Here is a 72,089-nt window from a genome sequence, read left to right as displayed (position 1 = left end):
AAAGTTACTTTCTTGGTCTAGATGGTGATCTATGGGATCTTCTGATGGATGGTTACAAACATCCAGTAAATGCCAGTGGCGTAAAGCTGACAAGGCAAGAAATGAATGATGATCAGAAAAAGCTTTTCAGGAATCATCATAAATGTAGAACTGTTTTGCTGAATGCTATCTCTCATGCTGAGTATGAGAAGATATCTAACAGGGAAACGGCCTATGACATATATGAGTCTTTGAAAATGACTCATGAAGGAAATACTCAAGTCAAGGAGACTAAAGCTCTAGCTTTAATCCAGAAGTATGAAGCCTTCAAGATGGAGGATGATGAAGACATTGAAAAGATGTTTTCAAGATTTCAAACTCTTACTGCTGGATTGAGAGTTCTTGACAAGGGATACACCAAGGCTGATCACGTAAAGAAAATCATCAGAAGCTTACCCAGAAGATGGGGTCCTATGGTGACTGCATTCAAGATTGCAAAGAATCTGAATGAAGTTTCTCTGGAAGAGCTTATCAGTGCCTTGAGAAGTCATGAAATAGAACTGGATGCAAACGAGCCTCAAAAGAAAGGTAAGTCTATTGCATTAAAATCCAATATCAAGAAATGCACTAACGCTTTTCAGGCTAGAGAAGAAGATCCTGAAGAATCAGAATCTGAAGAAGAAGATGAACTGTCCTTGATCTCCAGAAGGCTAAATCAACTCTGGAAGACCAAGCAAAGGAAGTTCAGAGGCTTCAGAAGTTCAAAGAAATTTGAACGTGGAGAATCTTCTGATGACAGAAGATTTGACAAGAAGAAGGTCATGTGCTATGAATGCAATGAGCCTGGACACTTCAAGAATGAATGTCCAAATCTTCAGAAGGAAAATCCCAAGAAGAAGTTTCATAAGAAGAAAGGTCTTATGGCAACCTGGGATGAGTCAGAAGATGATTCAGACTCTGAAGATGAGCAGGCTAACTGTGCGCTGATGGCGACAGAAGATGACGGATCAGAATCTACATCAGAATCAGATTCTGAAGAGGTATTTTCTGAACTTACTAGAGATGAGTTAGTTTCCGGTCTAACAGAACTTCTGGAATTCAAGTCTCAGATTAGTCTCAAATACAAAAAGCTGAAAAAGCTATTTGAATTTGAAACAAAGAAGCTTGAGTTGGAAAATTCTGAATTAAAAGAAAAAATTTTAAAATTATCCAATAATGTTGGATCTCCTTCTGATTCAGAAAAATCCACTCCTAGTCTAAACCATATTCTGAAAGAATATGATTTAAGTTTCAGGAAGTTCTTATCTAGAAGTATTGGCAGAAGTCAGCTAGCTTCTATGATATATGCTGTGTCTGGAAACAAAAGAGTTGGCATTGGTTTTGAGGGTGAAACCCCATACAAACTTGAACCTGTTGATGAAATGAAATTCACATACAAGCCATTGTATGATCAGTTCAAGTATGGCCACTCCCATGATATTAGGCACACTTCACATGCTCAAAGTTTTCACATAACACACACTAAGAAGCATGTGACACAACCTAGGAAATATCATGAAACTCACATTAAAAATTATCATGCTGTTCCTCCTATTGCTTACAATGTTAAACCCAAGTTCAATCAGAACTTGAGAAAATCTAACAAGAAAGGACCCAAAAAGATGTGGGTACCTAAGGATAAGATTATTCCTATTGCAGATATCCTTGACTGCAAAAAGGACAAAGCACAACATGTCATGGTACCTGGACTCTGGATGCTCACGGCACATGACAGGAAGAAGGTCTATGTTCCAAGACCTGGTGCTTAAGTCTGGAGGGGAAGTCAAGTTTGGAGGAGATCAGAAGGGCAAGATAATTGGCTCTGGAACTATAAAGTCTGGTAACTCTCCTTCCATTTCTAATGTACTTCTTGTAGAAGGATTAACACATAACCTCTTATCTATCAGTCAATTGAGTGACAATGGTTATGATATAATCTTTAATCAAAAGTCTTGCAAGGCTGTAAATCAGAAGGATGGCTCAATCCTATTTACAGGCAAGAGGAAGAACAACATTTATAAGACAGATCTGCAAGATCTTATGAGTCAGAAGGTGACTTGTCTTATGTCTGTTTCTGAAGAGCAGTGGGTCTGGCACAGAAGATTAGGTCATGCTAGTTTGAGAAAGATTTCTCAGATTATCAAACTAAATCTGGTCAGAGGACTCCCTAATCTGAAATTCAAATCAGATGCTCTTTGTGAAGCATGTCAGAAGGGCAAGTTCTCCAAACCTGCATTCAAGTCCAAGAATGTTGTTTCTACCTCAAGGCCATTAGAACTCTTGCACATTGATCTGTTTGGCCCAGTCAAAACAGCATCTGTCAAAGGGAAGAAATATGGATTAGTCATCGTAGATGATTATAGCCGCTGGACATGGGTAAAATTCTTGAAACACAAGGATGAGTCTCATTCAGTGTTCTTTGATTTCTGCATTCAGATTCAATCTGAAAAAGAGTGTAAAATCATAAAGGTCAGAAGTGATCATGGTGGTGAATTTGAGAACAGATCCTTTGAAGAATTCTTCAAAGAAAATGGTATTGCCCATGATTTCTCTTGTCCTAGAACTCCACAGCAAAATGGGGTTGTAGAACGAAAGAATAGGACTCTGCAAGAAATGGCCAGAACCATGATCAATGAAACCAATATGGCTAAGCATTTCTGGGCAGAAGAAATAAACACTGCATGCTATATTCAGAATAGAATCTCTATCAGACCTATTCTAAATAAGACTCCTTATGAATTGTGGAAGAATAGAAAGCCCAACATTTCATATTTCCATCCTTTTGGATGTGTATGCTTTATTCTGAACACTAAAGATCATCTTGGTAAGTTTGATTCCAAAGCACAAAAATGTTTCCTTCTTGGATATTCTGAACGCTCAAAAGGCTACAGAGTATACAATACTGAAACATTGATTGTAGAAGAATCAATCAATATCAGGTTTGATGATAAGCTTGGTTCTGAAAAACCAAAGCAGTTTGATAATTTTGCAGATTGGGATATTGATATATCAGAAGTTGTTGAGCCAAGAAGCAACGCATCAGAAGCAGAACTTCTCAGAAGCAAAGAATCTGAAGATCAAGTATCAGCTTCTCTGGAGAATCTAAGTATTTCTGAAGAACCATCTGTCAGAAGATCATCCAGACTCATCTCTGGTCATTCAGAAGATGTCATTCTTGGAAAGAAGGATGATCCAATCAGAACAAGAGCATTCCTTAAGAACAATGCAGACTGTCAATTAGGTCTTGTATCTTTGATCGAGCCAACTTCTGTTGATCATGCTCTAGAAGATCCAGACTGGATAATTGCTATGCAAGAAGAACTGAATCAGTTTACAAGGAATGATGTTTGGGATCTTGTTCCTAGACCAGATGGATTCAATATAATTGGTACAAAATGGGTCTTCAGAAACAAGCTCAGTGAGAAAGGTGAAGTGGTAAGGAACAAAGCCAGACTGGTGGCTCAGGGTTATAGTCAGCAAGAAGGGATTGACTATACAGAAACCTTTGCACCAGTGGCCAGGTTAGAATCTATTCGTCTATTAATTTCATTTGCCACTCAACATAATATCACTCTCTATCAGATGGATGTTAAGAGTGCCTTCTTAAATGGTTATATAGATGAAGAAGTTTATGTCCATCAACCTCCTGGTTTTGAAGACTCTATGTCTCCTAATCATGTTTTTAAACTAAAGAAATCGTTGTATGGATTGAAACAGGCTCCCAGAGCTTGGTATGAACGCTTAAGTTCTTTCCTTCTGGATAATGGTTTCACTAGAGGAAAAGTGGACACTACTCTCTTTTGTAAAACCTTTAAAAGGGATATTTTAATTTGTCAAATATATGTAGATGATATTATTTTTGGAACATCTAATGCTACACTTGGAAAGGAGTTTGCTGAGTCTATGCAGGCTGAGTTTGAAATGAGCATGATGGGAGAACTCAAGTATTTCCTTGGAATACAAATAAATCAAACATCAGAAGGAACGTATGTTCACCAAACCAAGTATGTGAAGGAACTTCTGAAGAAGTTTAATCTTCTAGACTGCAAAGAAGCCAAAACTCCTATGCATCCAACATGCATCCTAGGTAAGGATGAGGTAAGTAAGAAGGTAGATCAGAAGTTATACAGAGGTATGATTGGATCTCTTCTATATTTGACTGCTTCTAGACCTGACATTCTGTTTAGTGTTTGTTTGTGTGCTAGATTCCAATCAGATCCTAGAGAATCTCATTTAACTGCTGTTAAGAGAATTCTAAGGTATCTGAAAGGTACTACTAATGTTGGCTTAGTTTACAGAAAATCTAAAGAATACAACTTAGTAGGATTCTGCGATGCTAACTATGCTGGAGACAGAATTGAAAGAAAGAGTACTTCAGGAAGTTGTCAATTTCTTGGAAGTCATTTGATCTCCTGGTATAGCAAGAAGCAAGCAACTATTGCTCTATCAACAACAGAAGCAGAATATGTCGCTGCTGCTGGTTGCAGTACACAGATGCTCTGGATGAAGAGTCAGTTAGAAGATTATCAGATATATGAGAGTAACATTCCTATATTCTGTGATAATACTTCTGCTATATGTTTATCTAAGAATCCCATTCTTCATTCAAAAGCTAAACATATTGAGATCAAACATCATTTCATAAGGGACTATGTTCAAAAGGGTGTTATATCTTTAAGCTTTGTTGATACAGACCATCAATGGGCTGATATCTTTACAAAACCCCTGGCTGAAGATAGGTTTAAGTTCATTCTGAAGAACATCAGTATGGATTTATGCCCAGAATGAGAAGATGAGAAGTTCTCTTGTATGAGTATCTTCTGAAATGAAAATGGACTATTTGTTTTAATCAGAAGTTCTGATTGAAATCTTTTAGAAATTATGATTCGGTTATTACTAACGTTTCATTGTCTAAGTTGATTCAGAACCTCTTTTAAAGCAAAACAGCTGTAACGTTTTATCTCGGGATGGTAAACCTGTCGTTACTATTCATGGATAAGCGCGCGTGCAGTTGAAGGGACGCCGACCATAGGTAACTGTGCTAGTCACCTCATTTGTCTTTATTATCTCTCCTCATGTCACGTAACATTAAATGCTATCCATCATTTGTTTCATTTTCTTTTCTTTTAAATACTCTTCAAACGCTTCTCCTTCCCTCTCATATTTTCTCTATTCACTCTATCTTTTTGCATTCATATCAAACCCTAGCTGTTCATTATCTGCAAATCCATCATGAACTCTTCATCAAGCCCAGGAAACCATGGAAAAGATCAAAACAAAAAGAGAAAAGCTGTTGAAACATCTTCGTCCAAACCCAAAAAGATAAAGATCACCTATGACCCTCTCAAGGTGAATCCATTCGAAGCAAAAAGCTCCCACACATTTACTAACAAGAACTGCAAGTTCTATATGGTTTAAGTGTTTTGCAGGTATAAAGAAGTGAAGAGAATCTTCAAAGCAAACACAAGAAGCAAAACCATGGAAACTGAAGCAAGCTGAGTGCTGTCAAGCTTCAGAGATCAGAAGCAAGAAAGAAGAATGAATCAGAAGCACTGATAATAGAATTTGATCCATATTTCCATATTTGTCTATTTGTTCTGACAAAATTCTATTTGCTCTGATACATTATTTTAGCCTATATGGCTCTGATACATATAATGTGTTCGAATATACATTTTATGTTCTGACTCGTTCATGCTGACTTTTGTCGTTTAGTTTTTGTTCTGTAACATTTCAGGATGTAGAGATGCTCTGATGATGCTCTGGTACATTCAACAATGTTCTGATACAAATCTAGCATGAAGTGAGGTTGGTAGAAATTCAAGCTCTGAAGCTATCCGAGGGAAGCAGAAATCAGAAGCTGTGAATGTTCTAAAGATCCAGAAAACTCAAGTTCTGAAGCTGTCCTAAATGGAAGCAGAAATCAGAAGCTGTGAATGTTCAGAAGATCAAAGAAATTCAAGTTCTGAAGCTGTCCTAGATGGAAGCAGAAATCAGAAGCTGTGAATGTTCAGAAGATCAAAGAAATTCAAGTTCTGAAGCTGTCCTAGATGGAAGCAGGAATCAGAAGCTATGAGTGTTCTAGGGATCTAAGGAAATTCTAGTTCTGAAGCTGTCCAATGGAAGCAGAAGTCAGAAGCTATGAATTCTCTAAAGACAGAAGCTTATGTGATCGTCTCTACCAAAATAATCAGGGAAGTCTTTTATTAAAGTTCTTCGAGTATTTATTTCAGGGGGAGATTATTTATCTCAGGGGGAGATTGTTAATCTCAGGGGGAGACATATTCATATGCTTATGCTATAGCTGTGTAATTTGTCTTTTGCCGTCTGTTCTTTCTGATCGCAAATTCATATCATTTATATATGTTTTTGTCATCATCAAAAAGGGGGAGATTGTTAGAACAAGATTTGTTCTGATCAATTATCTTAGTTTTGATGATAACAATAATATGAATTTTGCTTAAGATAATATGGTACTCTAATCCAATGCAATTTCCTTTTCAGGAAATATATAAAGAGTACGCATAATTCAGCGCTCAGAAGCTTTGTCTCAAAGGGTTCAGCATGCAACATCAGAACATGGTCTGGCAAGACATCAGAAGATGGTCGAAGCAGAATCAGAACATGGGTCTATGGAAGCATCAGAAGAACAAGAGAACAGAAGCACTGAAGTTCTGATGGTATCACGCTCAGAAGCACTTCAAGGTCAGAAGATCAGAAGATGCTTTGCACCAAGCTGTTTGACTCTGATGATATTCAAACGTTGTATTCACAAACATCAGATCAGAAGGAAGTACAAGTGGCAAGCTACGCTGACTGACAAAAGGAACGTTAAAAGCTATTAAAGGCTACGTCAGTAGACACAGCGTGAACAAGGCTCGAGGTAGTTGACAAAAGCGTATAACATTAAATGCGATGCTGTACGGAACACGCAAAGCATTAAATGCACTCAACGGTCATCTTCTCCAACGCCTATAAATATGAAGTTCTGATGAGAAGCAAGGTTAACGATTCTGCACCAAAACAACTCATATTAACTTGCTGAAACGCTGTTCAAATTCAAAGCTCAGAATCTTCATCTTCATCAAAGCTCACTACATTGCTGTTGTAATATATTAGTGAGATTAAGCTTAAACGTTAAGAGAAATATCACAGTTTGTGATTATAGCTTTTAAGAAGCAATTGTAATACTCTTAGAATTGATTACATTAAGTTGTAAGGAACTAGAGTGATCGTGTGGATCAGAATACTCTAGGAAGTCTTAGAGGTTATCTAAGCAGGTTGTAACTAGAGTGATCGTGTGGATCAGTATACTCTAGAAAAGTCTTAGAGGGTATCTAAGCAGTTGTTCCTGGAGTGATCAGTGTGTGATCAGAAGACTCTGGAAGACTTAGTTGCTGACTAAGTGGAGAACCATTGTAATCCGTGCGATTAGTGGATTAAATCCTCAGTTGAGGTAAATCATCTCTGCGGGGGTGGACTGGAGTAGTTTAGTTAACAACGAACCAGGATAAAAATATCTGTGCAATTTATTTTTATCTGTCAAGTTTTTAAAGCTACACTTATTCAAACCCCCCCCCTTTCTAAGTGTTTTTCTATCCTTCAACATCAAGGTCGGAACCTGAATACAGCAAATTGTCTCAATGGAATTAGTTCTCCTTGAAATTCGTACAAGCTTGCCTCATAATTTCGTGAATAGTAAAAACGTGACAATCAACAGTAGCGGCCAGCCCTAGGTAAATGGGAGAAACAAGAAATCGGGTCATAACCCAACTGGGTCAAACAAACATAACCCAGGCCCAAAACTAAGGACCCAAAACTAACGACCCAAAACTAAATAAAACTTATGCTGCAGCTTCAAACGAAATTATGGAAAATATGCGCTCCGAATCTGACTTTGACTCCAACACGAAAGTTGTAGCTCTTTCTCTTAGCTTTCCGAAGATTATTAGAACGCCTCAATCGGATTCCCGGAGCTCCAATTATGATTATTTTAGTGCAGACTGCTAATGCTGAAAATAAAGTGCGAAAATCAAATTAAACCAAAAATAAACTAAATTAGAAAAACATTATAAAACATAAGAGTAAACAAAGAAAATCAAAGAAATGCTTAAGAACAAACATAGGAGAATGTGCATTAAAATGCACTGATCAAATTCCCCCACACTTGAACTTTTGCACTCCGAGCAAAATAAAATTAAAACTCAAAAGAAACACACAGCAACATTTACTCATTCTGGGCTACAAACTCTTCTACGGTTAAGGTTGCTTCAATAGGTACTAATCTTGCATACTAAGGATATCGTAGGAACACAAATTCGCAATTATGCGGTCATAAGCCTCCTGAACACACAAACCACTTCGAATCATGTTATTATGTCAAAGCCTAACTTAATCATCCTCCTTTTTACTCTTTTTCATTCTGGCGCAATCACATTAAGCCCGTTATCTCCACACACACTCATATTAAGGCTATCGGTTAGTGACTCTGATCCTTTTTTGCATGGGGTTATGGTACCTAAGTGGTATTACCCCTTTTATCCCCCAATTGTAGTTGCGGGGGATTGGACCGTAATCCTCCCTACCAAGTTCAGCACCAGAAACCTCGGAACCAACTAAAAACGGGTCTTGAAATCATATTTTTTTTTAGCTTCTACAACCGTTGGGTTAAATGACCGGGTGAGGGTCACCAAACTTAGAAGGTGCATTACTTTTTCTTTTTTTTCAAATAAAACTTGGATCACTCACTTATTTTCATCGGCTTCCTTACGTAGAGCATGTGTGAGATGGTGCCGACTGTAAAGATAAACTACTCAGAGCTATTAGAGAATGAGAATTCAAGGCTATGTCATACTAAGTATTCAAATTAATTTCTATATGCAGGAGACTTACGGTGTTAAGACGATACCGATCTTGTGAACTTTTCCCAAGTCTCCACAACTAACCACAAATTAATCTATAGCCCAAAACTTTTACAAAAATGTTTTTTTAAGAATCGAAAAAAAAATTTTTGAAAGAAAACAAAACAAATAATTGATTCCCTCCCCCGCACTTAAGACATACATTGTCCTCAATGAAAGAACATAAATATAAAATAAGAGTGAGAGAAAGGAAAGAACACACCCGAATAGTCAAGGAGGATATGTGATAACATAAGCAGCCTTTCCCAAAGAGATATATTCTACACTTTCTTCTTCCAAAGTGGGGATCTCATGGAGTAGCTTTGGGTAATGCCCATTGAACTTGAAATTTTTATTAGTGCCTTCGCCTTTTATTCCAGGATCAAAGAAGAATCTTCGATAAGTAAAAGTGTCGAATGGGCACGTGATCTTCTTTTCCACAACATCAAAGCTCAATATATTGAGGGGCTGCCCCGCTACTTTTGTTTCATCTTCCCCTTCAATTGAGACCCTATGCAAATTCATGGACGAGCTAATATTAGAAATATCAGCCAATGTCCACCCAATCGCCTTCTTATGCTTCTTCAAAACCTGCAAAAGCTTATTTTCTTGATCAAATTCAAGGTTAGAAGAAATTATAACCGAGAGTTTTTCATTACTCTCCAAATAAGCATATTTCGGGTTTTCATGGAGTTGTCTCAACTCTAAGGACGGGGGCTGCTCGATGGATGGAATGTTTGGGGAAGCCGGGATGTCAAGAGTATCAGCTGCATGAATAGCTTCATTGATAAGAACTTCACCTGTAGTAAATATGTTACACTGCAAGGCAGCATCAATCTCAGCACATACAACACATATGTTAGTGTCGATACAATCAGAACATGAGTAAACATCATCAAAATTAGACAGTGATTGAAAATCACATGCAAGCAAATCATTACAAGTATCATCAACATTTTCAGAAAGCAACTTTGTTTGAAGAACATAATGCTCTCCTAAGGGTTGTTGGTTTGATCCTTGAGCTTGCTGCATGACATTCATCAAAATGGCAAGTTGTCCAATCTGTGTTTGCAAAGTCTGAAGAGTAGAATCTATTTGTTGTTGATACTGAAGATAATTTGCAACCATTTGTTTGACAATATCCTCTAGTGAAGGTTCGGAAGGTGCAGAGCACATAACTTGAAATTCATTCACATGCTTATGCGGATCCTCACCTGCAAAACCATTAAACCTAGGCAACAAATGTGTTAAACCATATTCCAATTCAAAAGGTGCATCAGCCGCAAGATAGTCAATACATAAACCAATATAGTTCACATTAGGGACAGCCAACTGCGTCAAAGTTCTTTGTTCAGCCATGGTTTCAACAAACACAAAAATACCAATTATGTCCCAAATAGGCAGAAACAAATAGAAAGAAGGAAAATGATTAAACTAAATTTAGAAAAATATAAAAACACGAAATTTAATCTAATTAAGGCAAATAAGAATTTTGGGATTTTTTTCGGAATTTTCTGAAACTATGAAAACAATAAACAATTCATAAAAAATAGAAAAACAATGAATTTGCGATTTTGAGGGTCAAATTTCTTTAGAACACTATTCTAAAGGAGTATTGTTCGTCGATTTTTTTCTGACTTTGTGGAAAAAATTCGGAACGATTTGAAACAGTAGCTTTCAAACTTACCTGATAGGCTGGAAAACTTATCATTGTATTGCAACCGGAATTGCAACCCTGAAAATCAACAAACACAACAAAAAAAAAAGAAAAGAAAAATCCTAGCAACAACATTATGCCTAATATTAGCTAATAACGACAAGAATCCCCGGCAACGGTGCCAATTTGATCCGCTGTTGCGCACAGATAATAAATGAGTAACTTTTGAAAATATAGTGTAACGGTAACGACAACTCAGATATCGTTCTAACAAGGATTCTTGTAATATTATCAACCAATTGAAGTTTCGATTGGGGGTTTTAAGATTCGATTTAGGAATTTTAGACAAAATAAGCGATTAAATTAAGTGATTATAAAATAAGCTGAAACGAAAATTTGCTGATTCGGTTCCTATCTATCATTGGTTATTGTAATTCCAACCTCCTAAGCGGATTATCTATTCCTATTCGATTATAATATCCATTGACAAGCGCAATTGATAGTATAAGTTATATGTTCCTATTATCCGAATTAAGCAAACGGGATTAAGTTTCATGAATTAAGCAAACATGAATTAAACGAACACGATAACAAATTAAGCAAACGATAACGTAACTATAGTTAGGATCATACAACCAATCGAATTAAATCAACATAGTATATGCAAATCGACTTAAGCAAACAAGAGACATAGATTAATATTGAAAGGAATAGAACTGAATTATAATTATAATAACCTCAAGGTTGGAACCTGAATACAGCAAATTATCTCAACGGAATTAGTTCTCCATGAAATTCGTACAAGCTTGCCTCATAATTTCGTGAATAGTAAAAACGTGACAATCAATAGTAGTGGCCAACCCTAGGTAAATGGGAGAAACAAGAATTCGGGTCATAACCCAACTGGGTCAAACAAACATAACCCAGGCCCAAAACTAACGACCCAAAACTAAATAAAACTAATAATGCAGCTTGAAACGAAATTATGGAACATATGCGCTCCGAATCTGACTTTGACTCCAACACAAAAATTGTAGCTCTTTCTCTTAGCTTTCCGGCGATTATTAGAACGCCTCGGTCATATTTCCGGAGCTCCAGTTATGATTATTTTAGTGCAGACTGCTAATGCTGAAAATAAAGTGCGAAAATCAAATTAAACCAAAAATAAACTAAATTAGAAAAACATTATAAAACATAAAAGTAAACAAAGAAAAGAAAATAAATGCTTTAGAACAAACATAGGAGAATGTGCGTTAAAATGTACTGATCACTAATTTAATGGAATTAACCAACCAATTATATTATCCCATTCATCCAAGTGGCACACATTTTTCAAATTATGGAGTGCTTTTGGCTAAAAAATTTGTTTACCCAATATACAATATTATACAACTTTTCTTTCACCCTTTATTTGTTATAGTTTGTGAACCTTTGCATTACCCGATAGACAAACAAAACACATCATTTCAACACATTTCCCTCTCATTCTCCCTTCTTCAATCATATATAGTCTCGATTCTTTCTCCACATGTTGTTAGCTCAGCAAGTTCTGGTCTCTTCCTTTTCCCATTCCAACCGCTCTCCCCACCAGTAACACAACATCATTGTTTGTTCATCATCTTCTGTTTCCGTTCGTTTGGCAATCATAGGTTGGATCTCTCTGAGACAGGAGCTAACCTCTCTGAGTTTTCCAAATTTATTAAGCCCCCGTATGTTCCAGGCCACTATCATGAGGCATAGTCTTGATACACTAGAGGATCATTCAAATCCCCTAATGCAGCAAATCTATTAACACACGCAGTTGCAATATTTTCCTGTATAATTCTCTTGCCTCTATCCCTTCCATTAAGGACAGTATCCCATTATTTCCCTGTATCTTCAGTACTAATATCTCCCTTACCCTTGGCCTCCTTATTCTCTGGTGTTTTATCTTTCTCTACAGGATCCGGGGCTTTCGATTTCCATTGTTTAACTGTATTCTCCTTGCACGTATGTCCAAATTTTTGGAACTTTTCATAGAACAATGGCTTCCATTCATACTCAATAGGTTGTTGAAGCTTCCTCCCTTCTACATCCCTAATGTTTATCGTTTTCTTCACCTCTTGCATGGCATCCACCTCTACAAGGATGTGGGCATACGATACACGCAGTTTACTAGCAGTACACTCACCAGTTACCAACGGATTCCCCAAAGCACTCCCAATTTTGTTCAGACTCCTAACTCCCCACAGGTGCAGTGGTAGTTATGGGAGCTTCACCCAAATCGGTAGTGTTCGCAGTATATCCTTCTTTAGACTGAACCCCGGCTTCCATTTCCTGAGCAGCAAAGGCATGTTTTGCAATGTGTAAGGATTTTTCATCATCACCGCCTCCTTATCACCATGTGATCGAAATTTCAAGATAAAGTAACCCTCATCATGATACACCATATCAAAGAGTTGTACGAAGTTCCACATCAGTGTCATGTATTGTTTCAACATATTCATACTAATATTGCCACCAAGCACATACAAGATTAGCGTCGAATCCCAAAACTGCAACTCCGATTCTATATCTGCATCCTCTATCTCCACTTCAACTTTTCCATCGACAATATTCGGTGCAACATAGTCCATTACTAGTCCCTTCACTGGATTACGATTGTCGCTTAGCACATCCACCCACAACTTCCTCGGTTCGTTCACCTATTTTTCCTTCTCAGATTCAATTAGGGTTTAAATGACATTCTCGATTGGGACTCCACCCTTACCATTATTATTTTCACTCGAAGAATCTATGAACACCCCCTCACTGTCACCAAGAATCTCCTTAGTCGTCTGCACATGTTCACCGTTGCGATTTCTCGGTGACGCTGACACTGATTTCTTCGGTCGTCCTCGACCCTCCCCATCACACTTATTACTAAATTCATAATTTATTCTAGTAAAAATATATTTAGTAAGACATTTTCAATTTTACAATGTATTGAAGAAAAACACATAAGTCAAACTATGACATTGTTATTTTTTTATTACAATATATTAGATTATTACCACAAGATTTTGGCACAATAAATAAATATATTTTGTAACTCATATTATTTCATTATTATTATTTACTCATCTATTATATTAATATAAATTTTAATAATAATTAAATTAGTCATTATTTGTTATTGTTCCTTCAATAATCACTTTGTATACAAATCTGTAATATTGCATTATCATCATGTTTTACATAGACACTCAATTTATAACAAAAAATTTAGTTTCTCTTAACTTATATTCCTTGACATCGATTTTTGTGGCAGAATAGACACTCAAATTATTATATTATAAATATTTAAATTCTCTTTTATATTGATACAACTTTTATTTGTATACTATTCTAACTCTCTATCTAATTTAACTTTTTATCTAATTATCTTTTATTGAGTGATTTGAATCAGGAGAAGGTGATAAATTTGTGTTGCATCATTCTTGCTTGCTTGAAAGTTCCATGAAATGATTTTTCATATAGCCACATAAGTAAATATCTTTAGCTCTATTATATGCCTGAATAAAAGAAATTTTATTGATATAGTTTTTGTTAGTTTGTTATTTATGGGTGTAATGTTTCAATTTGACAAATATGTAAGTATTGTAGAAGAAGTATATTAATTTCTCGAAGTATAATAATTATTTATATGGCTATTTTTTCATCTTATATATCCAGCTAGTCTTGTCAACTCAATTCCCATTCTAATCGACCTTTTGACATTTTCTCAAGTGATTCTTCACTTCGACTGGTTGTGACTTCAGTTTATCACTATGCCAAATTTGTCTTTTAGCAGCACCCCTACAAAAGCGCTTTTAGGAAAAAGCACTGCTATAGGTTTCGCTAAAAACAAAATTAAAAAACACGCAAAAAAAGGTCTCTTATAGGGGGGGTTACAAAAGCGCTTTCAAAAAGCGCTGGTAAAGGCATGGGTACGAAAGCTCTTTTCAAAAGCGCTCTTATAAGGGGGGTTATGAAAGTGCTTTTAAAAGCGCTGCTATAGGTGTAAGGCTACGAAAGCGCTTTTACCCTAAAACGCGCTGGTAAAGGCATGGGTACGAAGGCGCTTTTCAAAAGCGCTGTCATAGCTGTTTTAAAATTAAAATTTTTAAAAACAAAATTAGAAATCACGTGTTTTCCCCTCACAAATCCCTAATTCCCTCTTTCTCTCTTGCCATCATTGCGCCTGTAGAAACTCAGAAATCATCTCCAATCTTCGTTGCCACCGTCGGAGAAGAAGACAGTGAGCCACCATTCAAACTCAGAAAACTCACCATCTTCGTTGCCACTGTCGTGCGAGAAAACCGTGATCCACCATTCCAACTCAGTCGTCGGAGAATAAGATTCACCATCTCAGCCGTCGGAGAAGAATCACTTCTGAATTGCACGAAAATCGCTTCTAAATCGGCATTAGAGGTATGTTTCTAAGATTATGTGAATTTGTTTCCAGTTCCTACAGTATTACTTTTCCTTTTTCTCACTCCTTGCAGAATGTTGGTTTGAATGAACGGGCATCATTGTTTACTGTTTTTCGTTTTTGTTTTGTTAACTGCATGAGTTTGAAGTTTGTAATTTTGTTTGGTGATGTAGAAAATGCTTGAACTGTTAATGGAAACTGATGATTCTTTGGTTAAAATGTACCCATTGTTTTGTTAGGTTTATCTGCAAGGAATATACCTTTTTTTATCCTTTTGTTTAAAGGAATATTTGGAATACATTCCCTATTTTCAACTATTTTCAAGGCCGTCATTTATAAAAACATGTTTAGTATAAAAGTGTTTTAGTTTAGGATTCATAATGAATTAGTATAAAAGTGTTGTAGTTTAGGATTCATAATGAATTATAAATAAGTGGTACTTGTTTTCTATGACTTAATATTATATTGAGATGTGATGAATTATCACTAGACCCTTGAGGTTAGAATAAAAGCATGCAGGATTTTATGTAAGTCGACATGAGTATAGATGATCAACTCCTGTCTTATTTTTCTGTTTTATGCAATTATGTGTGATGTGCTAAAATTAAGAGATAACGGGTTATTTTCGTTTGGCTCTACAGCCGTTGTAATGAGCAAAATATATATTTGTGAACAATGATTTCTATAATCTCTTTTTGTTTCTAACTCTGTTTAGTCTTTTCCATAATGCTTTATATTTTTGTTAGATCAATACAAGTGTTCCGAAGTCAAAGAGACGCACAGGTATCCCGGACTAAATCAAACAACATTACTTGGATCAAAGTGCAGGTACATTAATTTTCACAATTTTTCTTATAATAGTTATGCTACTTGATAAAACAAGACAACTATAAAATCTTATTTGTTTTTCTATGTAGTGTCCGCAATAGCGAAACAGTACAGATTGCGGATACTTTGTTTTGAGGTTTTTGAAAGAAATCCTTCAAACGAATCAATTAGAGATTCCAATCACGGTATGGATTTATAACTTAGGATAATTTCTTATAATTTATTACATTTAACTAAATCATGCATATTATGTTTTTGTTATGTAGTACTTTGATGGCTTCTGTGCTGCTTCTTACACGAAACTTAAGTTGGAAGAAATCAAAAAGTAATTGTGTCAATTTTATATTCAGTGACTATTCATATAGGTATGAATACATTATTGTTTGAAAATTTTAATGAATACATTATTGTGTGACGGATTTTGATAACGACTTTGTGTTTGAGTTTCTTTGGTGGATGTTGGTTCATTTTGCTTAATATTAATTGACGATGATGACGTTGTTATATGAATCAAGTGATGCTGATAGTTTGATTTGATACTGGATTGATGACACATTACATTGGTGGATTGAGTTGCAAATCACATGAAATTGTTGCTAATAATATTGTTGATGTTTCTGAATGAAAATTTGTTTTCTTGGAAACTTTGAAGTATAGATATTGTTGTGGGGTCTGTTTTGAAACTTTGCTGTGGTATAGAATTTTAGTGTTGTTTTCATATTGAGGAAATACTATTAGTGTAGAATTTTATGAGGGGATTGGGTCGTTATGTGTTGCTTGCTCATTATTGTGTGACAAATTTTGATAATGACTTTGTGTTGGAGCCTTTAATTGTATTTGAGCAAAGTTAGTTTAATTGACCGTGTTGTTCTGTTCATACTTTGCAGGACCAGGACCGTGCGCTCGTCGGATTTTGAGAATTTTGGGCTTATATTCTGTTGATGATTTAGTTATATGTATATGTTGTAAACATGTGAATTGAACTATATTAATGGTGTATATATTTTATTTTGGATTATAATGGTATTATATTGGTATATAATGGTATATAATGTCCTACCTATGGTTGAAAATATTACAAGTTGAAAATATATTACAGGTCGAAAATAAATATAGGTTGAAAATATTACAGGTTGAAAATAAATATAAATTACAGGTCGAACAGGGAGGCTTAAATTACAGGTTGCACTTTAAAATACTGCATTTAGCAACGACAACGCTTTCAAAAACTCTCTTAAAGGCCTACCTATGAAAGCGCTTTCTAATTAAAAGCGCTGCCTAAGATAAAAAAAAGCATAAAAAAAAAGCGCAACCTACGAGAGCGCTTTTTGGAAAAAGCGCTGCTATAGGGGATGCTACGAGAGCGCTTTTCTGGAAAAAGCGCTGCTATATGGGATGCTACGAAAGCGCTTTTCTGGAAAAAGCGCTGCTATAGGGGATGCTACGAGAGCGCTTTTCTTGAAAAAGCCCTGCTATAGGGGATTCTACGAGAGCGCTTTTGGCGTACCAAAAAGCGCTAACTTTACCTACGGCAATGCTGGCTATGGCAGCGCTTTTAAGTGCTCTAAAAGCCCAAAAAAGCGCTGTAAAAGCTGCTGTTTGGCATAGTGTATTGATCTTCTTCTACGAGCACAGTTGAGATTGTCTCTTCTATGTGACGACTCAAATCCCGAATCTAATTCATCCTTTTGCTTTCTTCCACCAGAATATCTATACTGATCACTAGATTATCGTTATCCAATGAATACAACTTCTATGCATCAGTTGAATGATAACCAATGAACACCATGGCCTGACTTCGATCATCTAGCTTCTTCCATAATTGTTCAGGAATATGCCTGAAACACATTGGTGAAAAAAATCTAAGATGTATGGCATTTGGTTTATGTCCTATCCAAGCCTCATAAGGTATCTTCTCGACCATCTTCTTTGTTAGACATCTGTTTAGAATGTATATTGTTGTTGAAGCAGCTTCACCCTAAAATCCCTTTTTCATATCTTTAGCTCTCAACATGCTCCTCGTCATGTTAGTATACTTCTGTTCTTTCGTTCAACTACACCATTGTGCTGAGGTGTATATGTACAATAACCTCGTGCTCTATATCTTCCTCATTGCATAGAAAATTCTCGAGAAGTGTATTCACCCCCACCATCAGTTCTCAGTTTCTTCAACTTGCATCCAGTTTGTTTATCGACATTCAATTTAAACTTCTTGAATTATGTGAATACCTCACTCTTTCTTTTAATACAATGAATCCACACATATTTGGTGAATTCATCAATGAAAGTTAGGAAATATAAATTACCTCCATTTTACCTTACTTCAAAAGGTCCATACACATTAGAGTGAACTAGCTCCAACTTTTTCTTCGACCTCATAGGAAAGTATTGCTTGAATGCTTTCCTAGCCTGCTTTGCTTTGCAACATTCCTCACACACTTGACTTGGTTCCTTCTCCTGAGGTAAGCCATACACCATTTTCCTCTAGTTGAGCATACCTAAACTTTTGAAGTTTAGATGTGCGTACCTTTGATGCCATAGCCAATTTTTATCTTCTTCTGCAGTCGAAGCAACCTTGGAGGTTTTGTTGTCTATCATTGGTGCCTTCACAATCAATATCTCGTCACCATGGTACACCTTCATTTGATACTTTTCAAGCTTCATGTTGTACCCTTTGGCAAGTAATTGACACATGCTTATCAAGTTACTTGTTATCAAAAGTACATACAACACATTAGTGATGTTGGGCTTTCGATCACCCTTTATCATCACAAATATGTTTCCTTTTCCACCTGATGTGACGTGTCTGCCATTTGAAAACTTTATCACATTCTTAACTTATTCTTCTAACTTAGTGAACCCGTTTTTATTACCACTCATATGGTTACTGCAACCTGAATCCATGTACCACATCTTGGCTTGCTCATTGTTTGACTGAGTGTTAACCATGAGTAGCACATCATTAGAATCACTATCTCCAGCATGTGCTTATTGCACCTCATCGATATCTTTCTCTCGTGCATCCTTCTTTCTTCGACAGTCTCAAGCATAATGACCAAATCCTTGAGAGTTATAATACTGCACCTCGTTCATATCAACTTTCTTCCCAGAATACTTGTTGCCCATGCCTTACTAAGATGAGTCAGGGTGATTATTTGAATTCTTGCTTGACTTCTCATCATTAGCAAGATTATTTCCATGCTTCACCTTCTCTTTCCTAGATTTATTAGTCAATCGTGCTTGTAGTTCCTGTTCAGCCACCTTATCCCTTTCTGAGTTTCTTTGCTTTAACCTCGTCTCACGAGCCTCTAGTGAAGCTTGAAGTTATTCTAAGTTCATCTCAGCTACGGTCTTAGACTCTTCAATGGACACGATAATGTAATCAAAATTTGCAATCAGAGATCTCAACACCTTCTCAATTTGATGCAAATCGTTGATTGATTCACCACAAGCCTTCATCTGATTTGTCAACAACGTCACATGTGAAAAGTATTCCAGGACTAATTCATCTTCCTTCATCTGAGTCATCTCGGAACCCTCTCTCAATGTCTGCAACTTCACCCTTTTCAGTTTTTCATCTCCTTCGTACAAGTTCTTAAACTTGTCTCACGTTCCTTTAGTCTTTTCTTCTTCCATAATATTCTCGAACATGTTAGGATCAACACACTAGTGAATCAAAAACAGCTCTTTTCAACCTTTCTTCCTTTTATCCTTGTGCGCAGCCTTCTGTTCATCATCCACATTCACTTTCAATGTCGGTACTCCATCGTTCACGATTTCAAACACATCTTGAAATCTGAAGTTGACTTTCATTTGCACAACCCACCTCTCGTAGTTCTCACCTTTGAAAATCGGTAGATTTGCTGGAAATTGCGTTCATACTGTTGTTTAGTTTGCCATTACAAATTTTCTCTAAATCGCAACTCGGGCTCTGTGATACCAATTTGTTGGGACAAAAGGGTTTTCAAGAAAGATAAGAGAAAAAGAAGAAGAGAGAAAAGAAAGAAAACTGTATTTTAAAAGTTTATTATTATTGTTAAGTTTGTAGGTATGTATGAAACTATACAAGTCATGCCTATTTATAGGCTATCAATGCCCAGACCCAATCCATACAATTCAAGTCCAAAACATACAACCCAAACCCAAAACATACAAGTTATATTTTGGTTTCGACACAATAGCTAAATGTTGTACTCGACTATGCCAAATACATCTGACTCCTACTACTTCGACTAACTACTTCGACTAACTACTTCGACATAGTCAAATACTAGGTTTTCTACAAACATCGAATTACAACCTCTAACATCCTCAAATAATGTTTCATTATTGATTAAAATATTAATATAGTAAATAATCGTTAGTTGGGTCAGTGGTGATTGTCAATTAACTTGATAGTGAGAATCACTTTTTGATTCCCCGCAACTGCGATTGAGAGGGGGTAGAAACCACTTGACGTTAGAACTGACTCAAATCAGATTAGTCGATTAAGGGGAATGAAACAACTTGATGTCAAAACTAACCATCGAATTAGATTAAACGGTCCAGTAGGTCGGATACGTGTGATTAAAACCAAAAAATGTTAAAATGTTACACAATTTTTTTAAATTTTGAAAAATAATATTATTTTCAATACGAAACTCTTTTTTTTGTTTGCGTAACTTCCATTGTTCTAAGGTTACCATAATCGAAAAGAAAATTATGCACCACTTTGGAATGGGACGGTCAATATATTTTATTTTTATTGAAAATAGTTTCGAGGATATTGAAATTGTAGAAGGTGCTAAATATAAAACTATTTGAGTATCACTAAAGATAATATAAATGAACATTTAAAAGCTTTTAGTATTAAATATAAAGCTCAGGTAGGAATAAGTCACATATTTATGGGACCACATTCCAAGCACGGCAAGTGGGTTGGGACCCAACCCATTTTTTTAGTTTAGAAAATGTCACACATTAATGATACTATTAATTTTTCAAAAGAATAATATAGCTATAGTATTAAAATATTGTTAGTAGTAGTATTTTTTTAACTGAGTATTGATTGCTGGATTTAATATTCCAAAGAAATAATCATATTTTAATGTATGGAGCACTTTTAAGATCTAAGAGAAGAATCACTTAGATAGTGTAGGCCATACAGAATAAATTATTGCAATCTACGTACAAAAATATTATTGATAAAAGTGTTTTTATAACGTCCATAGACTTGCATGGTTTGGTCATATGAGAAGAATAGTTTCTCTTTCACCAATATAAGATAAATTTGATTCCTTAAACATGTGATTAATGATTTGTTACATGATTTATATGTATCAAAATTCATCATTAAAGAAATACTTTTAAAATATGGTCTACATTTTTCTTGAAAAACCAAGAAAATAACAGTCGCATGTAGGCTGGCCAGAAATAAGTCGAGTTGAGTCAAACTTGCCTCAGCTCAGTCGACTCGTTAAGAATTGGCCGAGTTCAAATTTGAGGTCGAGTTTATGATGAATTTTTTTCAGCTCAAATTCGACTCGTTAAGAATTGACCGAATTCGAGTTTATCACGAATTTTTTTTTAACTCAAACTCAACTTGTAAGAAGTTCGCGAACATCTCGGTTCAACTCGTTAGATTTATCTTGTTAGATTCAACTCACTTATTTCATGGATTTAAAAGTAATTATATATATATATATATATATATATATATATATATATATATATATATATATATATATGACATTTTAAATTAATATTTTTAAAATAAAAAATATAGAAATAAAATAAAAATTATAAGATTGGAGTTTATACGATGTTAATTTTAGAATGCACAATTGTTCCCTGTAAGTTAACGAGTTTTTGATTTTCGTCCCTATAAGTGTTTTTTTTATCTGAGTCCCTATATTTCACTTCGCGTTCGTTTTAGTCCCTAAAACAAAACCCGCAAGAAAATTTGCAAGAAAATTCGCAGAAAACCTGCAGATTTTCCTACGAATTTTGACTTTAGGGACTAAACCGCAAATAAAAAGTAAGATATAAGAATTTAGACCCAAAAAAAACTTCAATGGACGAAAATCAAAAACTCGCTCTTACAGGGACCAAAGGTGCATTTAAGCCATCATTTTATTTGTATAATTATTTCTATAAATATTTTGCTCACTTGAGAATATAAATTATCAATTAAAACTATTAGATTAAAAGAAAATATGATACTAAGATTTAGAGAAAATTCTTAAACTTACTCTTAAAGACAATATAATCTCATATATAATCGAATTGACTCATGAACCTAATGAGTCGAACTATGTATAGTTTAAGTTCAGTTCATTTAGTTAATGAACTTAGTTTTTAACTCATATTCAGCTCATAATTTGGTTTATGAACCTAGTTCAACGATTTAATTTTCGAATCGAATTTCGAACTACTTTTCAAATTAATTTGATTCATTGTTAGCCCTAGTTGCATGCGTGGCTTGTTTGTGTATATGTAAACCTCAATAATGTAAAAAAAACAAGTCTATATATAAGTATACTATGAGAATATCATTTTTAGGTGAGAACATGAGAATGAATCTGAAACATTAAATTTTAAAATAATTGCTGCAGATTGTGTGCCATTTTTTCTCTCTTCTCCATAATTTATTTATAATGGAGGATAGAGAAAAAAAAAATGACACATAATCTCCACAATTTATTTTAAAATCGAATAATTCAATTCATTCTCATATTCTCACATAAAAAAGTCATTCTTTTATATATATATATATATATATATATATATATATATATATATATATATATATATATATATATATATATATATATATATATATATATATATATATATATATAAGGGTTGGCACTTAGAATGCTAGGCTGTATATAGCATAGAATTCCACTAGGACACGCAATTTCCATTTTTTATTTGGCTCCATCATTATTATAGTGGAATAAAAATAGTATTTTACGAAATAGTTATGTGTGTATTTGTTTTCATGTACGATTTTCATATATTTTTAAAGAGAAAAGCTAGCTTTACACCAAAATTTACAACTACATCGTATGTATATACGATTTAACACACCTTTTATTTTTTTTAATAATATTTTTTGCCTTAATTTCTGTGCCATGATAAAAATTAGTTTATAAAGGTTATGGGTGTAAATACGGTGTAGAGAATTTGAATGTAAGCATAGCAAAGCTCATTTTTAAATAATGATTTGTGAAAAAAATAACAGCTATTATTTTATAATATGTTCCATCGTTAATTATATTATTGAAAAACAAAAATAATTCACCGACAGAAGAACCTAAGAAGTCAAACAATTTTTTCTACCAACACATCAAAAGAGGAAATTTCAAAGGATTGCTTTTCCTAAAAGGTGAATTCCACTTGTACTTTGAAATTTGAGGATAATCATTAAGTATCTCAAGACTTTTCCTAATTCTCAGATTGAGTTTGAGGGATAACTTTTCTTTTTTCATTTTGGGGAATTTAACCTATTTTTCATCATAGGTAGCGTAAATGTTAGCTAATATTGAAATTCTTTTACATGAATGTTTAATCAAGTAAGGCAAATGATCCGGAGCCAAGGGAAGACAGAAGACTACCATCGTTCAATGCTATGTAATCAAAAGAGAGAAAGTATATTTATATATCATTTGTTAAGAAACTAAGAAAAGTCTAAAGCACCAATAAGAAAAAGACGTTACATCTCCATCCAAAATTTTAATATAATAGGTATATGGATCTCTTCTATTATAAATCTTTTTTTTAGTAAACAAGATTTTATATAAACCGGAGAATAAAGGGTTCTCCAACCTGTTTACAAAAGGAAAGGCGAACGCCCAACAACAAAAATTACAACCCAATTATGATTACGATAAGAACCGTAACGGCTCTTTCACAAAATCGTAATAAGAATAATTGGAGTGGGTAATATCTCCACAAAAAGACCACCTCCAAGCCAAAATTTTGATGTTCCAAACCAAATCATCAAAATTCCAAACCTCTTCCAGAAAACAAACCCCATTCCTACCTAACCAAATAGTCCACGTCGTCGCCAACCAAATGACATCTACTTTCTTTACCTTCTTTGATATACAAAATGAGTGTCAATCCATAAAACTCGACAAGCTCTCTTTTTCCTCTATCCCACCCTTTCCTATCCACCCCGCTATATTCCTCCATATATTCTTTACAAAAGAGCAAGAAAAAAAGAATGATCTCTATTTTCCAAATCCATCCTACAAAAGGAGCACTTTAAATTATTAAGAGAAAAAGGAATACCTCGTTGCACCAAGAGGTCTTTTGTTGGAAGCCTATTAGCAAGAAGCCTCCAAGCAAAAGCTTTAATCTTGAAAGGAACCTCCGACTTCCAAACCAACCCCTTCGCCTCATGAAATCTACAAAGAGGACCGAAAGGCGTGCGATTGCTAGCATACCCCTCATAACACGATGCTACCGAAAAACCTTCACCACGATTGAGCACCCACTCCACTCCATCCTTATCCGCCCCCAAATTCCCAAACGCCACCAACAAATTCCTTAACTCCCCCCATTCGGCCATAATTGTAACGTTAGACAACAAATGCTCTGCAATACCATGATCCCCCCATATCCACTTACAATCCACCCAACCACCCATCGAGGCTACCGACACCCCTTTCAAAGCCGAGACCTCAAAGAGAGCCGGAAACTCATCCTTCAAAACCTTCCCATCCAACCAAACCACATCCCAAAATGGAGTATTAAACCCATTATGGGTTAAAAACCTACAAAAAGAAACAAACGGGTCAAAGAAAAAATCGGTCCCAATTTTCAACATATCCTACCACCAAAAGGACGCCCTCCTCATATCTTTGGAAGCAACGTCACCTCCCAAAATCTTCACCGAAGGATCACCATAACGAGCTTTTAAGATCTTAAAACAAAGAGAATCCACCCCTTGGATAATCTTCCATCTCCACTTGCTCAAAAGAGCCACATTGAAATCCTTAATATTTTTCACTCCTATTCCCCCCTTCTCAAAAGGTTGAGTTACATCATTCCATCTAATCCAATGAATACACCTCTTCTCATCCCCTCCTCCCCAAAGAAAACTACTTTGTATTCTCGTAATCTCCTTCACCACCTTCTTCCGCATCATGTAGAAGGACATAATAAAAACGGTTAGAGAACTCAAAATAGATTTCAATAAAGTTATTCTACCGCCTAAATTAAGGAACCTATTTTTCCACCCTACCAACCGATTTTTCATTTTGGAAATAAGCGGCACAATTTAATTTCCTCATCTTCCGCGGCACAATTATCATCTTTCTTCTCAACATCATTGTTTTCAACTTCCTCATTACTGCCTTTCTGACCAGTTCTAGTTACCATTGCTTTACAATGCTCTTTCGGATTCTCTTGAGTGTTGGCGGAGAATGTTGCATTCGACTGATTAGCCGCAATTTGTTTAGCAAGTTGCCCCACTTGAGTTTCTAAATTTTTAATTGCTGCATCCTGGTTTTTCTGGTTTTTCATTGACATCTGCATGAAATGCGTCATAGTTTCTTCCAACTTAGACGGTCCTCCTTGTTGTTGTGGTGGCGGTTGAGTGTAAGGTTGAAATGTTTGTTGTTGGTATCCTTGATTGTTAGGTCTTTGTTGATAACCTTGATTGTTATTCCTTGGTGGATAACCCTGTTGATACGGTGGATGATTCGGATATTGATTCTGCCTTTGTCCTTGGTTGTTGTTCATGTAATTCACTTCTTCTTCCAAGACTGGTGGGCAAAATCCTGTTTGATGATCTCCCTTGCATAGCTCACACTTAGCAACTTGGTAGGAATTTGAAACTCCATTCAGCTCTTTAATTTGTTGTGGTAGTTTGGACATTTGTTGTGTCAAAAGCTCCACTTGTGAAGTTAGCAATTTGTTTTGAGCCAACAGAGCATCACTATTAGTTAGCTCTAACAATCCAGGTTTCTTATCTCTGACAGTTCGATCATGATTGCCCTGCGGTCATTTAGAGCCATTCGCTCAATTATTTGAGTCGCTTCAATAGATGTTTTGGACATTAGTGAGCCACCAGCTGTGGCATCCAAAAGTGTCTTGTTTGTGGGTGTGAGACCGTTGCGGAACATGTGAATTTGATCAACTTCTGCAAAACCGTGTCCCTTGCATTTCCTCAGCATAGCTTTATATCTTTCCCAAGCTTCATTCAGTGATTCATTACTACCTTGAGAGAATACCGCAATTGCTGTTTTTGCATCAAAGAATCGGTTTTGAGAGTAAAACCGTTCCAAGAATTTTTCTTCCAAGGTATTCCAATCAGTCATTACTGCTTCGGGTTGATGTAGATACCAATCTTTAGCCTTTGATAGCAAGGAATGTGGGAACAACCTTTTGAACAATGTCTCTTCATCCTCTTGAGCTACACCTGTAGTACCTGTTAACTCATAAAATCGAGTAAGATGCGTGTATGGGTCTTCATGGTCCAATCCGGCGAAAGGACTTGCACAAATGAGCTGTAGAATACCGGTCTTCAATTCAGATGTCCGCCCGTTGGCGGCAGTCCTCGCGAATTATGGATTAAGGCGAGGACTATTTGCGCATGGAGCTGTGGCGGCCATGTTTACAACAGTGTGTTGTATGATGGCTTCTTGCTCTTATTCAAATAGTTCGTGAAAGTAAAGTCCGTCAGACGACTCGTCAATGGTTTCTAATGATTGTGACGAAGTCGCAGTTGCGCTGTCTCTTGCCTTTGCTATGTTTTCTCTTCTTCGTGTTTTGCTATTCGATCTCCTAGCGGTCCTTTCGATCTCGGGATCAAAAAGAAGTTGATCACTGGAAACCTTGCTGCGCATACACTAATTCTGCAAAAACTAACAAACACGTGAAACAACCAGATTAATGAAAGTAAACTCAAAATAAAAGCTATTGCAATGCGTGCAATATTGACACAGTCCCCGGCAACGGCGCCAATTTGTTGAAAGTATTTTGGGTAAATATTTTCTAATATATCGTATCCACAAAGACAGAATCAATAGTACTGCCGTTCTATAGCCAAATTATAATGAGTGGTAAAGAGCATTGGTTTTGATTATTTAGTCTAAAAGTGCGTATAAGAAAGTAATAATTAATTGACCAAAAGCTTAAAGAATGAGTAACAATGGTGATGAATATGTTGAGTTCTAGGGTTCATCAACCTATTCGTGTAACACCCTTCTAAAACAAGGGTGCCACAATTAAGAAAATAATGAAAACCATAAGTCGTTCGTCATGCTTTATTAGGAACGATTCACAAATTATCAAAATACATCATCGACACAGCGGAATGTCATTCAATGGTATCGTAAAACATCACCAAACATAAACCAAACGATACATAATCCAACAATAAAATAGAGTATCATAAATAACTCTTAAGTCTATCGTTCCCCAGTGTTACAAATCAGAGCATGACTCGAAACGGACTACGGACTAGCCTATGAGCTATCCTCACCAAACTAAGATGGCGCTACTCCTTAATCTGAAAATATCAACATGTAAGGGTGAGTCTCATTCGAATTAACAAGTATTATACAGTCATAAGTAATAAAACATCATAGCATTATCATTCACCCAATCACGACATGTATTCAGATTCATAACAACTGATCAAGCACCAAACACAAACACATCACCAAGTATAATGCACAATCGTTTGATCATACTATGTTATCATGCACATGAATGACTGACACTATGCATGTGGTACCCATCCAACCGATCTTTCATCATTTAGATACAATCAAACCGGCACAAATTCCACACAATGGGAATTATGCCCACCATCTGATCCACAACGTCACCGGGATCCATCACCAAAATGCATATGAATGAATGTTCACATATGACATACTTACAACATCACGGATCCGATGCTTCGCATCGTCTCATTACAACTCACCATTTCATCACCAATAAGCATGCACATGTATTAACAATCATTCAGTCATATCACATATAATAATGTCAAAACACCACCCAATCAATTGAAATTCAAGTGGCTACACTACCACAACAACAACACATTGTTACATTCACACATATATGTACACAGTGATATAGTCCATTAATTAAATTAAATCACCATTTAAAATCAAATAGGACTACTATCCATTTCATCAACTCATCACATAAAGCTTTAAATTAGATTCGCAACGCTCAAAACGGCGCTCAAAACGGATGTATGGTTTGAAAGTTATGCCCTTTAGAAAATCTGTCAAAAATTTGCTGCCATGCGTCGACGCAAATCCCCCTTCAGGTCGACGCATTGGATTTTCTGTCTCCCTCGGGTATGCGCACGCTGACCCTATAGGTCGACGCATGCTGTCACCCAGGTTGACGCAAACTGATACTTAGGTCGACGCATCCTGACGCTTAGGTCGACTCATTCATCGCAGATGCAGAATGTTTCTGCGATTTCAACAAGTTTCTCCTCCCAATTTCATCCAAATCGCACCAAAACAGTCTCATACCAAAAACATCATCAAATAACATATTATAACACAAATATAACACGTTTAGAAGTCATTTAACTCCAAACCACTCATCAAATTCATCAATTGCATCAAATCAACATAAACAACCTAAATCCCCAAAACCCCAAAAACCAAAACATGCAATCGAATCAAAAAACAATCCTAATCAGTTCACTACCCCTGATTATATAATAATCACTAACCCGAAGAGTCCCCCTTTACCTCTAGAGTCGAATCTTTGAAGGTCCTCTTCTTCTTCTTCTTCTTCTTCTTCTTCTCCTTTTCACGTATTTCCTCTCTTCTTAGACTTCTCTTTTGCCTCTAATTTCTTCCTTTTCCAATTTCCCTTATTTTATGAAAAATATAAAATATCTCAATAAGGCTTACATAGTTAACACCTCCCTTTTGCTAACCACTACATTAAGCCCAATTGTTTATTTTCTACAATATTCTTCACTAATTCACCAAAAATGCCAATTAATCCAATTAAATAATTTAAAATTTAATTAAATTAAATAATGGAAATATGGGGTGTTACAACTCTCCCCCACTAAAAGAGTTTTCGTCCTCGAAAACATACCTCAAACGAAGAGTTCGGGATAAGAGTCCTTCATCTGACTCTCCAGCTCCCAAGTAACATTCCCACCTGCTGCTCCTCCCCAAGCCACTCGAACTAAAGCTATTTCCTTACCACGCAGTTGCTTCAACTTCCGATCCTCAATTCTCATAGGCAAGGCTTCAACTGTCAAATTGTCTTTCACTTGCACATCATCCACTTGGATTACATGGGACGGATCCGCAATGTATTTCCTCAATTGAGACACATGAAATACGCCATGTAAATTTGCAAGTGTCGGTGGTAAAGCAATACGATAGGCCACCTCTCCTGCTCTTTCCGTAATCTGAAATGGACCAATAAAACGCGGCGTCAACTTCCTTGACTTTAGTGCTTGACCAACACCCGTCGTAGGAGTCACTCTCAGAAACACATGATATCCCTCTTGAAATTCAAGTGTCCTTCGTCTCTTATCATGATAGCTTTTCTGACGACTCTGAGAAGCTTTCATCTTCTCCTGAATCATTCTAATCTTTTTTGTCGTCTCTTGAACAATCTCCGGTCCAATCACCGCACTTTCACCAGATTCATACCAACACAATGGTATCCTACACCTCCTACTGTAACACCCGGAATTTAATTATTTATTTAATTAAATTGTATAAGGAAATTATTTGTTGGAATTAGTCGAAGTTAGAATTATTGGCATTATTATAAGAGGCGTAATTGGAATTATACGTTGTGTTGGGCGGATAAATTAATGATCGAGAAATTAGTCGGTTTAATCGGAGAATAATATTAGAGATAATATTACTATAATGGACTATTATTAATTTAAGTTGATTTAAGCCGTAGAGAATGATATTGAATATGTTGAGTTGGTGGTTCGGATGATTTATTTTATAGTCGGTAGTTAATCAGTTTGGTGGAGAGAAATAATAATAGAATTAATATTATGGATTATGAGAGTGTTTTATTTAAGTGGGCTTAGACGTTGCGTTGGTGATAGTAATCATGGGGGTGTTAATTAGTAAGCCCAAATGAAGATTATAATTATAATAATAATTATAATAAAATAAAGGAAATAAGAAGAGAAGTTAGGTCTCAATAAACGTGGAGAAAGAAGAAAAGTTGGAGAAAGAGGAGAGGTGAAGAAGAGAGCCATGGCGGAAGAGAAAAGCTAGAGGAAGTCCAATTTTCACAGCAAGTTTCTGCAGTGAGACACCTTAGTAAAACGGACGTTTCTCCCAATCCAACCGTTAGATCGTCGCGGTTCTTGGACACAACGTTCCAGACTCGTAGAGGTAACTTCTGACCGGAGCGATTTTCGTTTTGATGATTTTAAGTCCGTCTGACAAAGCGATTTCCGAACAGGTTTTTGGTGCGTCTTTGCACGTTGTTAGAAAAGACTTTCGGAGAAAAGTTGGAAGCGGAGGCATAAGCTATGGCAACCGGGAGAGTAAAGAAATCTCATATCCAAGGTAAGGGTGGGGTTCTAGCTCTATAAACGGGATTATGATGAATGGTATGTGGGGGTTATGGTTGTATGATTGCCTCTGTTTTGTGTGTTGTGATTGTATCGTTGAATGTTGAAATTGATTGACGTTGGTGAATAAGGTTATAAAAGTTCAATCAATGGTTGTGGGAAATTAACCTAGGGTTTATAATTATTATTATTGAGGAATTAGTTGTAGAAAATTTCTAGATGTTGGTGGAGTATAACTATAATATTGCTACGTTCCTGTGATGGTCGAAATCGAATTGTACTGGAATTGAAGGAAGAAAATTGAGTTTTAATTTTGTTGGAAGATGCTGTCAGCGTAGGTAAGCGCTAAGGTTTGGACGCGGCGCCAACTGAAGGTTTTTGTGGTGTTCGCGGCGCAAAGAGAGGTCTGTGACGCGTGCTATACGAGTTTTAGAAATATGTTTTGATTTCTGCCTGTTGATGTTTTATGTTGGTTGTTGGGATCAAGCCTTAGTAGGATTAACTTGAGAAGAATTATAATTATTATTAGTGAAGAAATTGGTTTAAATTAATTAGAATATTATACCGTTGGAATTAATTAATTTAATTAGTAGAAATTATAGTGATGATTCTTAGTGATGAGATATGTAGTTAATGGATTAAGTTGTATAAAGATGGAATTGGTGTGAAGAAGAAATAGCAGTAGTAATAACGATGACATATGTAACAGGCTGAATTAGTAGCATAATTGGAATTAATAATAGAATCAACGAATAGTAGAATTTGAATTAGAATGATAAGAATTGTTGGTAGTAGATTAATTAATAAATTGAAGAATTAGTACCTAGATGTTTAGGGGCTGTTTTGTAATGATTAAGTTGATGCAATTGATGTATGTTTAAGTTGTTGTTTTCGTTGTTGTTGTTCTGGTTGTTGTTGTTGATACGTTGATTAAGTTGCAGGTCTTATGACCAATGTTGTTTAAGTTATTGATGATGCGTTGATTAAGTTGCAGGTCTTAGGACCAAGGTTGATTAAGTTGTTTGCGGTTGATGCATTGTTGTGGTGACGTTGTAGTTGTTGTTATTGTTGCATGCATACATTTGCATATTACGTTGGCCTGGATTGGAAAAATGTTTAAGTTGGCCTTGACGGCACCTGTTTAAGTTGGCCTTGATGGCACCATGTTGAAAAGTTGAAGGCTTATGCCTTGGCCTTAATGGCACCACGTTGAAGGCTTACGCCTTATTGAAATGCCTCGATAACCTGGCATATGTTTAAGTTTGGAGTTCTGCTCCAATGGTACCACATGCATTTGCACAGTTGAGTCGCATTTGAAGTTGTTGTTGTTATTACGTTGTTGTTGTTGTTGTTATTGTTATAAGTTGTTGTTGTTATACTTGTTGCTGATAATTGTTATTATACTTGTTGTTGATAAATAATTATTATAACCGTTGTTGCTATTTGTTATTATAACTGTTGTTTGAATAAGTATGAAGTGGTGAAATTGTATGATCTAATCTTAATATATTATTTATCATACGCTTGTTTATATTGTTGGATATCTCACCCTTCTGAATGATGTTTCCCTTCCATGGGAAATGGACAGGTACTCAAGAATAGCTATGGAAAACGAAGTATTTTTATGAAGTCTTTAGTTACTATTAGTTCGAGTTGGGTCTTGCTCTGATACGTAGCACTCGGGGGATGAACGATTGTCTTTTAATTGTTGTTATAACTATAAGTTGTTAACTTTTAAGTGGAATTTATGAAGTAATATGATGTTGGTGAAGTTGTTTTAGTTTAATAAAAATATTATGCGAAGTGAAGTTGAATAATTGATATTATTATTAATAAAAGTTGTTTTATTTTTTTAAAAGAGTAAACAGGTTTTATCGGTTCATCCGAGTTATGTGCTATGTATCTATGATATATGTGATTAAGTTGTTTGTTGTTTTACGTTGAATGTGACATCCCAATTGTATGTTGAATTTCCGCACTCTGATTTTATTAAATATTCGTTGGGTAGATTTGGGGTGTTACAATTGGTATCAGAGCAGGTCGGTCCGTCTGGCCAGAGTCGTCTAATGTTGTTTATTCCTCTGTACGCGACAAGTGTGTGAAACACTGTCAGTACTTGTTGTTTTCTGGTTGTTGCAGGTATTAGTTTGAGCGAACTGGGGGAGAAGCGTTGCTTCTCAGATGTGTTTTAGTGGGAAGTTGCAGAGAGGATTGTTATCTTGGTGTTTCGGAAACTGAAGTTCACCGAAAGAATTGGCTCTCGAGTTATAAAAAGTTTGGGAGCGAGGAGTTATGTTAAGGACTGTTTGGAAAGTGATTAAGTTGGAGAGAATGAGTTTTTGAGTGAAATTTCCGTAAGCAAAACGCAGGAAAATTTCTGAATCGTTGTGAAACTTCGAAAATTCATAACTGGAGTTCTGGACGTCCGATTTGAGTCCCGTTTGAAGCGTTGGAAAGATAACGAGATGAATTTTCTTATAAAAATAGTGGCAGCATCTGTAACAAATTTATTGGTGGCAGGATTATGTTGGAAAGAAATGAAATTGTCCGTTTGAGTAGATATCTTGTCAACTGTTGACGAAGGGACAATGATTAAGTGTAGGATTATTGTAGATCTTGTTATGGATTGTTAGTAAGTAATTATAGGAGTTGTTGCAATTGTTAGAAGTACGAAGAGCATAACTTCAAGAATGAGGAGTGCTGATGATGATAGCACAAGGGAATTTTGTTCTGATAGTATCACAAGGCGTGTGGTAGTATGAAGTCGTAAGACGTCGGTGTTAGCGGATTCAGATGGTTTTGCAGATGTTGAACTATGATTCTTTTGGTGGTGTAAGTGCAATTTCTGAAGGAACATTTTGTAGTTGGTAATAATGGTTATACTCCATTACGATTGTCGGATATTTATTGACAAATTAAGGACTTGATCACCCTTAATCTCTTGTTGATAGTAGACGGAATTGTATTGGGTGTTATAGACTTATTATACTATCTCGATGATGTAGAAAGCGGTTAATGTTGAGGAAAAAAAAACTGAGGCTCGGGTAAAGCTTGTAAATTATAAGTTGATAGAAACTCTAATGAGGACGGTGAATTAAGATGGATGATCAGAGTTGCGCAGCTGAAGCGTGATGTGCCAGAGTGTTGTGTTTCCTTGTAAATAGTTCTAATTGAAATAGGATTTCTTGTAAGTCATTGGTCAATGATGAGTTGAGTGGTTATCGGTCAAGTTATGTTGTCAGATTAGTATTATAATAATTTAGTCGTTGTTGCAGTAATGTTGTTGTTGGTTACCGTAGGTGGTGAATGATATCCTGAGATATCATGAAGTTGATTAAATTGGTTACTTTGAGGTTATTATGGGAGTGACCTGACTAAATGATGATGTGGAATGAAGTTGAGGTTGGAGTTGGTGGATAGAATTTTCGAGGACGAAAATATTCTAAGTGGGGGAGAGTTGTAACACCCGGAATTTAATTATTTATTTAATTAAATTGTATAAGGAAATTATTTGTTGGAATTAGTCGAAGTTAGAATTATTGGCATTATTATAAGAGGCGTAATTGGAATTATACGTTGTGTTGGGCGGATAAATTAATGATCGAGAAATTAGTCGGTTTAATCGGAGAATAATATTAGAGATAATATTACTATAATGGACTATTATTAATTTAAGTTGATTTAAGCCGTAGAGAATGATATTGAATATGTTGAGTTGGTGGTTCGGATGATTTATTTTATAGTCGGTAGTTAGTCAGTTTGGTGGAGAGAAATAATAATAGAATTAATATTATGGATTATGAGAGTGTTTTATTTAAGTGGGCTTAGACGTTGCGTTGGTGATAGTAATCATGGGGGTGTTAATTAGTAAGCCCAAATGAAGATTATAATTATAATAATAATTATAATAAAATAAAGGAAATAAGAAGAGAAGTTAGGTCTCAATAAACGTGGAGAAAGAAGAAAAGTTGGAGAAAGAGGAGAGGTGAAGAAGAGAGCCATGGCGGAAGAGAAAAGCTAGAGGAAGTCCAATTTTCGCAGCAAGTTTCTGCAGTGAGACACCTTAGTAAAACGGACGTTTCTCCCAATCCAACCGTTAGATCGTCGCGGTTCTTGGACACAACGTTCCAGACTCGTAGAGGTAACTTCTGACCGGAGCGATTTTCGTTTTGATGATTTTAAGTCCGTCTGACAAAGCGATTTCCGAACAGGTTTTTGGTGCGTCTTTGCACGTTGTTAGAAAAGACTTTCGGAGAAAAGTTGGAAGCGGAGGCATAAGCTATGGCAACCGGGAGAGTAAAGAAATCTCATATCCAAGGTAAGGGTGGGGTTCTAGCTCTATAAACGGGATTATGATGAATGGTATGTGGGGGTTATGGTTGTATGATTGCCTCTGTTTTGTGTGTTGTGATTGTATCGTTGAATGTTGAAATTGATTGACGTTGGTGAATAAGGTTATAAAAGTTCAATCAATGGTTGTGGGAAATTAACCTAGGGTTTATAATTATTATTATTGAGGAATTAGTTGTAGAAAATTTCTAGATGTTGGTGGAGTATAACTATAATATTGCTACGTTCCTGTGATGGTCGAAATCGAATTGTACTGGAATTGAAGGAAGAAAATTGAGTTTTAATTTTGTTGGAAGATGCTGTCAGCGTAGGTAAGCGCTAAGGTTTGGACGCGGCGCCAACTGAAGGTTTTTGTGGTGTTCGCGGCGCAAAGAGAGGTCTGTGACGCGTGCTATACGAGTTTTAGAAATATGTTTTGATTTCTGCCTGTTGATGTTTTATGTTGGTTGTTGGGATCAAGCCTTAGTAGGATTAACTTGAGAAGAATTATAATTATTATTAGTGAAGAAATTGGTTTAAATTAATTAGAATATTATACCGTTGGAATTAATTAATTTAATTAGTAGAAATTATAGTGATGATTCTTAGTGATGAGATATGTAGTTAATGGATTAAGTTGTATAAAGATGGAATTGGTGTGAAGAAGAAATAGCAGTAGTAATAACGATGACATATGTAACAGGCTGAATTAGTAGCATAATTGGAATTAATAATAGAATCAACGAATAGTAGAATTTGAATTAGAATGATAAGAATTGTTGGTAGTAGATTAATTAATAAATTGAAGAATTAGTACCTAGATGTTTAGGGGCTGTTTTGTAATGATTAAGTTGATGCAATTGATGTATGTTTAAGTTGTTGTTTTCGTTGTTGTTGTTCTGGTTGTTGTTGTTGATACGTTGATTAAGTTGCAGGTCTTATGACCAATGTTGTTTAAGTTATTGATGATGCGTTGATTAAGTTGCAGGTCTTAGGACCAAGGTTGATTAAGTTGTTTGCGGTTGATGCATTGTTGTGGTGACGTTGTAGTTGTTGTTATTGTTGCATGCATACATTTGCATATTACGTTGGCCTGGATTGGAAAAATGTTTAAGTTGGCCTTGACGGCACCTGTTTAAGTTGGCCTTGATGGCACCATGTTGAAAAGTTGAAGGCTTATGCCTTGGCCTTAATGGCACCACGTTGAAGGCTTACGCCTTATTGAAATGCCTCGATAACCTGGCATATGTTTAAGTTTGGAGTTCTGCTCCAATGGTACCACATGCATTTGCACAGTTGAGTCGCATTTGAAGTTGTTGTTGTTATTACGTTGTTGTTGTTGTTGTTATTGTTATAAGTTGTTGTTGTTATACTTGTTGCTGATAATTGTTATTATACTTGTTGTTGATAAATAATTATTATAACCGTTGTTGCTATTTGTTATTATAACTGTTGTTTGAATAAGTATGAAGTGGTGAAATTGTATGATCTAATCTTAATATATTATTTATCATACGCTTGTTTATATTGTTGGATATCTCACCCTTCTGAATGATGTTTCCCTTCCATGGGAAATGGACAGGTACTCAAGAATAGCTATGGAAAACGAAGTATTTTTATGAAGTCTTTAGTTACTATTAGTTCGAGTTGGGTCTTGCTCTGATACGTAGCACTCGGGGGATGAACGATTGTCTTTTAATTGTTGTTATAACTATAAGTTGTTAACTTTTAAGTGGAATTTATGAAGTAATATGATGTTGGTGAAGTTGTTTTAGTTTAATAAAAATATTATGCGAAGTGAAGTTGAATAATTGATATTATTATTAATAAAAGTTGTTTTATTTTTTTAAAAGAGTAAACAGGTTTTATCGGTTCATCCGAGTTATGTGCTATGTATCTATGATATATGTGATTAAGTTGTTTGTTGTTTTACGTTGAATGTGACGTCCCAATTGTATGTTGAATTTCCGCACTCTGATTTTATTAAATATTCGTTGGGTAGATTTGGGGTGTTACACCTACCATACAAAGCTTCAAACGGAGCCATACCAATACTCGAATGGTAGCTATTGTTGTATGTAAATTCAATCAAAGGCAAATAACTATCCCATGTACCACCTTTTTCCAATACACAGGCACGCAACAAATCTTCCAATGATTGAATCGTCCTTTCAGTTTGACCATCAGTCTGCGGATGATAAGTAGAACTCAACCTCAACTTAGTACCCAAAGCCTTCTGCAAACCTTCCTAGAATCTAGATGTAAACCTTGGATCTCTATCTGACACGATACTCGAAGGAATACCATGTAGGCTCACTATTTTCTCAATATACAACTGAGCCAACTTCTCCATAGGATAGTCCATTCTCATCGGTATGAAGTGAGCAGACTTCGTCAGTCTGTCTACGATAACCCAAATGGCTTCACAATTCTTAGCTGTTCTCGGTAAACCAGAAACAAAGTCCATCGATATACTATCCCACTTCCATTCAGGAATAAATAAAGGTTGCATGGCTCCATACGGCTTCTGATGTTCGATCTTTGACTTCTGGCAAATCAAACAAGAGTAAATAAATTCAGCTATTTCCTTTTTCATTCCAGGCCACCAGAATAACTTCTTCAAGTCACGATACATCTTGGTAGCACCAGGATGAATACTCAATCCACAACGATGTCCTTCTTCCAAAATACTCTTCCTTAGTTCGGCAACATCAGGAACACAAACACGGTCTCCAAACCTCATTATGCCATTCTCATAAATTCTGAAATCACCTCCTTTGTCTTGGTTAATCAAAGTCAACCTGTCTACCATCTCAACATCAGTTTTCTGACCCTCTCGAATTTCTTCAAGGATCCCACTTGTCAACTTTAGCATACCCAATTTAATTCTATTAGGAGTACCTTCACATACTAAACTCAAATCTCGAAATTGCTCAATCAAATCCAATTCTCGCACCATCAGCATAGACATATGTAAGGATTTCCTACTCAAAGCATCAGCAACCACGTTTGCCTTACCAGGGTGGTAATTCAAACCAAAATCATAGTCTTTAAGGAATTCTAGCCACCTTCTCTGCCTTATATTAAGTTCTTTCTGATCAAAGAGGTACTTCAAGCTCTTATGATCACTAAACACTTCAAACCTTGAACCATACAGATAATGCCTCCATAGTTTCAACACAAATACCACGGCTGCCAACTCTAAGTCGTGAGTCGGGTAATTCTTCTCATGCACTTTGAGTTGCCTCGACGCATAAGCGACTACCTGTTGATTTTGCATCAATACACCACCTAAACCCATTAATGAAGCGTCACAATACACTACAAAAGATTCCGTCGGATTCGGCAAAATCAGAATGGGAGCACTAGTCAACCTCTTCTTCAACTCTTGAAATCCTTCTTCGCACTTTGAGTCCCAAATAAACGCTTGCCCTTTTCTAGTCAATTTCGTCAACGGTAAAGCTAACTTCGAAAATCCTTCTATAAACTTCCGATAGTAACCTGCAAGACCCAGAAAGCTACGAATTTTGGAAACAGACTTCGGAGCTTCCCACTGAGACACAGCTTCTACTTTCATCGGATCTACGGCAATACCATCCTTGGAAATCACATGACCAAGGAAGCTTACTTCGCTTAACCAGAATTCACACTTTGATAATTTGGCATAAAGCTTCTTCTCTCTTAATATCTCCAACACAATTCTGAGATGTTCCTTATGTTCTTCTTCGCTTTTGGAATATATCAGAATGTCGTCAATAAACACCACGACGAACTTATCGAGATAGGGATGAAAAATCCTATTCATATACTCCATAAAAACACCAGGTGCATTAGTAACTCCAAATGGCATCACAGTATATTCGTAATGACCATACCTCGTTCTGAATGCAGTCTTCTGAATATCGTCCGTCTTCACTCGAATCTGATGATATCCAGACCTCAAATCAATCTTACTAAACACACTTGCTCCGACCAGTTGATCCATCAAATCATCAATCCTTGGCAAAGGATACCAATTCTTGATAGTAACTTTATTCAGCTGTCCGTAGTCTACGCACAACCTCATAGACCCTTCCTTCTTCTTCACCAATAACACCGGTGCACCCCATGGTGACACACTCGGACGAATAAATTCCTTCTCCAGTAACTCTTCTAATTGACTCTTGAACTCAGTCAACTCTGATGCCGACATTCTATAAGGTGCCATCGACACAGGACTAGTTCTAGTAATCAACTCAATAGCAAATTCCACTTCTCTCTCAGGTGGCAACTCTCTAACATCTTCCGGAAAAACCTCTGGGAAATCACATACCACCGGAAATTCACTACTCACTGCCTTTCCTTTCCTCTCCATTGATGCAAATAACATAAACACGGCTGCTCCGTCCTTAACCGCCTCACCCACCTGTCTCGCAGTCATTGCTAAATCCTCGACACCGACCTCTTTAGGAAAGATAACCGTCTTTGTAAAACAATTGATATGAACTCGATTGAATTGCAACCAGTTCATCCCCAAAATAACGTCAAGTTGTTCCAGCGGAAGGCACACTAAGTCCATTCCAAACTTCCTACCAAATATATCAATAGGACAGTTCAAACATGCAGATGAAGTGGTCACTGAACCCGACGCAGGAGTGTCAATAACCATGCTTCCATTTATGCAAGATATCTCTAAATTTAACCTCTTAGCACAATCCAATGAAATAAACGAGTGAGTCGCACCACTATCAATAATCACAATCAAAGGTGTGTCATGTATGAAACACGTACCTTTAATCAATCTATCCTCTGGAGTAGTTTCTGATCCCGACAAGGCAAAAACCTTTCCTCCAGACTGATCCTTCTTTGGCTTGGTGCATTGCGGACTGATATGGCCTTCTTCACCACAATTGTAGCAAGTCACAGTCCTCATTCTGCAGTCAGAAGCAATATGACCTGCCTTACCACACTTGAAGCACTTCTTCTCCCCACTCTTACACTCGTTCCTTCTATGCCCAGGTTCACCACAGTTGTAGCACCTAACGGGAGCACCAGAATCTCCCCCACTAGGCCTTTTCCAATTACCAGCTTTTGGGTTTCCTCTACCATATGGCTTACCTCTATCCATAGGCTTCTTACCTTTCTTGTCAACCAACTCACGAGAGTGAGATGACTTCAGCTTAAGGTTATCCTCCTCGAAGATCCTACTACAGTCCACCAAGTCTACAAATCGCCGAATTCTCTGGTACCTTATTCCTTGCTTGATCTCATCACGAATACCATTCTCAAACTTGATGCACTTTGAGAGTTCACTAGCTTCATCATTGTTGTAGTGGACGTAGTACTTCGCCAACTCAACAAATTTCGAAGCATACTCTGGTACCGTCATGTTACCTTGAGTCAGCTCCAAAAATTCAATTTCTTTCCTGCCTTGAACGTCTTCAGGAAAATACCTCCTCAGAAACTCTCTCTTAAACACAGCCCAAGAAATGGCTACATCATCAGCATCCAATTCAGCTCTAGTAGCCATCCACCAGTCATTAGCCTCTTCGGACAACATGTGAGTACCATACCTCACTTTCAGGTTCTCAGCACAATCGATGACTCTGAAAATCCTCTCGATCTCCTTAAGCCACTTCTAAGCACCTTCAGGATCATGCGTGCCCTTGAACAATGGAGGATTATTCCTCTAAAAACTGTTCAACTTCCTGTCAGCACCAATCCCAGCTCCATTGGAATTCCCTCCCAGCACACTAGCAATCATGCCCAGAGCCTCTGCAATAGCATCATCATTCCTTCCACCTCTGCCAGCCATTGTTCTGCTTATTCGCAAAACAATTCCGTTAGAACAAAAGTATCGACAGTGATACACACACTAGTCGCATACAGGAAATAGTAACAAAACTCTGGTCACAACGACCGACTATGCTCTGATACCACTGTTGTAACACCCTTCTAAACCCCCGCGGCAATTAAAATAAAAATCAGAGTAAACATAAAACAAGGGTGCCACAATTAAGAAAATAATGAAAACCATAAGTCGTTCGTCATGCTTTATTAGGAACGGTTCACAAATTATCAAAATACATCATCGACACAACGGAATGTCATTCAACGGTATCGTAAAACATCACCAAACATAAACCAAACGATACATAATCCAACAATAAAATAGAGTATCATAAATAACTCTTAAGTCTATCGTTCCCCAGTGTTACAAATCAGAGCATGACTCGACACGGACTACGGACTAGCCTATGAGCTATCCTCACCAAACCAAGATGCCGCTACTCCTTAATCTAAAAATATCAACATGTAAGGTTGAGTCTCATTCGAATTAACAAGTATTATACAGTCATAAGTAATAAAACATCATAGAATTATCATTCACCCAATCACGACATGTATTCAGATTCATAACAACTGATCAAGCACCAAACACAAACACATCACCAAGTATAATGCACAATCGTTTGATCATACTATGTTATCATGCACATGAATGACTGACACTATGCATGTGGTACCATACATGGGCCAAACCCATCCAACTGATCTTTCATCATTTAGATACAGTCCAACCGGCACAAATTCCACACAATGGGAATTATGCCCACCATCTGATCCACAACGTCACCATCCATCACCAAAATGCATATGAATGAATGTTCACATATGACATACTTACAACATCACCGATCCGATGCTTCGCATCGTCTCATTACAACTCACCATTTCATCACCAATAAGCATGCACATGTATTAACAATCATTCAGTTATATCACATATAATCAAGTCAAAACACCACCCAATCAATTGAAATTCAAGTGGCTACACTACCACAACAACAACACATTGTTACATTCACACATATATATACACAGTGATATAGTCCATTAATTAAATTAAATCACCATTTAAAATCAAATAGGACTACTATCCATTTCATCAACTCATCACATAAAGCTTTAAATTAGCTTCGCAACGCTCAAAACGGCGCTCAAAACGGATGTATGGTTTGAAAGTTATGCCCTTTAGAAAATCTGTCAAAAATTTGCTGCCATGCGTCGACGCAAATCCCCCTTCAGGTCGACGCATTGGATTTTCTGTCTCCCTCGGGTATGCGCACGCTGACCCTATAGGTCGACGCATGCTGTCACCCAGGTCGACGCAAACTGATACTTAGGTCGACGCATCCTGACGCTTAGGTCGACGCATTCATCGCAGATGCAGAATTTTTCCGCGATTTCAACAAGTTTCTCCTCCCAATTTCATCCAAATCGCACCAAAACAGTCTCATCCCTAAAACATCATCAAATAACATATTGTAACACAAATATAACACGTTTAGAAGTCATTTAACACGAAACCACTCATCAAATTCATCAATTGCATCAAATCAACATAAACAACCTAAATCCCCAAAACCCCAAAAACCAAAACATGCAATCGAATCAAACAACAATCCTAATTAGTTCACTACCCCTGATTATATAATAATCACTAACCCGAAGAGTCCCCCTTTACCTCTAGAGTCGAATCTTTGAAGTTCCTCTTCTTCTTCTTCTTCTTCTCCTTTTCACGTATTTCCTCTCTTCTCAGACTTCTCTTTTGCCTCTAATTTCTTCTTTTTCCAATTTCCCTTATTTTATGAAAAATATAAAATATCTCAATAAGGCTTACATAGTTAACACCTCCCTTTTGCTAACCACTACACTAAGCCCAATTGTTTATTTTCTATAATATTCTTCACTAATTCACCAAAAATGCCAATTAATCCAATTAAATAATTTAAAATTCAATTAAATTAAATAATGGAAATATGGGGTGTTACAATTCGTATGCAAGTGATCAATTAATCCACAAGTGAACCATTATATAAGTTATTATCTTCATTCATCCTCAAAACAGGTATTATGTCTAAGATCAATTTAGAGCCACCTCTACCGATATGATATTCGATCTCTCAGAATAACTATAAAGATAAAGGGAATTAAACACAATGATTTATGAAAACTTATTCACAATCCCATCTCTGCGAATTAAGAACAAGTCAATATAAAAACCTAGGGCAAAAGTATGAACCCTATCTCTCGATTGATAGTTCAACAATGATATAAAATAAAAGCAAGGTTCTTTATTGATAATAAAACTTAAACAGTTGTTCACCGGGATTAATCAAAGTTATTGCATCTTCATAGGTTAACTACTACCTTAAACTCAACACAATGGGGTTTAGCTCTCCATAGACATGAAGAACACACAATACTTCATAGATGGATTCATCTTGATCAAAGGAATGTCTTCGATTGATGTTGAATTCTCCCTCGAATGTTGTTTTCAGCTCTGGAATATGAATGCTCTCTGAATTTCGCTCACCAAAGTTCTCCCACTTATGAGGATTAGGGCTTCTTTTTATAACAAAGTTTCTTTTTACGAAGCTCCCGCGGCGCGACACGGGTTAATGTTGGCTGAAGATTTCGTTTAGAAAGAATATTCTTTGAAGAGTTGGAATTCGAAGGAAGATGGTTAGTGATGACCATTTCTGAGATTAAAAATGGCTACTGATGGCCATGTTTCGAGAATGATTGTTTGAGTTGGAATGAAGATAGTTAGAATTGGAGCTAATTCGAAGTGAATTATCTTTAAAGACTTAAACGTTTTGCAAAATACGTAAGGTACTGAGGCTTAACGTGTTTTTCGTGGCATTCTCGGTTCTGATCACGTTGCCACGCGTCGAAAGAGGATTCAGGCGGGATGATTTGAATTTCGAAGTAGTCTGTGTAACCGCACAAGGATAGATGGCATCCCAGGGATTCTTATGAGCAACGTGGCATCAGATTAGTGTAGGACCGTTAGGGTCGAAATTAGTATAAATAAGGGTCTTAATGTTAGGATTCCGTGTGTTCATTTTGTACAAATCACTCATAAATCACTCAAGTATCAAGTGTTTAGAGAACGAGTTCGCTGAGAAATGTACGTATGACACCAACACCATTTTAAATACATTTGTATCTTTCTTTATTCAAATATCTTTTCAATTCCTTTTATTTTCTTTGTTTAACTTTCATTTCGAAGCACTTTACATTTCTGCATTTTACATTCATGCACGTTATATTTCTGCACTTTATATTCCTGCAATTTACATGCTTTTGTTTACGTTTCTTTTGTCGAAAGTCATATTAACATATGTAACAAGTGTTGTTTCTAAGTGAATATTCACGAGATCACATCATAAGCGAGTTTTCTTGCAGTCAGAACAAACAAACATGAATCGAATCATATCAAGAGACAATTGTTTGACTATGTCCTAGGATCAATCTAGTCGATCCTGCGAGTAACCAAAGCATATTTTATAGTTTGGAGGACTAGCGGTTGTTTACCGAAAATCACCGTAAACAAATTGGCACGCCCAGTGGGACAGTGTCAAACAGATTGTTATTAATTGATTGCTTTGTTTTGTCTAGAAAATATCAAGACCTTGTATGAACCTTAGGAACGGTAAATTAACCAACAGTGCACAACCGATTCCTAAACGAAGGTACAACAAGAAAATGGTCAATGCGGCCAGTGGAGGGGGAGATCAAGATCCCCCACAGGGGTCAGGAACAGTAGCTGCAAATTCTACGCACGTTTCGACTTCTACTCAAGGGGAACAAGATATACCGGTTTCGATAGGATCTGGACCCATAATTAGTTCCCAAGCTATACCCGAGATTATTTCAGGGACGACAGGGACTGTTCCGGTCTCGAGTTCAACTACCGTGCCCCCACTTACATGCGCAAGCGAGATACCACCTTTCTCGACAAACGCTGCAAGTCAATTATTTACTCCAGAACCATCAACCGCTTTCGAAGGTTGGAGACCCAACAATCCATTTGGAATGCCATATTCATACATGACAGGATTACGAGGAACAGGTCCTACATACACTACAACTAACCCAACAGCGTTTTCGCCTAATGTCGGTTCGATAGGTTGAAGCGCATAAAACACTGGTTTCTCTGCCCAAATACCTCCCTTAACCACAAATAGTCAAGCAGCATTTCGACAGGAGATGGATGCAAGTAACCATGATATGTTAGGAGTCCTCGCTAGAGAATTGGGGTCGATTTTCAATCCATTAGTAGCAAACATTACAAGGACTAACCAAGACAATGTGGAAACATATCAAAAAATATCGTCACAAATAGGGCGAATGGCGGATTTCTTAGGAGTCCCACAAAATAGGCGAAGAAATAACCAATCAACCTATCAAGAAGGGGACCCAGATCTAGAACCAATTCGAACCGCAGTACCGCCACCTAGGCCAACGCCAGTCGAACGAAACCAAGTGGTAGGTTTAGAAACTCGAAATCAAACGACTAACGTTGTTCGACAAGCAACTCCCCAGCAACAGTCTAATGTAGTCGTAGTGGGAAGAGATGAACATCCTGATGAAGTTGTGCATAGGGTTAGGAGAGACAATTTGACAACAGAAAACAATCTCACTGCCATGATAGAGAGAATAATGGCTAACAATTCGTCCCCCTTACCCGAATACATTATGCAAACAGAATTACCAAGAGGTACCAAGGTACCCAAATTTACGAAGTTTTCAGGGGACACTAGTGAATCGACGGTGGAACACATAGCCAGATATTTGACGGAAGCAGGAGATCTAGTGGGGAACGAGGATTTAAGAATTAAATACTTCCCCAGTTCGCTAACAAAAAATGCTTTTGTTTGGTTCACCACATTACCCCCAAATCCCATAGACGCATGGGCACACTTGGAGAGATTATTCCATGAACAATTCTATATGGGTCAAACCAAGATAAGTCTGAAAGAATTGGCTAGCATCAAGAGGAAATTCACAGAGCCTATAGATGATTACTTAAACAGGTTCCGTTTGATGAAATCAAGATGCTTCACGGTTGTCCCAGAACACGAATTGGTCGAAATGGCTGCAGACGGTCTAGATTATTCAATCAGAAAGAAACTATATACCCAATACCTAAGGGATATGGCTCAATTGGCAGATAGGATTCGACAAGTCGAACGACTAAAAGCAGAAAAGGCCAGAGCAAATAAAAGTTACAAGAAGGAGAGGGTAGCATATGTAGAGGCCGAAGACATTGATGGCGAATCTTTCGAGGATTCATACAGCATGGAAGAGGTCGAAATAGATCTTGCTGAATTAAAAGAAGCACCACCTTATTCTTGCAAATTTCTCACCCCTGCCAATGGAAAAAATCCAGTAGACAATGATAAAAACGATAGATTTCCTAAGAAAACTTATACATTTGATGTCACTAAGTGTGACAAAATATTTGATTTATTAGTAAAATATGGCCAGATGATAGTGCCACCTAATTCCAAAGTTCCTCCGTTAGAACAACGGAAGAAGCGAGGCTTTTGCAAATATCATGGTTTTTTAGGCCATAAAACCTCACAATGTTTTCTTTTCAGGGATCTAATTCAGAATGCTATCAAGGACGGACGTTTGAAATTCGCTGATAAAGCCAAGAATCATATGAAGGTTGACACAGACCCTTTGAATGTTGCTGCCACTAACCTGTGTGAACCACTCGACGTCAACATGGTGGAAGTGTCTGAAGTAGATGTTGCTGAATCGGAGATAATTTCAACTGGAAAGCAGGCTACTGAAAGCCTAAATGACAATGCAGTCTTCAACACTGATGTTGAAGAATCCTTCGATGCAGATATGACTGAAGATCTCAAAGGAAAAACTAGCGAGGCCACTGAAGACCTCAGGGTGAAACTCCAGCAGATACAGATTTCTGAAGCTCCTCCGGCAGTTGTTAACATGGTCAATGTTAGGCGGCCTTTGTCTGAAATAGAAGAACTAGAAAAATGGCTGATAAGGGAGAAAGGAAACATTGAAATCCCACCAAGAGGAGAAAGTTTGAAAGATTATCTCTGGAATTGCCATGAGAAGAATGGCGGAAAAATGCTGATGTGCCCAAGGTGTTCAATCATGCTGAATCGAAGGGTTCAGGCTAATTTCGAAAGGGCCCTACGAGAAAGATTGGAACAACCCTGGAGAGGAGGAAACCTATTGCTAAAGGTGTACCCAAGGATGGAAGAAAGCTTAGTGGGTTTCTTGATCAAATGTCACAAATTGTGCCCCAGATGTGGAGCAGTCTATGACGAATTGCTGGCACGATCATTCGAAAGGGTGTATTTCTACATGGGTCGAGAAACTCAGGGACTTCGTCCCAACCTGTATGGGTTTGATAATTGGACCCCATCAAAGAGGCCTGACAGCCTGCATCCTAGAGCTCGAAGGGTCACATTCAAAGTCCCTACAGACATACCCAGGGATAAATGGATGCAAGCTGGTGCGAGAACCAACAAATGGCAAACTTGGGACCAAGGGGGAAGAACTGCAATGGCATATAGGAAGCAATTCCAAACCTCAAACCGAGAGGTGTACAGGTTGGAGAATTACAAAGGCAAAAATCCTATGTCTAGATCCCAATGGAGAAGGCACCAGAGGATGAAGAAGGCCCAAAGGGAATACAAACCAAGGGAGATTGGAGAGTCTAGTAGCAACCAAATCCCAACGCAGGGGGCAAGGACAAATAAACCTCCAGTGGAGCGCAAGTTGTTCGATTCTGAAAATTAGAAGGAAGAAGAAAAGATGCATTCCAGCCCTTGGAAAGAAGACGATAGAATGACAAATGATTTTGACTCAGATGGAGTGTTATCTATAAATCTCAATTGCAATGTTGTGTCAGTACTCCCTTATGAGTTTAACCAAGAAACAGAAGTTGAAGATTGTGAGGAAGCTGATGTGGAAGAGATGGCCAGACACAAACCTGTGTGTTATTATGTGCTAAACAACGGGGCAGTTGAAGAGTAGAATGCCTTCTTCGAGAGGCCTGATGAAGGTATGAGAAATCATCTAAAACCACTCTACATAAGGGCTAAGATTTAAAATGTTGGCATAAACAAAGTCCTAGTAGATGGGGGGGGGGGCAGCGGTGAACCTAATGCCCCAATACATGTTGAAGAGAATTGGTATGTTCGATACTGATATAAGGCCACATAACATGGTCTTGTCTAACTACGAAGGCAAAATAGGGCAAACTCTCGGTGTCATTCAAGTGAATTTAACTGTAGGATCGGTCACAAGACCAACGTTGTTCATGGTGATACCAGCGAAGGCAAATTACAATCTTCTGCTAGGAAGAGAGTGGATCCATGGAGTTGCCGCAGTGCCTTCGACAATGCATCAAAAATTAACCATTTGGAGGGAAGATGGTATAGTAGAGAACATTGAAGGGGATCAGAGTTACTACATGGCTGAAGTTAATCAAGTCAATAAAACCAGCTTCGACAGGAATTTGGCAAACATAGGGCCTTGCCATGCTGCAGAAGATATATACACCCCAAATAAGAATGCTTTATACTATTTGTCTTTACACCCAAATGGATTCCAATGGAATAGAGAAATAATGGACGGTCCAGAAGATACCGCACCAATAGAGCATTTTCCAACAATACGGCCAACAGGCTGGGACGACGACATTGATGATGTCTAAATCATCCTTCTTCGAAAATATTTCGGCTTACATAGCCGAGAACAAAAGAAAAACCGCTCTCGAAGCCGAATTATCAAACATGATTGTTGGTGCAATTCCAAGAAAGGAAGAAACGACGGATTCTGGTACGCATTCGATCCCTCAATTCCTTGAAGACACAGTTCAAGCCGAAAAGATCTCAGGTGAAGAGTTGAGTCAAAGGCTGGACGCAATCTACGACGAAGAACCCTTGGGATTCGAGAAAGACCCAATGGGGGCAAATATAAAATTGTTAGCCCAAGATCCACTCGAAGAAGTAAATCTTGGAGACGGAGATCAGAAGAGGGTAACATATGTCAGTGCAAAATTAGAGCCAACATTGAAATCAAGAGTCATTAAGTTATTAAAAGAAAACAAAGATTGCTTTGCATGGGATTACGATGAGATGCCTGGTTTAGGGCGAGATTTGGTCGAATTAAAGCTACCCATAAAAGAAGGAAAAAAGCCCATCAAGAAGACTCCTAGGAGGTTCGCACCAGAAATTCATTCGAAGATCAAAGCAGAGGTCGAGAGACTTCTACGATGCAAGTTCATCAGAACCACGAGGTATGTTGAATGGATTGCTAATATTGTGCCGGTTATTAAAAAGAACGGTTCATTAAGAGTATGCATAGATTTTTGTGATTTGAATGCAGCAACGCCTAAGGATGAAAATCCCATGCCTGTGGCAGAAATGCTAGTAGATTCAGCCGCAGGCTTCGAATATCTAAGTATGTTGGAGGGATATTCTGGGTATAACCTGATCTTCATTGCAGAAGAAGATGTGTCCAAAACAGCTTTTCGTTGCCCAGGGGAAATAGGCACCTACGAATGGGTGGTAATGTCTTTTGGTCTGAAAAATGTTGGGGCAACTTATCAAAGGGCAATGAATTCTATATTCCATGATTTTATAGAAAATTTCATGCAATTATACATAGATGACATTGTTGTAAGGTCTGTTTCAGATAACATTCATCTTGACCATCTGAGCCAATCATTCGAGAGATGAGAAAACATGGCTTAAAGATGAATTCCCTTAAATGTGCTTTCTTTGTGCAGGCTGAAGATTTCCTGGGCTTCGTAGTCCACAAAAAGGGAATAGAAATTAATCAAAATAAAACAAAGGCTATTATGGAAACAAAGCCTCCATCCACGAAGAAAGAACTACAGTCATTACTAGGAAAGATAAACTTCTTGAGAAGATTTATCTCAAACTTGAGTGGACGCACGCATGCTTTTTCCCCTTACTTCGACTCAAGCAAGGAAAGTTCGAATGGCGTGCTGAACATCAAGAAGCTTTTGAAAAAATCAAGCAATACTTGGTGCATCCACCAATATTGTCTTCCCCAGATGGGAAGAAGCACATGCGCCTGTATATTTCAGCTTCAGATAATACAATAGGCAGCATGTTAGCACAAGAAGATGACAATGGTGTCGAAAGAGCTATTTATTATTTAAGTAAAGTACTCAATGATGCAGAGACTAGGTATAGCGCAATAGAAAAACTCTGCCTTTGTTTATATTTCTCTTGTATCAAACTCAAGTATTATATAAAGCCAGTTGATGTTTATGTTTCGTCTCATTGTCATGTTATTAAGCATATTCTATCAAAACCAATATTGCATAGTCGAATTGGCAAATGGGCTTTAGCCCTCACTGAGTACTCTTTGATATTTCAACCTCTTAAAGCAATGAAAGGTCAGATCGTGTCAGATTTCATTGTTGACCATGCAGTGGTTGAGAATCCTCAACAATATGTAGATTTGAAGCCTTGGAAGTTATACTTTGATGGTTCAACTCATAAAGAAGGAACCGGCGTTGGAATACTGATAATTTCTCCTGATGGAATTCCAACAAAGCTCAAGTACAAGATTGAAGGTCCCTTATACTCCAACAACGAAGCTGAATACGAAGCACTGATCGCTGGACTTGAAGCTTTGTTAGAATTGGGGGCAACCAGAGTCGAAATTAAAGGAGACTCCGAACTAGTGATTAAGCAACTGACGAAGGAATACAAATGTATCAAAGAGAATTTGATCATGTATTTTGTCATAGAAAACAGGCTGCTTAAAAAATTCGAGTACGTGGGTTTAAGTCACGTTTCAAGATTTAATAATCAAGAAGCAAATGATTTGGCACAGTTAGCCTCAGGATACAGAGTATCAAAAGAAAACTAGAAGAGCCGATCGAAGTAAGAGGCAAAGCAATGGCCACCAAGCTCTCCCCAAGTGATCTGGAGAATTCACAATTAGGTTTCGCTAACAAAGAGGAGTTTGAAGTTTTAAATATAGACTCGTTAGCAGACACAGATTGGAGGAGTACAATTGTGAACTATTTAAAAGATCCTTCGACAGACACAGATAGAAAGGTAAAGTATCGAGCCTTATCATACTTCTTGATGGGAAATGAATTGTTTAAGAAGACTCCTGAAGGAGTTTTGCTAAAATGTTTAGGTGAAGCGGAAGCGTATTTGGCCCTCTCAAATGTACATAGTGGAGCATGTGGTGCACACCAAGCGGGGCACAAAATGAAATGTCTTTTGTTTCGGTACGGAATGTATTGGCCCTCTATGTTAAAAGATTGCATAGAATTTGCTAAAGGATGTCAAGAGTGTCAAGAACATGCAGGTATTCAACATGCTCCTGCAAATGAATTAAGTTCAATAATAAAACCATGGCCTTTCAGAGGTTGGGCATTAGATTTAATTGGGGAAATCCACCCCAAGTCTTCTAAAGGTCAAAGATATATTCTAGTAGGGATAGACTACTTCACAAAATGGGTCAAAGCGATACCACTTGCAAATGTAGGTCAAGAGGCTGTGATTGAGTTTATTCAAAGACACATTATATACAGATTCGGAATCCCAGAAAGTATAACCACAGATCAAGGATCAGTGTTTACTGGGCGGAAGATGCAAGATTTCGCCAAAGAAATGGGGTTCAAGTTGTTTACTTCTACACCTTACTACGCTCAGGCAAATGGACAAGTTGAAGCAGCAAATAAGATAATAATTGGTCTCATAAAGAAACACGTAGGGGAAAAAACCCAAGAGTTGGCATAAAACTTTGGACCAAGCACTCTGGGCCTGTCGAACGTCGCCAAAAGAAGCTACAAACACTACACCTTTCCAATTGAGGTTCGGACACGATGCAGTGCTTCCAGTTGAGATATACTTGCAATCAGTCCGAATCCAAAGACAGGCAGAAATTCCTCCAAACATATATTGGGAATTGATGATGAACGAATTGGTAGATTTAGACGAAGACAGACTTCGAGCGCTGGAGATGATAAAATGACAAAAATAAAGGGTGTCCAGAGCATATAATAAAAAGGTGAAAGGTAAAACATTTATTAATAATGACTTAGTTTGGAAAGTTATTTTACCTATAGATCGAAAGAATCAGGCACTAGGTAAATGGTCCCCACACTGGGAAGGACCCTTTCGAATCTTAAAAGTATTCTCGAATAACGCTTACGAGATAGAAGAGTTGGCAGAAGATCGTAGTATCTTGAGGGTAAATGGGAAGTATCTAAAAAGATACAAACCAAGCATGCACGAAGTAAAAATTGCAAAAACGTAGATATTCAAAGTATACTACGTAGGCCAAAATGGTTGAACAAACACCAAAATGGCTTCGTGTTCAAGCAAGATATTTGGCAAATAAAGTAAAAAGACAAAGCAGTGCCAAAATACTTTTCATTAAGAATAGGAGAATACATTCATTTTGGGGATTATGTTTCCACCAACTACAGAAATAAAAGCATTCTAGAGGCTATTAAAAGGAGCATTCAAAAATAAAAAAAATAAAACTAAGACCTATAACATCTCCATCAAAAGCCTCAGACAACGCACCCTCTAGTTAATCCTTTGTTCCAAACCCTCCAAGGATAGCAGGGGCAAGCTTTCTGCTTCGAACATGTCTAGAGATCCCGAACTACGCATTCTTCTCACTTTACCCTTTTTGAGAAACATGTAGGACAACAATCTTCCATAAGGAAGACATGTCACTACACCTTGACGAGCGCCAGCCATAGAAACAGCTTCGACAAGCTGTTTGAAGATCAGTATTGGAAAGTTGATTTTCTTTCCCCGGAGGGCACAGAGTATGAACTCCAGATCCTCCATCATGATGCTGTATAGATCATGGTTTCGTGGACGAAAGTTGCCCACTAAAAGCCGGTGCCAAATCCTAATGACTTTAGCACTAAAAGGATCATTGTCCATGAGGGCCCTCAACGTAACATAGGTAGTCATGTTGATGGTGTTGTCATCAAACACTTCTCCAAGATTGTTACATCTCAGCAGATCAGAAATGGTTGAGGGAGTAATGGTAATGTGAGCCCTTCGAACCTCAGACACAATGGTGGTTCTCCCTTGTGGATCTATGTGCAGGGACGCAAACATCCAGAAATCTGCTAACATGTTAGGATAAACAGACCCCTCCAGGATTTTGTGATAAAACTGGAGTTGTTGGTTGGCAAAGAGTGCGCTGATACTGATGTGGTTCTCATCAAACTCTTCCTCAGAAAGTTCGAATTCCTTTTTGATGCAGGATCTGATGGTAGCATAAGTCAAGGGTTGCGCCATTTGGAGAAGGAGAATGCAAGAGGTTTTGCCAAAATTTGTATTTGAAAGAAGGTAAGGGGAAAAGAGCAAACTTTGATAAGAGTTTGGGGAAAGTATGAAGAAAGGAGTAGAATGCTAAAGCTTTATATAGAATACGTTGGCCATTAAAGAACGGTTCATTTTTTTGATTGGACTGCGTTTGGTATCCCGAAGAGAAGTTATGGCCTCCGCCGTTTCCCGCCTTGGAAGTTGAAGTGTAATCATGTTGAAAACTGATACACGCACATCTCAAATAGATGTTTTGAAAAAGGTGATGTCATCATTTAATGATGGTTACGGCTAAGGGAAATGGAAACGTCAAGTCTGGGCGTGAGAGGCTGCGAAGAGTAATCATGTCACGTGGGGGCATTATTAAAGTCATTATGATAATAAAAATAATTTTGACAATTTTTAGGAATTGTTAAAACGCTACTCGTGACAACTACAGAATTTGAAGTATGGAAGATTGAAAGTTAAAGTTGCATATACATTCCTGAGGAAGTTTGATTACAAAATCAAGAAAGGAAAGAACTAAGTACGAAACACAAAAAAATAGTACAAGGTCCAAAGTGGCTAATTAAAATCCTTGGGAAGATTATCTTTCATCTTCGAATATTGAGTTTCCCATAAAGACATATGACGTTCGATTAATGCCTGTTGTCTTTTCAGTTCTTCGATCTCTGGCACCAGCTTCAGTGCCATCTCGAAGTGTCGAATCCCTAACTGCGCCACTTCAGTCAATTCTTCCTGATTGGTTTGTTGGATTGCTACTTGACGAGACTGGGCATTCTTTATCTTCTCTTCGAGGAGTTCAATTTCTTGTTTCCAGGATTTGATATTCGCTTCACAATCTTCATATTCTTCCTGGTTCTTCGAACGTTCAAGCTTAAGGGCGTCAACCTTTTTTGTTGCATCATTAGCAGCTTTCCATGAAGAACTATGAGAAGTCACCTTTGTTGTGAGTTGTTCGTCAATATTCCGTTTTCGAAGAAGATTAGATTGGAGTTGATCAATTAGAGAACCCAGTAAAACAATCACTTCTAAGACTTCCTCTAAGACCAGAAGTAGATCCACTTTCTTCAAAAGATTGTTTAAGCTATAACATTTGGTGGAATCCTTGCTTAGAGCTTCAACGAGGTTGGTTTCGAATAACTTTTCCCTTATTTGACGAAGGAGATTAGGAATATCATCCTTGTCGCCAGTACCCGCCAGGACATTAGAAGAAGTTCCAAGTCCAATGGGCGAAACGTTATCAACACTCATCATGGTCTTGAGGAAGCTTACGGGATCAGTTTTCTTGAGTTGCTCCAGTTCTGAAGGAGTAAGTATTGCGGAGGCCTGCTTCGAAGTAGTCACAGGAGTGACTATAGTTCCGAAGGTCGAAGTTTCATGAGGACCAGGTGTAGGCAGTTTGGAAGTTTCCTCTGTAGCATCTTGCTCAGATATAGTATCTTCGCTGCCAGTTGGTTGTCCGGCTGCATTATCACTATTCGAACATTGAGGGTTTTCCCCCATATTTTCATCTTGATGAATAGGTGGAGACTCATCATTTGAATGGCTTTCTTCAGCAGGCACAGTTGGAATGATGGTTGCAAGGGGTTGAGCGTCTTCGAGAACTGGAGAAAGCACAGGAGATTTGTGTCGAGGAACACCTGTGTTGAACAGTTAGAATTAATAAAAATGGAAAGTTGCAAGAAATTCATTTGTCATTCGAAAAGGCAGACATTTACCTCGAAGATTGTCAAGATCAATGTTTAGACTTGAGGTTTTGAGATCAGAAGTAGCTGTGCCCACATCATCCTACATTTACAAGGTAAGATGTGAACTTAATCATTAGAATTAAAGTTTGAAAAAATGATTAGATTGTGAAATCCAAATACCTTGGTTGGAATGTTGTCTGGGCTTGAGTTGTGGCTCTCTACAATGGGGATAGTACTAGCAGCCTTCAAGGGTGATTAATCAGAAGATACCTTGTCACTTGACGAAGTAAGCTTCAAAGTCCCAGATCCCTTTCCTTTGGCTGAAGGGGTGGCAGCTTTCTGTCTTTTCTTTATTTCTTGTCTAGTACGAGGAGGAGATTTATCTTCGTCGTCTGAAGCAGCTGTCTGAGGAATTTTTCGATTCGAAGACGCTGGAGGTTTCGAGCTCTGAAATACATATTAAAACCAAGTGAGTAATATTCATAAAATTTCACAAGTTAAAATATAACGTATGTATGTACCGTGGGTTTCTTGCCAGTGGTGACAGAATCACTCCCACTCGCCTTGATATTCCTTGAAGCTCCAGAACCCTTATGTGCAGGGGCCTCTTTGATATTTCTCTATCGAGTAACGGCTGCGAACAAAATGTAAATCAGTATTTCAGTAAAGAAAGAAAAGTTAGTCGAAGGATTGTCTAAACCCCAACCTTCAGGTATTGGAGTCAAGACACGAACGTGCTCAAGGCCTATATGAAGATGTCCTTTGAAAGTATCCAAGGTATGCTTAGTCGGGACCACTCGTTCAGCGCGTTTTTTAGATTCTTCCTGAAGAATTTTTATGAGATTCCCACACACAAACCAGTCTGGAAAAGGAGGGCTTAAGGCCACCCCAAAGTCAGCACTAGGAAGAGACCGAGTGAAGGTCAGTTATCTCAAGAAGTCTAGAGCTAGAGAGTTTTATAGGTTGTTAGTCACAGGGGGTACCCTGTGCAGGTGTTAGTCACAGGAGTTGCCGCTGCAAGTTGTTAGTCACAGGGTTGTCTGTGCGATTGTAATCGGTTCGGTTATAGTGAATTAATTTCTCGGTTGAGAGAGGAAGAATCACCTCGGAAGGGTGGACTGAATTATCCTGAGAATTCTCAAGTGAACCAGTATAAAAATACCGAGTTCTTTCCTTCTTGCATCTTTTTGTTATTATCCATAGTAAAGAACTTGTAGTTTCAAGAAATGGGAATGTTTTTATAAAAAGATTTGTGTTTTAAAAACCTTATTCAAACCCCCTATTTCTAGTGTTTTTCAAACCTTCAATTAAGTGTTTTAAAAGTTGAATGTTGAGAATTTCGCGACTTATTAATATAAAGTTGTTTTGTTTTTCAAAGGTTAAATTATGTTGTTATCGGTTCATCTGAGATAAGTGTTGTGTATTTGATTTACAGGTGACTAAAATGTCGTTGTTTTTAAGTTTAAAATATAGCATCTCATATGTTTGTTGAAACTTTGAAACTCTGATTTTATATTATTCGCCGGGTAGAAATGGGGTGTTACACTTTTGCTTGTTCTAAGCACCATAATCAGATTATTTTACTTGCTTTTGAGTTATGGACCAAGTGCTTTCACCATTTCCCATTGAATTTCTCCATTTATGGCACAAAGTTAACACTTCCATTCTTGTAAAGCTACTTTAATCACCAACAACTCTTGCATTGAGCCTCTACATTGTTTGTTCTGCACCAAAAGAAAACCAAAACAAACAAGCAACACTCTAGAACTCAGAAGAATCACCCTACACCATGTTTAAAGAAAGAGCAAGTACCATGGAGACCATAAATTTCTCCTTTCTTCACAAACAAGCAGAGTGACACAACTTGGGCATGGGAGCTCCAAATGATCTGATTCCTTCACCCACAAACCCTAAATTTGGCCTATAATTAGAGAGTATTGCCTCTAAAATCAAACACACCAGAATTCTCCAATTCTCCCCCTCACTTGAAACTTCAAAATTTGGTCATTTGCATTTACATAGCCATTTTAAGTTCTGAGAATTCTGAGTGTCAAACAATCTTTGAGATAGCTTCTAAACATCATTTGGAAGATGTCTACCATACTCACCACCTTCAGAAATATTCCAAACCCAAAATCATCGTCAAACTTCCATGAAAGAGCTTCCTTGAACCTTAAACATCAAACTCATCCCTGGTCCAAGCATTATCCAAAATTTCACCTCAGATACCTTCTATATATCATATAGAAGCTATCCAAATCATTAACAAACTTCTATAACACTTGGAACATAGTTTTCCATTTTCATTTTTCCTGTTTTGCAGGTTCAGTCGAGTAGCTCCTTCCAGGTGTGCTCGAAGTCAAGCAAGCATTCATTTAGCTTCTATAAGGTGCTAGGAAGCTGTTTGGATCATTAAAACACTTCAGTAACACCTCTAACCAAGGATTCGATTTCTAGCTTCAAGAGGTAAAAACTCAAACTTGAACTCAGCGATTGAGGTATCATTTTCAATAAAGCTCGATACCATTGTGTTTAGAACCATGTAAGGAAAAGCCCTCTAGTTTCACTCATTTATTCATCATGTAGACCATTTAATTTTATTTTGAAATTCTAGGGTTCATAACTTCTTTCCAGAAATTCAAGAGTTGTAGTTAAAATAAATGTTTGATTGATACATGTCTGGAATCGTGGTGAAAAAAGAGTGATTTTCATGTTTATAGTTTGTTAAATGATTGAGCTTTGAACATGATTTATTTTTTGAAACTCACGAGTCAGAGGTTGAAGATGAAGGTAAACCTAAACTCATAACTCATTTTATATTATATATTTATGCGCGCGTTTACAAAACAGTTATGGCGCGTTGTTCAGTGGTAAAGTTTTATATTGATAACCATTAGGGCGTGGTTCAAACCTCCCTAGGACCAAACTTAATTTTTTACTACTTGTTTCTTTTTTTTTTACAACTTTAAACATTTATTAAAAATAGCAAAAATATTTATTTTAATGTAATTTTTTACACACTCTTTATTTAACTTGTTTATTTTATGAATACATTTTAAAAATCCAAAAATATTATTTATTTAGTCATTTAAAAATTAAAAGAAAAGTCTTTTTATGCTTTTAAAAGCTTCTAAAATCATTTCTTTTAATATTTTTCACCAAGTTAACTCCTAACATTTTTGTGTGAATCTTTTTAGGGTTAGGTTAAAGTTACCTTGACAACACCATGTTCCCTTAAACCAACTCTCTTTTAGGGTTGGTCTTTTAAATCAAATGAAAAATCAATTAGGATTAGGTGCGTTTCAAAAACCCTAATATTTCAAAACCCTAATTTGAAATTCCTTTGATCTCTAGCAAGGCCATGTTAATATAACTTGTTTGCTTTGATCTCTTCTTGTTTGTGTACTTGTACATACTTGTTGATATTTTTATCCTTGTACATTTAAGCTTTATTCATGGTCTTATCATTGTATATACATACTTTTCTTACTAACCACATGCATGAGATATCCATCCATTATCCATCATATTCATTCATATATTAAATGATTCAAAGGTATAAACATGCCCTTATTCATCATTTACATTTGAGTCTTACACATTGATCTCTTGGTTATACTCACTTGTTTACCTTTATGATACACATGTTATCACACTCATCACTATAGGTACTCATGATTTGATTGCTTAAATTATTGTTGAAATATCGAAAGGAATGAGAATGGTATTGACTAAAATTGTCATGATACTCAATCTCCCTTCCAATCTCTTTTACTTTGTGCTTAGTATTGTTAAAGTTTTGCCCCCCACTTATTTTAAAAATGGTTTTGTATTGTTAAAGCTCAACCATTTTAAAATCAACCCTTGGGTTTGTATTTTTAAAGCTCAACCAACTTCTTTTAAACCCTAGCCTTGTATTGTTAAAGTTTATCTCTTTTATTAAAACCTGTTAAGTATTATTAAAGCTTAACATTTTAAAAACTCGTCGAGTATTGTTAAAGCTCAACACCCAAAAAGATTTTGGCCACTTGGCCTTTTATTTTCCTTTTAAGAGAAACTACAAAAGCTCTGACTTCCCTATTTCACTTAAGGGGTATGTAGGCATGAGACGCGATGTCTTACCGAGCTCACTTTTAAAAACTTCTTCTCTCATCCTCCCACTCTACTTAATTAAAAAAAAAACACAAAGGCATTTTATAACAATAATAAACAATAAAAAGGTTCCTACGGAGTACTGTAGATGTGAGGGGTGCTTAAAACCTTCCCCTTGCATAACAAACCCCCAGTACCCAAATCTCTGATAATTTTATTAATTATGATTTTAAAAACTTCTGTGGGTTTTATTTTGCTCTTTTTCCCATTTCCTTTGGAAATGATAAAGCGCGGTGGCGACTCTATTTAAAATATGAGCTAAGTCAATCAATGACTTTAGTCTCACGAATTTCACTGCTACAATATGGCCGGTTGCGAGCCGGTTCGCCCAATTTTAGAATTTTCAAAAAAAAATCAGTTGTTTCTCGATTTACGTGTTTTGGACTGGTTCGGCCCATTGATCCTTTTGTCAATGGGTTGTGTTTTTTAGACTTTATTTGTTGAGTATTTACTATTATAAATACGTATCTCCCAACTTCTATTTGTTTTTTTCGATTTCCAATATTATCAGTACCAATAACTAATAAATGTAAATGTAGTACATTGGTTAGTAGAAAGGTCGATACTTAAGGAACCATTTTTTATTGATAATTTCCTTCCAACCCTATTCTGATTCCAACGTATGTACCTAAATGTAGAGAATAAGTAATTGGAAAATGAGAAAACAGACCTTTGGAGTTCACTTCTATTCATTCTTTCAAACCATATTCTTCCATATTAATGCTTTCATCGATTATATAGGCTGAGTAATAGGATTTCTATCAACTTTGTTCATTCTAAGCTACTCTAAATAAATAAGACACAACACTTCACACATTTCAATAAATAATTTACGTTGACAACTAATAATTAATTCGATTTTGTCAAATTACAAAATTATTTAAAAATATAGATTGATAATTTCACAGTTGTTTAAAATTATTTTTCAGTATCAATAAATATTTATTAAACCCTTTTTAATTCTCTCATTTCACTAAAAATATACTTTTATTTATATGTAAATTAGATGTTTATAATACAGTTTTAATTCTTAATACTCATACTTAATTTTACGGGACATATTTAAAATATTAATTAATTAAATCAATTATATAAACGAGAATAATTTTACAGAAATAAGTTACAAATATTTTTATAAACAAGAAAAAGTTAATTGTTGATACAATTATTTTTATAAAAGGTAATAAGTTATAAATATTTTTATAAACGGAAAAAAATCAACTACTGATACAATTATTTTTATAAAACGAGAATAAGTTACAAATATTTTTATAAACGGGTAAAATTCAACTGTTGATATAATTATTTTTATAAACGGGAATAAGTTACAAATATTTTATAAACAGAAAAAAGTCTACCGTTGATACAATTATTTTTATAAATGGGAATAAGTTACAAATATTTTTATAAACGGGAAAAAGTCAACTGTTGATACAATTATTTTCATAAAATAGAAATAAGTTACAAATATTTTTATAAACGAGATAAAGTCAACTATTGATACAATTATTTTTATAAATGGGATAAAGTCAACTGTTGATACAATTATTTTTATAAACGGGAATAAGTTACAAATATTTTTATAAACCAAAAAAGTCTACTGTTAGTACAATTACTTTTATAAACGGGAATAAGTTATAAATATTTTTATAAACAGGAAAAAGTCATCTATTTATACAATTAGTTTTATAAATGGGAATAAGTTACAAGTATTTTTATAAATGGACACACTGGTTGTAAAAACTTGTCCCCGCCCTACAAAGCCATGGTTGCGGGGCGTGGTGGACACGGGGGCTTTGCACCTTTTATGAATGGGAAAAGTCAATTGTTGTTGTAATAATGTATCTGTGTAAAGTGTACTACATCATATACTCATATATTCTTCAACATAACTTCTATGTATATCTTGACAACAATACAACCTGATAAATTAAATTAATCAACTACCTAACTAAGATTATAATATACCTATTAACACCCTTAATTGTCCTTTTGCTTTTTTTAAATTGCACTAAAAATGTTCATTTTCGTAATTTGCTAAATCAATCTTCTTATGGACCAATCATATCTACCCATTATTCCAAGTGGCACCCCATTCTCAATTTTGCATATGTTTATTCCCATTTTTCTATCCATTAACCATTTTAATCCATTGTGTAATACTGATAATCAAACATCCTCTTTTACACCGTAGACATATATGGGTCACATTACATTCAAAATTTCCCTCTCTTTTGCCCTTTTACATTCATTCTTCAACAAGCATTCTCTCTCCATTCCAAGCGCCGAAGATGTATCGGTTCTTCTCCATCACATCTCCCTTGGATTCCACCGGTAATACAAACCCATTTCTCCCTTTTCTCTTCTTCTTCTTCTTCTTCTTCTTCTTCTTTATTTTCCACTGCTGAACGTGTGTTCATGTTCTTCATCATATTTTTTCGGGTTCTTCACGACATATGCGTTCCGATTTTCGTGTTGTGAGATGATTTTCCCATATCAACTGTACTTTTACTCCAAACTCATAAATATGGGATTTTCAGTTCATTTTGGTAATCTTTTAATGAAAAGGTTAAGATTTTGTAAGTACCAGTGCTGTTATGGAGTTCGTTTATGGAGTACCGGTGTACTGGGATTTCGCTTTTATGGAGTTCATTTTTATGTCCTCTGTACTATGCTTTTCATATTTTGTTGTTATATTTTTAAGGATATTGATGCATAATGTCAAAGTTACTTTTTTTAAGCTACTGATGTTCTTTTCTATACAGTTTTTTTGTTGTTTCACCATTAGAAAGTTTACATTTTTAGTGAACTTTGTAGTATGGATATAAATGACTTGCTTATATGAAGTTCAAATTTTCTTTATCTGTTTCCTATGGTTTCTCTGATTAGCTAACAGAACTGGACTTTGTTTGAGATTATTGAACAACCATGTCTAGACCACCTATTCTGATTTCCGTATTGAAACCCGATCAAAATGTTTGGAAGATAGCAATTCGTGTTGTCGATGTATGGGACGTAAAGGAACGCAGTGGTCAGCAGCACATTGAAGCCATACTTCAAGATGCAGAGGTTTTGTTTTTAGTTTATATCATATGCTTTAACATGATTTCAATTGTATTATTAGGAGATAGTTTAACATTTTGACACTACAGGGTGATCAGATCCACGTTGTAACCCGCTCCCGTGACTTTGAGATTTGGAAGAAGACTTTGCAGGAAATGCAAACCTATATAGTCTATAATGGTGAAACTATGATCAATGAAATGCCGCTGAAAGTTTGTGATAACAAATACAAGGTGTTTTTTAATCGTGCGACAACTGTCACTGCGGTTGACGTACCAGACATTCCAGAACATAGCTTAACTTCAAGTCATTTTCTGACTTCTTAAGTAGAAAGTTCATTGTTGATCGCCTTTACGGTATTCCTTATCTGATTCATGTTCTTAGTTCTTTCACTATACTTTCCATTTCCTTTCTAACTTTTCCACATTGTCTTTTCAGACATAATAGGTGTTGTCCAACATGTTGTTAGGACCCAAGTTGTAGGTGCTGGGAAAAAAGCATGCGTGAACCTCACTTTGTCAGACGAATGGTCTCTTTCTTATACTTTTTATTATTTTTTTAGGATAAGAGTTGTATTTGACACTGATTTTAACTTGTAATTCAACTTGTATTTGCAGTGGGACTGGGATAAATGTTACTCTATGGGAAGGTTATGCTAGCCAATTTATGAATTACGCGGCTGAAAGTGGACACGTGTTTCTCACCCTCACTCATGCTTGGTGTCGTCTGAGCTCATGTAATGTAATTTTGCAATCATATCAATATCTCCTCTTCTTATTTCTTGTTCTAATTGGATTTCTTTTTGCAGCAAATGGGAAGCTTAACATCTCCAATGCTTGGAGTGGATCTAAACTCCTATTAAATCATTATCATCCACAAGTTGAGGAATTTAAAACAAAGTATAGTTCTCTCCATTTTTTGTGGAAGACTAATATTCTGGTATTCTCCTTACCTTAATAGTTTAATGAAATCTTTCCTTTGATGCAGATTTCTGGATGTTAATCAAGAACAAACTGCTACCCAGTCATTTTCTCTGAATGCATGATCACAAGGAGAAATTGACGACAAGGCTTTTTTCATTCACCAAGGATGTCATAAGCATTGCTGACATGAGCTCTCTTACTGACATACTATTTTATTAAACTGGTTCTAAATTAGTCTAACTACCAATCCTAATTCAATTTATTTTTATACACTAACTGCTTTTTTTACTATGTAGGAAACCTTCTGTAATACTGTTGGGAAGACAATGCGGTTCAGGGCCAACCCTTTTGGCTGGTTTTATGAGTTGTGTCCAACTTGTAACAAAACAAATCAATCTCCCGGTAATCCATTCCGGTGCAACTGCTCTGATAATAACTCAGCTCCAATCACTAAGTAAGCATTATTATACACACTTTTTACATTGTTACTTGTGGCAATATTGTATTCCGCCTAAATGTTTTTCCCCCGTTTAGGTTTAAAATTGAGATCGAGGTGGAACACCATTCCAAGACCGTTAGTTTTGCCTTTTGGGACAAGGAATGCATCGCTTATGTTGGAATGTCTGCTCATTCCCCGAGACAGCTCATGAAAAAGGTTTGTCATCTCAACATACTTGTAAATACAATATTTCTAATGGAAACTACTTTTGAACCTGCTGTACAATTCTAATGAAAAAATACTTATGAAACCGACTGTACAATTCTAATATTGACCTCCTTATCAATACATACTTATGAAACCTACTTATGAATTTTACAAATGGAAGACTACTTATCAAACCTGCTGTACAATTCTAATATTGACATCCTTGGTAATTAATCAATCTCTTTCAAATACTATCCATATTCAAGGTGACCTCATTCAAACTATTTCCTTTTACTACAACTATTGTGATCACTGTATAAATACTATCCATTTTCAACGATGATCATTCTATAAGAAATAAAAAATCAATTATACTTCTTATACAAATAACATGTACAGATTTGCAAATACAAATTCAAGGATACTTCAATGACACTTATATAATATTTCTATATACTTTCTGTGAATTAAAATTCTACTTTCCATAAACTAATTGGTTCCTGCGTCTTAGACCAATGAGGATCGTCCATGGATTTATCCCGAACACCTTGACCATTTGTTGGGCAAAGATTTTGCTTTTCGTGCTAAGTACCAGCCATATTACAAACAAGCATCTGTTGTAAGACTAACTCAAGATGAGGAGGTGAGGCGACAGATAGAAGAAGTCATTACACCTTCTCAAGTATGAAAATTAATTTCACAGATTAACCTGAGTTTTCTAAGTCTTAATTTTAACATATTGCATCTTTGATGATAGGCCCGTCTTACCATTGCCCCTATGGAAGAATGTCCTAAGGGAAAGGCTGTGCTCTTCCTTGAAGAAAACAAAGTTATCAACACACCAACTATGGATTCTCATTCCAAAGTAAGACATTATTGAGTCTATGTTTAATCTAACGAGACAGGAACCTTATACAATTACTATACTTTCTAATAAACATACATTGCACATATGTTTCAGGATGCTACGTCTGGAGCACAAAATTGGAGCCCTGATGCCACCATTGACAACACCCCATCAAAGAGGGAAAGTCCAGCTGATCCCATCCAAGATCAACATGGTCCTGATGTTTTAACACCAAAACTGTCTGCAACAAAAGCAACCAGGACCAAGACTGGAAGGAACACCAAGATCAAATTAACTTAGTACCTGAACCATCAGATGCTGTATTTTTTGTGATCAACCCGCTAAAGTAGTAGCATATATCATGTCTTTGTCAAGTATTTGTTGAACAATCCTTTGATGTCAACTTTTGTTTTGAACAATGTTGTAGTTTGTTCACCTTTTTGTGACAATTAACAAATAGGTATTAGAATCATCTCATGGGCAGTTTGACCCTTAACTTAATGAATCATTTGCTACCTTTTATACTGCTTTTTTTATTCAATGCTCAAGGAATATCACAAATTTAAGATCAACCTTCTTTACTCAAGAATGCCTTTATTCATGGATTGAGTAACTTCATTCATGAATGCCTTTATTCATGGATTGAGTAACTTCATTCATGAATGCCTTTTATACTGCTATTGTGAAAGGTTGTACCATAAGTAGTTTATTGAGACCGTTGCAAAAAAAATACAATTTAACACATTACATTTAAACTTTTAAGTAAAGAAGGTTGTACCATTGTTTCCATTGTACGTCTATACCAAGCATATCCTTTTTAAAATCTTCATTAAAATTACTTTTTAAATTAAACTAATAAATTGTGAAGCAACTGTTACAATCTACAACTTGTGTACTAATGATATCTTTTAAAAGAAACTTTCCACTCTAAACCTAACAACTATTACTATTATATTATCAATAAACCTATAAATACTACTTCTATGCATAACCCTACTATGTATTCTAAAATGTTACTTTATTCAACACAAAGTACTTCCACCTTTTCATACAGTCTAGCTTCGATAAGTGATCACCAAATATTAGTACCAGCAGCATTGTTTCATGTGCATTTCCTACATAGCAAGTACATCAACCATCCTTGGTTAGAGATATTCAGGACTGCTACTCACCTATCAATACAGTGATAGGTCCAATCACAATTTTAGTTGCAACTCAACTTCTGGTTACTACACTCCTCATACTATCTATACATTTTTATCAGTTTGCCAACTAGGACAAATGCACATGACCATTCATATTTAACTTATGCAGGTTGACTTTTTTTCCCTTTTGCTCATTTTTTGGATACAGCGCATAATATGTTACACGCTTAAGCTGTCTCCATCCAAACAAGGAAGATTTTGTTTGCTGAGTTAATGCAGTAATCATGGCTGAGTTCCACTAATCTTCTTCAACTTTACACCTTCGTTTAGTTTATGTTGTAAGTTGTATCAGTTTCTTCTCCACTTTCAAGATAACCATATATTTATGTTAAAGGAACCTGTTCCATAATTTCAGTCGCTGCATATAGAGAAATATTTAACATCCAAACCTTATATATATAATTGACTCATATTTTCATAATAACTATTATGATTATTTAACTATTATATTTAATATGGATTCTAATTGTAGATAGTTAAACTCAAGATGAATCAAAGGAAAGTAACCTATAAATTTCATCCATTAGACAGGTGTGGTCTTAATAACTGATTATTGAAATTATTTTGACTGTACTGTTACTTTGTGTTTGGGTTATTATTTTCTTAACTAATCATCTGTTTACTACATTTTATGCTACTCATTTTCAATATAGGCCAACACAAAAAGCTGCTATTATAACTGATGATTTGTTATGGACGAAATCAGCCGCTAAACGAGCTAGGTTTCGGCGTTTTAGCATTATGAAGCATAAGAAAATCAAACGATTTAAACAAACTATTCTTGGATTTAACAATACTCCTACCGGCATAAGGATTCCACTGTTTGAAATAAGTATAACACCTTCTTCTCAACACAAGAAAAACATGTTGCCACAGACTCAACCTTCTTGTACTAAACATGGAATTCACATACCTCCTAAATTGTTGGAGATTAATAACATCAGCACAAACCTACTTTCAGCCTTTTACACCGTTGCGGCAAAACCAAGTAGAGAGAATCTAAACCCTGCTACACCTCTACAACCTGGGCAAAAATCAATTAATCCCTCTGATACGAATAGTTCAGCTACTTCACCCATGTAAGTTATTATTCTCTGTGTATTAATTCCATTTGATTATAAGTTACTCATTTATTACATTCTTGAATATTCAGCATTGAACATGCAATTGTAAATGGTACAAACAATACCAAACTCAAACGTGCGAGGGGTCGTCCTAAAAAGAATTTTGGAGTACCAGATAGAGCATACAACTTTATGCGCAGCGATCAGATTAATTTAACTCCACTACAGATGAATGCAAGGGGGCAGAAAACCAATCATCCAATTCCTCCAATGTAAGGGCAATGTATTTTATCAAATATACTTGATTTTGGATGTATATATCATTCTAACCTATGGTCATTTCAATATTTACAGCTCTCTCAATTTCATTACTCCGACAGTAGATATTGGAGAAAGTTCACAAAATCCATCAAATCCTATCACATGCAATGTTTTTAAACCAACTGTTAACTTTGATTTTGAAAGCGATGACGATAGTGATGACGATAATGATTCTGATTATGACCCTTTCTTAGGTATTTTTATTCTCCATCCATGACCTCACATTCCTAATGTGCATGGCTTATGTATTTCGTTATCGCATACATGCATCATTATCATAACAAAAATTATAACTATAACATCTTATGTTTCTAAAGTACAAGGATCATCAGATGATGAAAGTCTCGAAGATGACGATAACACTACCCCATTCTCAACTACTAACCACCCACAATGTACAAATGAAGGTATACAAGTAATATAATATATCAATTATTACAAAATTTGATGTTATGTTGACAACAGGAACAACACTACACTTCTTCTAAGACACACGCAAATTCTTCATTATACACAGAAAATTCTGATCTTGGTGATGCGAGAATGGAGTGTGGATATTGCAACACATTGATATGGTATCAAGAGAGAAAGGACAAGCACAAACAGTCTGCAAATCCAAAGTATAACTTCTGTTGTGGAAATGGCAAGATTGAACTACCGTTCTTGAGACATCCACCACAAATCTTAGCAGATTTGCTGTTTGATAAAAATGCTAAATATAGTAAAAGTTTTCAAACAAATTTGCGAACATATAACGTGATGTTTGCGATCACATCTCCTGGTGCTAAGTTGGACAACAAATTCAATAATGGTCGTGGCCTGCCAACAATTTGAATCCAAGGTCAGTCTTGCCACCGAATTGGGAGTTTATTGCCACCAGAAGGACAACGAACTAAATTTGCTCAGCTTTACATTTATGATACAGAGAATGAAGTTTCAAATAGAATGGATGTTATACGGTATGATTCTCTTGATGTTATTATGGTTATTCAGTATGTCATACTTTTTTAGAATTGCTTCATAATTATACTTCATTTATTAACCACAACACCAAACCGTCAATATATTATATTAATAATTGAACTCCAAGTATTACTTTGCAGCAACAAGGACAACATTAATCCTCAAATTGTTCATAAATTGTATGACATGTTGTACAAGTATAACATACATGCCAAAAGTTTCTTGATGGCAAGACAAAGACTTAATGAAGGAAATGTTCACAATCTAAAACTCGGGTTAATAGCAAATAGAACCATAGATGGAAGAGTGTACAACCAATCTACTGTTTCTGAGGTGGCAGCCTTGATTGTTGGTGACATTGATACAGCTGAAGAAAGAGACATTATTATGCAAAAACAAGGGCGAAAGTAAAACGCATTGATGAGTTCCGTGCAAGCTACCTCGCCTTCCAATATCCTTTAATATTTCCATATGGAGAAGATGGTTATAGACCAAATGTTGCACATAGAGATCTTGACATATTTGATGATAATCCTAGGAATACGCTTACTAGAAGAGAATGGCTAGCTTTTCGAATCCAAACTCGGTCTCAAGAAGGAAAAACTCTTTTATCATCAAGAAGGTTGTTTTAACAATTTCTGGTGGATGGTTACACAATGCTTGAAGGAGAGAGGTTGAAATGGCTCAGAAATAGTCAGTCTAAACTTAGAGTGTCTAAGTATAACAATCTAAACCAAGATGGAGATGAAAGTCAAACTGATGGTTCACCGACTAGAAAAAGAGTAATTTTACCTTCATCATATGTTGGTAGTAGGAGATTTATGCATCAATTGTACTATGATGGAATGGCTATATGTAGTAAAGTGGGATTTCCAGACCTATTTATTACTTTCACTTGCAACCCGAATTGGCCGGAAATTCAAAGAGCTTCAACTCCTCTAAACTGGAAGGCACATGATAGACCTGGCATTATTGTTAGGGTATTTAAAATGAAGTTTGACAGCCTTTTGTCAGACGTCACAAAAAAAGGTGTTTTAGGCAAAGTACTTGCTTGTAAGTCCTCTATACTTTATATAAAAATATACTTATATGCGCATCAATACATTGCCATTTTTATGCACAATATATTATATGTTTAATACTGGTGCTAACACTTTACATGTTCTATTAACTACTTTTTTAGACATGTACACAATCAAGTTCCAAAAGAGAGGCTTGCCATATGCCCATATTCTTATATTCTTGCATCCATCTAATAAATATCCAGAACCAAGTGATATCGATAAAATAATTTCAGGTGAGGTTCCAGATCCTATGAAACAACCAAGGTTAGATAATCTGGTGAAGGCGCACATGGTGCATGGTCCTTGCGGGTTGGCAAATCCAAAATGTCCATGCATGAAAAATGGAAAGTGTACAAAGTTTTATCCAAAGAAGTTCCAAGATGTTACGATAGTTGATCAAGGTGGCTATCCTATTTACAGAAGAAGAGATAATGGGCATAAAATTAATATGAGTGGAATACAACTTCATAACGGTCATGTTGTACCACACAATCTGAGTATACTAATGAAGTATGAAGCACACATAAATATGGAATGGTGCAATCAAAGTACTTCAATTAAGTATCTCTTCAAGTACATCAACAAGGGTTCCGATAGAATCTCCGTTGTGATAGTTCCCAATGATAGCATAAGTGTCGATAATGTTGACAAAATCAAACAATAACTTGACTGTAGATATGTGTCTCCAAGTGAAGCATGTTGGAGAATCTTTTCATATTCTATTCATGGGAGGAAACCAGCTGTTGAAAGATTTTTTTTCACTTGGAAGGTGAAAATTCAGTGTACTACAAAGACTTTGAACAAATAAGAGATGTCCTTCTTAAAGCAAGTGTAACTGAATCAATGTTTACTTCATGGTTTGATGCAAATAAAGAATATGCAGAAGCAAAATCATTGACATATGGCCAATTTGTCTTTAAATTTGTTTATGTAAAAAAAAAGGACTTGAAAACCAAGGAAACGAGGTTACACCATTGGTAGATTAGTTTGGGTCCCACCGACAACAGGAGAATTGTATTATATGAGGATGTTGTTGACTGTTAAAAAAGGACCAACAACTTATGATGATCTCAAAACATTTGAAGGTGTTAAACATAAAAGTTTTTGGGAAGCATGCTTTGCAACGGGGTTTCTACAAGATGACAAGGAATTCATTGAGGCAATTAAAGAGGCTTATAATTAGGGTTCTGGTGTGGTTTTGCGAAAACTCTTTGTTACAATGTTGTTATCTACTTCCATGAATCGACCTGATCATGTTTGGCGAAACACTTGGATATACTTATTTGATGGGACACTCTATGAACAGAGAACTTTGTCAATGAATCCAGGTAATATATTCTTTATATAATCTTTACTAATTTGTAAATGGACATTGTGATAGTTGTATCTTACCTTCATTTATTTACTATAACTTTTTATGTAGATTTGTCACTATCGGGCAAAGAATTACAACAACTAACTTTGATGGAAATTGAGAAGCAATTACAAAAAAATCAAAGGAGCTTAAAAGATTTCAAGCCAATGCCATATCCGGATGATTATGTTTTGGATTTTCTTGGAAATCGATTGGTATATGATGAACGATAATACGATGTTCCAGCTGAGAAAACAAAATTCAAAGATCTGTTTAAGTCCTTAACAGGTAATAACTTTACATTTGTTTTCATGCTGTTACACAAATTCGGCAATTTGATCACAATGGTCCTTATTCATACTGTTGCTGTTACAATATTATAATATGTTACACATTTTTCAACAATTAAAAGTATCCTTCATGATGTTACACATATACGGCTAATTGATCACAATGGTCCTTCTTCATGTTGTTGTTGTTACTATCTTTTAATATCTTACACATTTTTCAACAAATAAATCTATTTTTTTCATGTTGTTTCACATATACATGTTGTTACAATCTTATAACCAACCAGCCAAGGAGGTAAATAATTCAAGAGATATGAAGGTTGAAATATTCTTAATCAACCAGCCAGGCATACCATCAAAGGAGGTAAATATATATACCATATAACACTAAACAATGATACATTCAATAGATAAACAATTCAACCAGTAGAAATCTAAATAAACAATTCTACCAATGAAACTATATCAATTCTGCCAATGAAACTATATCAATTATGCACCAACACATTTAAACTATAACATTGTAACATTGCACCATTCAAAAGGTAAACACACATTAAACAATTCTGTCTACCAACAGATTGTCATACGGATTAGAACATACCTAAACAAACAACATCCAGCATATTGTCAATACCTAAACTTATAACACAACCAGGATAATTCAAAAGCATACATATTCCATAACTTCTTATAGTATCAACATCTTAAAACACCCCCTTTTTACCGAGACAGTCATCCTATCGTATGGATTAACTAAGCTGAAGTGGAGGACATCTCCTCTCTTTAACTGACGCCTCCTTGCAAATTCGTACCAACCCTTGCCAATGTGTTTTTCAAATTCATCCTGTTTTGCCGTCAGTATTTCACATCCATAAGGTCTACCACTGTCCAAGTCTAACATTTCGATACGTCTCTGACTTCATAGCAAGCATTCTTCTGATGCACGTGTCGAAAATGCTGTGTAAAAATACAAAGACATTTTACTACAACCTTTTTATCAATCAATCATGGCATAAAGAATGCTATCTTTAAGAATTACCAACACATTTCTCTTCGCCTTTAAACCAGACTTAATTTTAACAAACCAACAAAAGTCACCATTGTCGTTGTAAACTTCGTCATCAGAATCGGTGTTATAATTGTCTTCTGATGAGAAACTGTCATCAGATGAAAAACTTTCAACACTTGAATCGTTGGTGTAGCTATCCTCGCTACCACTAAAACAAAACAAAAATCAAACATACATAAATAAATGAACATCAATACAAATATATTGTTAGACGATAGGAATGGTCTAGAGGGGGGGTGAATAGACCACCTTTTTCCGACTTAAGAAAATTTTAGCTTTTGAAACGTGACTTCCCTGAATAACTTAATCGTCTAAGAGCGATTATGTTATCGGGGACCGGATACGTGCACTAAACCGAACGGATGAAAATGTAAAGTAATGAATTATGTTTTAACGAATATATCAATTGTTTCAATTGCACACTATATGGTATATTACTCACAATGAACGTTTTCACTAAAATTTGAACAAAAATTTGATTGAGTAATTTTATTGAACACTTGGTGATCGATATTTACCAACCCTTAGTTTTTGTTCAACAATGGAAATAAACGAAAGCGAATTGAA

The 72,089-nt window shown here is 36.2% G+C and overlaps 2 protein-coding genes across 2 annotated transcripts; one reads left to right on the top strand and one right to left on the bottom strand.

Annotated features, from left to right (window-relative positions):
• Nucleotides 1–25,078: 25,078 nt before the first annotated feature.
• Nucleotides 25,079–55,759, bottom strand: LOC131641299 (uncharacterized). Its single transcript, XM_058911602.1, has 5 exons — nucleotides 55,721–55,759; nucleotides 55,118–55,192; nucleotides 54,927–55,005; nucleotides 54,215–54,510; nucleotides 25,079–25,507 (listed from the first exon to the last, which is right to left on the bottom strand). Exons 1-5 carry the CDS (start codon nucleotides 55,757–55,759, stop codon nucleotides 25,079–25,081), a joined length of 918 nt encoding a protein of 305 aa, XP_058767585.1.
• A 12,639-nt stretch (nucleotides 55,760–68,398) lies between these two features.
• On the top strand, nucleotides 68,399–69,470 carry LOC131641298 (uncharacterized). Its single transcript, XM_058911601.1, has 2 exons — nucleotides 68,399–68,795; nucleotides 68,926–69,470. Exons 1-2 carry the CDS (start codon nucleotides 68,399–68,401, stop codon nucleotides 69,468–69,470), a joined length of 942 nt encoding a protein of 313 aa, XP_058767584.1.
• The last annotated feature ends 2,619 nt before the right edge of the window (nucleotides 69,471–72,089 follow it).

The sequence above is a fragment of the Vicia villosa genome, unplaced genomic scaffold (genome assembly GCF_029867415.1).
Source record: "Vicia villosa cultivar HV-30 ecotype Madison, WI unplaced genomic scaffold, Vvil1.0 ctg.003641F_1_1, whole genome shotgun sequence".
NCBI lineage: Eukaryota > Viridiplantae > Streptophyta > Magnoliopsida > Fabales > Fabaceae > Vicia > Vicia villosa.
Note: the sequence above shows the minus strand (reverse complement) of the source record. Positions and strands in the feature narration are given on the sequence as shown.

Excerpts from the sequence above, each read along its gene's own strand:
- LOC131641299 (XM_058911602.1), bottom strand. The coding sequence starts at position 55,759 with ATGGATAATAACAAAAAGATGCAAGAAGGAAAGAACTCG. Across the intron at positions 55,193-55,720 it reads TGCAAGAAGGAAAGAACTCG|CCGTTACTCGATAGAGAAAT; the intron begins GTATTTTTATAC and ends TTTTGTTCGCAG. Across the intron at positions 55,006-55,117 it reads TTCAAGGAATATCAAGGCGA|AGCTCGAAACCTCCAGCGTC; the intron begins GTGGGAGTGATT and ends TATGTATTTCAG.
- LOC131641298 (XM_058911601.1), top strand. The coding sequence starts at position 68,399 with ATGCTTGAAGGAGAGAGGTTGAAATGGCTCAGAAATAGTCAGTCTAAA. Across the intron at positions 68,796-68,925 it reads TTTAGGCAAAGTACTTGCTT|ACATGTACACAATCAAGTTC; the intron begins GTAAGTCCTCTA and ends CTACTTTTTTAG.